The sequence below is a fragment of the Salmo salar genome, chromosome ssa03, assembly GCF_905237065.1.
Source record: "Salmo salar chromosome ssa03, Ssal_v3.1, whole genome shotgun sequence".
Taxonomy (NCBI): Eukaryota; Metazoa; Chordata; class Actinopteri; order Salmoniformes; family Salmonidae; genus Salmo; species Salmo salar.
The window spans coordinates 64,621,490-64,689,942 of NC_059444.1; the positions used below are offsets into that span (position 1 = coordinate 64,621,490).

Genomic DNA, 68,453 nt, shown 5'->3' on the forward strand with positions numbered 1-68,453 from the left:
GTTAGGAGAGTACATAGATACAAATAATCACACAGCCATTTTCCAAGCAAGCATATATGTCACATAAACCCAAACCACAGCTAAATGCAGCACTAACCTTTGATGATCTTCATCAGATGACACTCCTAGGACATTATGTTATACAATACATGCATGTTTTGTTCAATCAAGTTCATATTTATATCAAAAACCAGCTTTTTACATTAGCATGTGATGTTCAGAACTAGCTTACCCACCGAAAACTTCCGGTGAATTTACAAAATTACTCATGATACAAACGTTGACAAAATGCATAACAATTATTTTAAGAATTATAGATACAGAACTCCTTTATGCAATCGCTATGTCCGATTTTAAAATAGCTTTTTGGCGAAAGCACATTTTGCAATATTCTGAGTACATAGCTCGGCCATCACGGCTAGCTATTTTGACATCCGCCAACTTCGGGGTCACCTAAACTCAGAATTACTATTAGAAAAATTGGATTACCTTTGCTGTTCTTCGTCAGAATGCACTCCCAGGACTTCTACTTCAACAACAAATTGATGTTTTGGTTCCAAATAATCCATAGTTATATCCAAATACCTCCGTTTTGTTTCATGCGTTCAGGTCACTATCCGAAGGGTAACGCGCGAGCGCATTTCGTGCCAAAAAAATTAAAATGATTCCATTACTTAGAAGCATGTCAAACGCTGTTTAAAATCAATTTTTATGCTATTTTTCTCGTAAAATAGCGATAACATTCCAACCGGGCAACGTTGTATTCATTCAAAGACTGAAAGAAAAAAATGGAGAAGTCTCGTGAACGCGCATCTCCAGTCTCACTGTCCCCAGGCTGACCACTTACAAACTCTGCTCCTATACTTTGCCCAGAGACAGCAGACACCCCATTCCACTTTCTGGCGGCTTTAGAGAGCCAATGGAAGCCTTAGAAAGTGTCACGTTACAGCACAGATGCTGTAATTTCGATAGAGATGCAACAGAAGGACAACAAATTGTCAGACAGGGCACTTCCTGCATGGAATCTTCTCAGGTTTTGGCCTGCCATATGAGTTCTGTTATACTCACAGACACCATTCAAACAGTTTTAGAAACTTTAGAGTGTTTTCCATCCAAATCTACTAATTATATGCATATTGTAGTTTCTGGGCAGGAGTAGTAACCAGATTAAATCGGGTACGTTTTTTATCCGGCCGTGATAATACTGCCCCCTATCCCAAAGAAGTTAAAATACATTTTGAACATGAGCACTTTCCACGCTGCACCTTGGTCTACTCATTTTGACGATCGACACAGTACGTTTGCCCACTGACAAAGAAATGATCAGTCTATAGTTTTAATGGTAGGTTTATTTGAACAGTGAGAGACAGAATAACAACAAAAAATCCCGAAAAAACGTTATAAATTGATTTGCATTTTAATGAGGGAAATAAGTATTTGACCCCCTCTCAATCAGAAAGATTTCTGGCTCCCAGGTGTCTTTTATACAGGTAACGAGCTGAGATTAGAGCACACTCTTAAAGGGAGTGCTCCTAATCTCAGTTTGTTACCTGTATAAAAGACACCTGTCCACAGAAGCAATCAATCAATCAGATTCCAAACTCTCCACCATGGCCAAGACCAAAGAGCTCTCCAAGGATGTCAGGGACAAGATTGTAGACCTACAGAAGGCTGGAATGGGCTACAAGACCATCGCCAAGCTGCTTGGTGAGATGGTGACAACAGTTGGTGCGATTATTCGCAAATGGAAGAAACACAAAAGAACTGTCAATCTCCCTTGGCCTGGGGCTCCATACAAGATCTCACCTCGTGGAGTTGCAATGATCATGAGAACGGTGAGGAATCAGCCCAGAACTACACAGGAGGATCTTGTCAATGATCTCAAGGCAGCTGGGACCATAGTCACCAAGAAAACAATTGGTAACACACTCCGCCGTGAAGGACTGAAATCCTGCAGCGCCCGCAAGGTCCCCCTGCTCAAGAAAGCACATATACATGCCCGTCTGAAGTTTGCCAATGAACATCTGAATGATTCAGAGGACAACTGGGTGAAAGTGTTGTGGTCAGATGAGACCAAAATGGATCTCTTTGGCATCAACTCAACTCGCCGTGTTTGGAGGTGGAGGAATGCTGCCTATGACCCCAAGAACCCCATCCCCACCGTCAAACATGGAAGTGGCAACATTATGCTTTGGGGGTGTTTTTCTGCTAAGGGGACAGGACAAATTCACCGCATCAAAGCGACGATGGACGGGGCCATGTACCGTCAAATCTTGGGTGAGAACCTCCTTCCCTCAGCCAGGGCATTGAAAATGGGTCGTGGATGGGTATTCCAGCATGACAATGACCCAAAACACACGGCCAAGGCAACAAAGGAGTGGCTCAAGAAGAAGCACATTAAGGTCCTGGAGTGGCCTAGCCAGTCTCCAGACCTTAATCCCATAGAAAATCTGTGGAGGGAGCTGAAGGTTTGAGTTGCCAAACGACAGCCTCGAAACCTTAATGACTTGGAGAAGATCTGCAAAGAGGAGTGGGACAAAATCCCTCCTGAGATGTGTGCAAACCTGGTGGCCAACTACAAGAATCTTCTGACCTCTGTGATTGCAAACAAGGGTTTTGCCACCAAGTACTAAGTCATGTTTTGCAGAGGAGTCAAATACTTATTTCCTTCATTAAAATGCAAATCATTTTATAACATTTTTGACTTGCGTTTTTCTGGATTTTTTTGTTGTTATCCTGTCTCTCACTGTTCAAATAAACCTACCATTAAAATTATAGACTGATCATTTCTTTGTCAGTGGGCAAACGTACAAAATCAGCAGGGGATCAAATACTTTTTTCCCTCACTGTAACTGTTATCTAACCATTCTGTGTCACTTCTATCTTCTCCTCCTTCTGGCCCCCCTCCTCTCTTCCTACTACTCCCAAACCATCAAGGTCTCCGTCTGCCCTTCAATCTGTCTGTCGCTATTTCTCATAACAGTCAGTGTCAAATATTGGTTCTGTTTCCACCTATTGACTAACTGTCTCACTGTCTCCCTGTTTGCACTCATGGATTTTAGAAAAATCAACATGTCTATGGTAGTAATCTCTAAGATTATTACATAGTTGATGAAGTTTCTCGATACTCTCAATGATCCTGGATCACCAAAGATGTCATATATACCTGTCCTGTTGGCTTAGAATATGTCCTAAATACTTAACATAAGTCTACCATTATTAAACTTATTCTTGCTAACTCTATAACCTTATTCAACAACAAAATATAATAATAATATTATATCACTTTCACAGCCTTGTTGTGTTAAATCTTTTACACTGCATACAACAACAGCTGACTACCTAAGGGAAAATAAATCTTAGCTAGGTAATGTATAAAATACTACTACTGGTCAAAAGATAAAACAAACTCTCAAATAACATAATCAGATCAAAATCACTACTCTGAAACACTCCTCAAAGAAAAATTATTGTACCCTTATGGTCATAGGAAGATAGACTTAAGGAAGCCTACCCTTAGTCAAAGACTATGCCCTTTCTTCTCATTGGTTCAAATTACAAATATGTCTAAGAACTTTAAACTCCATCTTAATTATCAATTACTCAAATTACCTTAAAATCAGTATTACAAATGACCTTAAATTCATTATTCTAATGGCTTTCCAATGAGGCTGTTCAAACCACAATGGAAAGTCATGACATGGGTCATAAGTCATACCACCCCTTCAAAGAAGTGTTTCTTACTGGATTTGACGTTTTTTCTTTAATTTGTCTAACATTTTCTACATGTTGTATCCCAGGTTCCCAGAACATTCCTTTATCAAAAGAATTCACTTGTTTAATTAAAACTCAGACAATAAAACTTCTAAAATTCCAGGTGTGTGCGTGCCCCTTTAGGATATCGTAGCACTAAGGCAAATGGAAATCTCACCAAACCCAAAGGAAATAGAACACACCAATCTAAACATAGTATTTTAAAAATATGTGTGGGTATTGCAAACCCTAGGTTAAAAACAAACAAAACATTGCCAGGCCCTTTCAACCTGGTAGTTCACGGCCTCTATCTCATTCACTCTCTCCAGGATTATAGCCCCAGGAAACATTCCAAAGAGAGACAATGAAACACTCATTTTCCCAGAGAAAAAACACAAACAGTTGGTCAGCATTCATTGTACTACACCGATTCAGAAACCCAAAAGCTGTATTTAAAAAAAAAAAAATTGGTCATAGCTACAATGTTTGCATGCCCCAAAGGTCAATACTTTTCAGCTAGTACATTAATGATCTTCCTTCTATCTGTACAGAGTCTGAAGTTCCAATGTATGCAGATGATACAGTGATAAATGCATGCAAACAGTAAACAACAAGCTACACAAGAAATCACTACAAAGATAACAACTGATGCCCCTGAGACAGATGTCTATGTATCAGGGGAAGAACTCCAGGTGGTATCCGATTTTAAGTACCACGGCATCATACTTGATTCCAACCTCTCTTTTTAAAAAGCAAATGAAAAAGGTAACTCAAAGAAACAAATTCAACCTAGCTAATTTCCAAAACATATGAAATTGTTTGACTACAGAGGTAACAAACTGTACTTCAAATCTATGATACTCCCCCACTTAACATACTACCTGACTAGTTTGGCCCAAGCTTGCTTTACAACATTAAAACCCATTCAGTCTGTCTGCAGACAGGCTCTCAAAGTGCTTGATAGGAACCCCAATGGCTAGAATCACTGTTACATTCTCAGTAAGCATGAGCTCGTGAGTTGAATTTTTTTTATTTTGCAATACACTGACGCGTGTCTTGTATTCAAGATTCTAAATGTCCAGGCTCCCCCTCCACTCAGTAATGACTGGACATTGTTCCACGCAGGGGCGGAAATCCCGGGGGGACGGGGGACACACGACCCCCCCATCCTGGGAAAAATATGATTTGTCCCCCCCAATATATCACTGAAACATAAGTATGTAATTTAAATAATATTAATAATACGCAATGAAAGCAATTGTGCTGATTATAGACACTTAATAGCGCGTTTTTAAGTTTCAAAAGATTTGCGACCCCCCCACCCTTTGCCTCACAATGGTTTGATCCACTGCCAGTTCCTTAGTTGGCAAGGTAACAGTGGGGTCGTATCTACTGTCTGAAAGGCACTCAATGAAAGTAACTGACGTGAGGTTAATCTAGTCAATCGCGCACACACACTAGCTGAATATGCAGAGCTCGCGCTCCATTATTAACTATTAAGCTAGCTAGTACCTATTCCATTTATGTGGCATCGTCAAAGATGGAATCTTCGCTATCGTCAATTTATTCCAAGATCAGCATGCAGATGATGTAAGTTAGTGCTTCAAAGTCCCTGTGATAAGGTTAGCGATAAACTGAAGTCCAAACTGAACAGAACTACACTCTCTTCTACCATTGTCTTAAATATATTTAATGGTCTCGTTGCAAAAGCTAAATTGTCACAAGGGAACTTTTATTTATTTATTTTATTTCACCTTTATTTAACCCGGGTAGCAAAGATTATAGCAAACACCACTGAAACTGAATTGGTGCTCGCTAGCTTTGCAAATTCAGCTATTGTTGGAAGCCAGCCAATATGAAACAAACTATTAAAATTACAAAAGGTTGCAGCATATGTTGTGTAAATGGTGAACTCATACAGCTGTCAACTCTTGTCATTTTAATCCGTTTCACATTTGCTAGCTACCTTTTAGATCGAAGCCCAAATAGAATGATAAAAGATAAGATGATAGAAGCCCATCTCCTACTGTAAATAACCTACACACTGTGTGTGTGTGTGTGTAGCCAGTCAGCCAGGTAGAAAAATGGCAGAAAAATAAAAGACGGACATCAGAGTATTTTTCAATACACCAAAACGCATAGTAAGAACCCTAGTAGCCTAATATCTCAAAGACTAGTTGGTCAAATGTTCATAAGAAAGAAATGAAATTCTAATGGAAATGTTTCACAATGATGTCATTAGGCAGAGCAGGCAACAGATGGCACACAGACAGCAGAGTTGGGGACAGATATGCAGGGACAGACTGGCAGAGACAGGGAGTCTCAGGTAAGTTTGTTGAGTCTTTGTTTGGCAACATTATGAAAGGTTCTCAATTTTTTTGACTTGTAAAATAGGAACATAATTGGAAAATGCCATGGATACCCCCACTCTCAACTTAAACTGGTGACTGAACTAAGATTTGTTAAAGGCAATGGTATTGCTGTTGTGATTAGTTGTGTAGTTTTGGGTACCGGTAGTTAGGAGTATGGCAAACACCTTATTTCTTTGGTTCCTCAATATACATTTACCATATTACAATGTAGGCTATGTGTTACAGTACTACTTTTGGTGTCCCCCTCAGGAATTGCTCTTGAGAAAATGTAATGTAATTGTCCCCTCCAAAGTTGATATCAGATTTTCGCCCCTGGTTCCACGTAATGGAAACAGATTATAATGTTAGAATACATTAAACTTCCTGCTCAAATTCACCAAGCAGCAATCATCAGAAACTTAACTTTTCCTTCCAAGACTTTAAAAATAACATGTAAATCGGCAAATTTATAAAAAGCATCAGTCAACTTTTTTAGAAATAAAAACACATTTTGGTGGGCACAACTCTATTGCAATTACCTATCCGCTTATTATTAGAATTCATTAGATTTAGGTAACTGTCTCTTCTTTGATTCAGTGATTTAAATCCGACTCCATTCTCAATATGTTATTTCAGCAGACCATTTAGGCAACAGACAACGTATTACATCGAAATGACCTCGCTATTATTTTGAATGAATTAGTCTTTCAATTTAAACTAAACAAGTTACTAAAATGTTCAGTTTATATCTTAAACAAACACTAACGACCGTATCTTTCCAGGCAAAACATACCAATAGTTGAATTACAATCAGAAACACAGATTTTAGTCCATTGGTGCATAGGCTGGGAAATGAACCCGAGGCTCCCGCGTGGCAGGCAAAAATTCTACCACTGAACCAACAAAGCTATTGAATTGATGAAGACTCCCCACAAATAACCATATTTAAAATTGTCTGTGGTCGTAAAATCAGGCACGTACTACCGAGACAATTCCCAGAAAATAGCCCTAATTTACAGATCCAAGCGTTACTCTGGCGATGATTCTCATTACTCTCGCTCTCGTTGTCTCTTTCTTTTCTAACTTTTGTCACTCTCTCTATCTCCTTCTCAGAATTTAGGAATAATTACTATCGACTGGTTAATATATCTATCTTAGACGCAAGTAATTATCTTCTTATCCTCGTTGAAAACTTTCTATGTGTGTGCTTTTTATTTTCTCACTCAATTACTATAGTTATTTCCCAATGTGTATTCTCTCTATGTGTGTGTACCTCCTTTCATGGAATAATCAGACCTCTTTTGCGCCCCTTCGGTAGATCTCGACTATCCTCACCAGAACTCTTACTTTCACCAGAACTCTTACTTTCACCAGAACTCTTACTTTCACCAGAACTCTTACGTTCACCAGAACTCTTACGTTCGCAGCCTAATATCTATTTTGACCAGGTTTCCTCTTAGGTCTCAATATTACCTAGTTTATATCAGCAGTGGCCACAGATGCCTAGGGTCATTACGGACCCCCCTCCCAGAACTCTTACGTTCGATTTGGATCTATGTCCAATTCCTGTCTTCCATTTGCACAGAATACTTGGTTCCCTTTAAAACATTTTTCTCCACACAAAATTCTAAAGAAAGGTCACCAGACATAAACCCCTTTGGCTATTTCAGTGTCTAACACCCAGAGTACATTAAAATCCTCTACATCCTTTAATGCAATCATACAGATATTATCCCCTGTATCCGTGAATAAAAGCACTGACCTTATTTTTGCAGCTGAGGTTTCAATGTTGGTTGGATCTCGTCACCGTTTCTGTCGCATACCAGTTTGCCACCGGCCTGTAAAGAACCCTCTGAATGGGGCCAGGTCTTTAATCTACGGATATTTCATCCGCCCGTGCACGGTTTCGGTGTCTCCATGGAACGACAGAAAAAGATATTGAGATCTGGCTTCGAAGGACCAAGCTGTCATGAGAATTTTCAATCCCAATGATAATAACTAACAATTATTTAAGCTTTGACTAATCCCCTAGGTTTGTAAGACCCTGGGTTTAGTAATAATTAGGCAAAGACTCAGCTTATGCAAAAGGTCCGTAAAGTTTATTCACGAGAAGGTTCTAAAGTCCATAATACAAAGACATGCCATTTTATAACTCACTCCCTCCCTACCTACTACACGCACATACATACACACAAACAGTAGGTGGGATGTATCTTTCCCCATAGTTCTCACCACTCGTTTATCACTACAAAGCTGGCAGGTCCATCCCCCGAGATTAGAGGGACATTGACGGGACTCCCTTTCCTGCCGTAAGTTTCTCAGAGTTTAACCAGGTCAGGTCATGAATAGTTTAATTGTTCTCTGTGTTTTCTTAAGACACGCACACACATTTCTACTTGTCTCAACTAACCTTATTGGACTGAAGTTTATCATTCTAATGATTAATTATATATGTTACACAATCCATCAGTTACTCTTCAGGGTGGAATTCTTTGGTCATTACCTTAAACATATAAATTCCCTTATCAGAGACGCGGCATTGGACCATTACGCAGTGTTCACCCACTGTTTTCGGGCAGTGTTCGACCACCAGCCGAGGGTGAACGTCTGTTCCACCTGAGGCAGGGGACGAGGAGCGCGCAGGATTTCGCCTTAGACTTCCGGACCCTGGCCGCCAGCGCGGGATGGAATGACAGGGCCCTGATCGATCACTTACGGTGCAGTCTGCACGAGGACGTCCGTCGGGAGTTGGCCTGCCGAGACACTGGCGAACCTGTCCATCCGGCTGGACAACCTGCTGACTGCCCGCGGACGTCCGGGTCGGGGCCTGTCAGTTCCATCCCCCAGCACCTCCGCTCCGACGCCCATGGAGCTGGGAGGTGCTACACTTAGGACAACCGGAGGAGGGGCCATTCCCTGCACCATCTGTGGCCGCAGAGGGCACACTGCTGGTCGGTGCTGGGGGGGTTCCTCAGGGAGTCGAGGCAGCAGGCAGGGCACTATCGTGTCACCCCAGGTGAGTCGGCACCAGGCTCACCCAGAGCCCCCTGTTGCTCACATGTATGTGTTTATTTCATTTCCTGAGTTTTCCCCGCATTCCCAGCATAAGGCACTAGTAGATTCAGGCGCAGCTGGGAATTTTATTGACCGTTCATTTGCCCATAGTTTAGGGATCCCCCTTGTTCCTGTGGATATGCCCTTCCCTGTGCACGCCCTAGATAGTCGACCATTAGGGTCAGGGCTGATTAGGGAGGCCACCGCTCCACTAGACATGGTTACGCAGGAGGGTCAAAAGGAGAGAATCAGTCTCTTCCTTATTGATTCTCCTGTGTTTCCCATGGTGCTGGGCTTACCCTGGTTGGCCTATCATGACCCCACTATTTCGTGGCAACAGAGGGCTCTCAAGGGGTGGTCACGAGAGTGCTCAGGGAGGTGTGTGGGGGTTTCCATCAGTGCGACTATGGTGGAAAGTCCAGACCAGGTCTCCACCGTGTGCATCCCCTCAGAATATACCGATTTGGCTCTCGCCTTCTGTAAGAAGAGGGCGACTAAATTACCACCTCATCGACGGGGGGATTGTGCGATAAATCTCCTGGTAGACGCAGCGCTTCCCAGGAGTCACGTGTATCCCCTGTCACAGGAGGAGACGGCGGCTATGGAAACATATGTCTCCGAATCCCTGGGGCAGGGGTACATTCGGCCCTCCACTTCACCTGCCTCCTCGAGTTTCTTTTTTGTGAAGAAGGATGGGGGTCTGCACCCATGTATTGACTATTGAGGTATCAATCAGATCACTGTGAGGTACAGCTACCCGCTGCCTCTCATCGCCAGTGTGATCGAGTCAATGCACAGGGCGCGCTTCTTCACAAAATTGGATCTCAGGATTGCTTACAACCTGGTGCGTATCCGGGAGGGGGGACGAGTGGAAGACGGAATTTAGTACCACCTCAGGGCACTATGAGTACCTCATCATGCCGTAAGAACAATCCGAAATTTATTTTTGATACTGTCGCAAAGTTAACTAAAAAGCATCATTCCCCAAGAGAGGATGGCTCTCACTTCAGCAGTGATGAATTAATGAACTTCTTTGAGGAAAAGATCATGATCATTAGAAAGCAAATTACGGACTCCTCTTTAAATCTGCGTATTCCTCCAAAGCTCCATTGTCCTGAGTCTGCACAACCCTGCCAGGACCTAGGATCAAGGGAGACACTAAAGTGCTTTAGTACTATATCTCTTGACACAATGATGAAAGTAATCATGGCCTCTAAACCTTCAAGCTGCATACTGGACCCTATTCCAACTAAACTACTGAAAGGGCTGCTTTCTGTGCTTGGCCCTCCTATGTTGAACATAATAAATGTCTCTCTATCCACCGGATGTGTACCAAACTCATGAAAAGTGGCAGTAATAAAGCCTCTCTTGAAAAAGCGAAATCTTGACCCAGAAATTATAAAAAACTATCGGCCTATATCGAATCTTCCATTCCTCTCAAAAATTTTAGAAAATGCTGTTGCGCAGCAACTCACTGCCTTCCTGAAGACAAACAATGTACACAAAACGCTTCAGTCTGGTTTTAGACCCCATCATAGCACTGAGACTGCACTTGTGAAGGTGGTAAATTACCTTTTAATGACGTCAGACCGAGGTTCTGCGTCTGTCCTCGTGCTCCTAGATCTTAGTGCTGCTTTTGATACCATCGATCACCACATTCTTTTGGAGAGATTGGAAACCCAAATTGGTCTACATGGACAAGTTCTGGCCTGGTTTAGGTCTTATCTGTGGGAAAGATATCAGTTTGTCTCTGTGAATGGTTTGTCCTCTGACAAATCAACTGTAAAGTTCGGTGTTCCTCAAGGTTCCGTTTTAGGACCACTATTGTTTTCACTATATATTTTACCTCTTGGGGATGTCATTCGAAAACATAATGTTAAATTTCACTGCTATGCGGATGACACACAGCTGTACATTTCAATGAAACATGGTGAAGCCCCAAAATTGCCCTCGCTAGAAGCCTGTGTCTCAGACATAAGGAAGTGGATGGCTGCAAGCTTTCTACTCTTAAACTCGGACAAAACAGAGATGCTTGTTCTAGGTCCCAAGAAACAAAGAGATCTTCTGTTGAATCTGACAATTAATCTGGATGGTTGTACAGTCGTCTCAAATAAAACTGTGAAGGACCTCGGCGTTACTCTGGACCCTGATCTCTCTTTTGAAGAACATATCAAGACTGTTTCAAGGACAGCTTTTTTCCATCTACGTAACGTTGCAAAAATCTAAAACTTTCTGTACAAAAATGACGCAGAAATATTAATCCATGCCTTTGTTACTTCTAGGTTGGACTACTGCAATGCTCTACTTTCCGGCTACCCGGATAAAGCACTAAATAAAGTGCTAAATACGGCTGCTAGAATCCTGACGAGAACCAAAAAATGTGATCATATTACTCCAGTGCTAGCCTCCCTACACTGGCTTCCTGTTAAGGCAAGGGCTGATTTCAAGGTTTTACTGCTAACCTACAAAGCATTACATGGGCATGCTCCTACCTATCTTTCCGATTTGGTCCTGCCGTACTTACCTACACGTACGCTACGGTCACAAGACGCGGTCCTCCTAATTGTTCCTAGAATTTCTAAGCAAACAGCTGGAGGCAGGGCTTTCTCCTATAGAGCTCCATTTTTATGGAATAGTCTGCCTACCCATGTGAGAGACGCAGACTCAGTCTCAACCTTTAAGTCTTTACTGAAGACACATCTCTTCAGTAGGTCCTATGATTAAGTGTAGTCTGGCCCAGGGGTGTGAAGGTGAACGGAAAGGCTGGAGCAACGAACCGCCCTTGCTGTCTTTGCCTGGCCGGTTTCCCCTCTTTCCACTGGGATTCTCTGCCTCTACCCCTATTACGGGGGCTGAGTCACTGGCTTACTGGTGTTCTTCCATGCCGTCCCTGGGAGGGGTGCTTCACTTGAGTGGGTTGAGTCACTGACGTGGTCTTCCTGTCTGGGTTGGCGCCACCCCTTGGGCTGTGCCGTGGCGGAGATCTTTGTGGGCTATACTCGGCCTTGTCCCGGGATGGTATGTTGGTGGTTGGAGATATCCCTCCAGTGGTGTGGAGGCTGTGCTTTGGCAAAGTGGGTGGGGTTATATCCTACCTGTTTGGCCCTGTCCGGGGGTTTCATCGGATGGGGCCACAGTGTCTCCTGACCCCTCCTGTCTCAGCCTCCAGTATTTATGCTGCAGTAGTTTATGTGTCGGGGGCTAGGGTCAGTCTGTCACATCTGGAGTATTTCTCTTGTCTTTTCCGGTGTCCTGTGTGAATTTAAATATGCTCTCTCTAATTCTCTCTTTCTCTTTCTTTCTTTCTCTCTCTCGGAGGACCTGAGCGCTAGGCCCATGCCTCAGGACTACCTGGCTTGATGACTCCTTGCTGTCCCCAGTTCACCTGGCCGTGCTGCTGCTCCAGTTCCAACTGTTCTGCCTGCAGCTATGGAACCCTGACCTGTTCACCGGACGTTCTACCTGTCCCAGACCTGTTGTCCCAGACCTGCTGGAACCCTGACCTATTCACCGGACGTGCTACCTGTCCCAGACCTGCTGTTTTCAACTCTCTAGAGACAGCAGGAGCGGTAGAGATACTCTCAAAGATCGGCTATGAAAAAGCCAACTGACACTTACTCTCGTGTTACTGACTTGTTGCACCCTCGACAACTTCTATGATTATTATTATTTGACAATGCTGGTCATTTATGAACATTTGAACATCTAGGCCATGTGCTGTTATAATCTCTACCCGGCACAGCCAGAAGAGGACTGGCCACCCCTCATAGCCTGGTTCCTCTCTAGGTTTCTTCCTAGGTTTTGGCCTTTCTAGGGAGTTTTTCCTAGCCACCGTGCTTCTACACCTGCATTGCTTGCTGTTTGGGGTTTTAGGCTGGGTTTCTGTACAGCACTTTGAGATATCAGCTGATGTAAGAAGGGCTATATAAATACATGTGATTTGATTTGATTTGATGACCAGTATGTGGGTAGGTTTCTGGGTCATATTGCCAGGACCGGCCAGGGGAGTGGGCGGCGTTCATCCCCTGTGCAGAGATGGCCCAAAACTCACTCAGCCACTCCTCCACTAACCTCTCTCCTTTCCAGTGCGTACTGGGGTATCAGCCGGTTCTGGCACTTTGGCATCAGAGCCAGATCAAAGCTCCTTCAGTGGACGAATGGTTAAAGCGCTCGGAGGAGACCTGGGAGGCCGCCCATGTGCACCTACAACGGGCCGTGAGGCGGCAGAAAGCGAGCGCCGACTGCCACCACAGTAAGGCCCCAGTGTTCGCACCGGGGGACCGGGTCTGGCTCTCGACCCGAAACCTGCCCCTCCGCCTGCCCTGCCGGAAGCTTGGTCCGCGGTTTGTGGGGCCATTTAAAGTCCTGAGGAGACTGAACGAGGTATGCTACAGGTTACAGCTTCCCCCAGATTATCGTATTAATCCCTCGTCCCATGTCTCTCCTCAGGCCAGTGGTGGCTGGTCCACTCCAGGAAGCTGAGGTGCGGAGGTTCCTCCGCCCCTCTGGACATCGAGGTGGCCCCGGCGTATGCTGTTCGAGCCATCCTGGACTCGAGGCGTCGGGCGAGGGGCCTTCAGTACCTCGTGGAGTGGGAGGGGTACAGTCCGGAGGAGAGATGCTGGGTGCCGGTGGAGGACGTTCTGGACCCTTCGTTGCTGCGGTATTTCCACCGTCTCCATCCGGATCGCCCTGCACCTCGTCCTCCGGGTCATCCCCGAGGTCGGTGTCGGCGAGCTGCTGGAGCCGCGCGTCAAGTGGGGGGTACTGTCACGACTTCCGCCGAAGTCGGTCGCTCTCCTTGTTCGGGCGGCGTTCGACATCAACGACTTTCGAGCCACCGCCGATCCACTTTTCATTTTCCATTTGTTCTGTCTTTGTCTTACACATCTAGCTTCACTCAACCAATTACTTGTTTATTATTTAACCCTCTGTACCCCATGTTGTGTTTGTGAGTGATTGTTTATTGTAATTCGGTCCGTCTTTGTGGGCTTGTGATGTTACTTTGTAAATGTGTCTTTTTGAGTAAAGTATGTTGATTACTCATATCTGCTGTCCTGCGCCTGACTCTCTACACCAGCTACACACAGGACCCTTACACAGGCTGAAGGGAGGCAACGAGCAGAGACAGAGAGAGGGCTCCTGCCTCCTGCACTGAGGGCCAGAGGCAGCTGAGCTGAGAGGATGGGAGGAGAGAGAGGGGGTGTCATTATGGTCGTTTGTAATTTTGTCTCTCTTTGTATAGAGGGCCCGTGACAGGGATGAAGTGAGGGGGAGGTCTTGCTGCTGAAAAAACATTGTGTGCCAGTTTGGTGTGTAGTTCTCTTTCTCCCTTGAGTCTTTCTTACTGTAGCTCAGTCTCTCTGGTCTGCCTGTCTCTGTGAGGCTCAGACACACTAGGAAAAAGGGTCGCCGGGCTGCATGCTACAGCCACATCGGTGGACTTTCTCATTGGGAGGCAATTCTGAGGCAGTAGACCATTCTGGGGCAATGCTAAGGAAAGGTCCATTAGTCCTGTCATCTGGATTCTAGATGAGGATGCTTTAAAGAAGTACATTCTGTACCCATTGGAGCTCAGGATTCTGGGATACACACAGGAACACAGCTGACAGAGTTTGCCAACTGACTCTATACCTCCGAACAGGACTGAGGTAAGTCATGCTCCTTCACTTTAAAAGTTACAAAGATAGGATCACCTTTCAGATTTAATAAGAATAGTGCTGCTATTATAATGACAGATTATCAATGGTTAATATTTGGCGATATGGTACAGGGCTTCTGACACTACCATTTGGCAATCATGTGATGTATTCTTTTTCTTTGGTATTCCAGTTTACTTACAGAAACTTGTTGGTACCAATAATGTGTCTCACTGAGGTTGAGGAGTAGTGACCCCTGCAATATAGTGTTTTGTGTCAATGTTGTGGTGATTATGGTGTTGACAATGGTGGTAGCCAGAGTTGACCCTGAAAGGATTGTGTTGACCAATGGGATGGAAGTGTGAGTTGACTCTGACTGGGTTTTGTTGACCATCGTCACACCAGTGTTGACTTGCTAATAAATTCCAGCCAGGCAGACAGGGTTAAGTGTACTTTCACCTTCCAGGGGAACATCTGATTGGCTTTCAAGGCTTAAAAGACAGTCTGAGCTGCATCTTAGATATTGCAGTAGCACTTTTACATGTTCTGCTTTCCACTGAAAATGCCTGTATGGAATATTTCATCTTTGTGGCCAGTGTCTGACTGTAATGTACTTGTTGGTGTACAATTATAGTTCTTTGAAATGGGCAAAAGCTAGTTTTACTGAATGAATACATCTCTACATGTTATAGATATAGAGTATCATATTTTATTGGGGGAATCTGCTAATGAATCTCTATCACTGCTTATTTCCATGGGCAGAAGAGCAGTTGAACAGGTAGATGGAGAAGCAGCTGACTATTGGCCTGTCTCTGTTGCTGGGGCTCCTCCTAGTCATGCCTGAGGTGGGGGGGCGGAAGGAAGAGTCCCAGAAGCGCCCGTCCCGCTCCTCAGAGCTAAAAGCAGGCCGCTGCTCCTACACCTTTATTGTTCCCCAGCAGAAACTGAAGGGGGCGCTGTGCGTGAGCACCGAGTCCACCACCGGCGCCGCCAACCGCTCAGAGGTAATGGCTCTGCGGGGTGAGTTGAGCCGTCAGCAGGAACAGCTGGAGAAGCTGAGGGGCCAGCTGGAGCAGGAGGGGGCCCTGGTTACGGAGGTACGGGCGCTACGGAAAGAGAGCGGCAGCATGAACTCCCGCATCGCCCAGCTCTACGCCCAGCTGCTGCACGAGGTTATGTACAGGAAGGACCAGGTGGTTGAACAGAGGCGGGTCGAGAACCTACTGCTCAATGCCACCGCACAGGTAATCAGACAGAGAACATTGTGGGAACAGCTGTGTTCATAAGGGGGAAGTTAGAATCATATAACTGTATACCTTCTCCTACTATCTCTCTACTGTCTTAGTATCCTTTACCTATCGATGATAGGCATGTAGCACCTTGATACATCCCTGATTGTCCCGTTGTCTGTTGCTCGGTCATGGTGGACCAACATCCCAGATGCTGCAGATCTCCACTAGTTACAGGGAGCTGGAGAAGAAGTATGGAGCCCTCGCCTCCATGATGAGCAACCAGAGTCAGCTCATCTCCCGGCTGGAGAAGCTGTGCCAGGCCACCAAGAACACTACCCCACCTCCACAGGTAGGGGGAGCTCTGTATTTATCAAACCACAGGCATTGTTATCATGGGCCTTTCTCAAGCACTGACCCTTACCCATGAAGCTAAAGTTGTACTATAACATACTACAGTACCCACAATGGTCTGTACAAAAGTCTTTATATATTTGTGTTGTATTGGACAGATGACCTCTGAACCCCTGAGTATCCAGTCCAGTGGGCGTCTGAATGACAGCTCAGAGTCCAAGGAGATGGCTAATGATGTTCAGAGAGACCAGGGTGCCCCTCCACTACAGCCACAGGAGGAGAGAGAACCCCTGCAGGGGACAAAGGTGCTCCCCACCACCATGGCTGACACCCCTACTGACGTCCCCTTCATAAGCTTCCCTGTCACAAAGACCCCAGGTAAATCACTGCACCCTCAGAGCTTACAACTGCCAACGGCGCTTTCAGCTTAACCAACACTGTCTATGTAGGAATGAAGGTCTGTCTTTGTAAGACAGTGTGAAAGAGTAACACTATGTATCTATCTTCCCCCGGCAGCGTTATCACACATTATAACGCCTTGTTTCTATTTCAGTCAATACATAGCACATCTCATTGGTTCCTGCTTTGTTTCGATATTGTTTTTCGATATTGTTTTTCTGTCACCTCTGACAACAATCAGAACAAGAAAACTGTTTTCTTTCGGCCCTTCAAATGCTTAATTGTTTGCTGTTGGGACCTTGAGTTTGTGTATGAAACAGTGTCAGTATTTTGTCAGTGTTATTTACACTCCAGAAGACACTGCAGAAGCTCGGGGAGTCACTGACCCGCTGATAGGACTTTGTTATCTCTCTGGGAATGCCTAAACAATGTCTAATAACTGCCAGCTTTTCTTATCAGAGTAGAGAAGGGGCTTTGTTAATGAGTAACACACACACACACAAAGTTTGACTTTGATATAACATTTGCAAATTCATCAATAATATTTGTTATAAATAACAATCAAATGGGCCAAAATATAATTCTCTTTTAGGAAATAAACCTCAAAAGTAGCTAATCCACAATTTGGTACCAATAATCAGATTTGTCAGCACCTCCTCTTTAGAAAGAGCGAATAGGATGAATTCCAAATAAAAATATATTAGAATCTAAAAAAATCTAATTTACCAGCAGTACACACAACAAACACTCTTTCTCTCTCTCTCTCACACACACACACACACACACACACACACACACACACACACACACACACACACACACACACACACACACACACACACACACACACACACACACACACCCTAATCACAGCCCTCTTTAGGACATTGCTATGTAACCTTGAATTACAAGGCGATACCCCCATACAATGCACGTTGTGTGTGCAAATGGAATGTGTGAGATTACAAGGCAGAGCATTCAGATGTGTGACACCACCTTGTATGGACAGGCTCCTCCCACAGTGGAGCTGAGCAGCAGCATGGGGACTTCACACCAGTTACAGTGTCGAATAAAGGGACCATGACTCAGAGCTTGTGTGATGAGTGACAAGGAGATACTTGTCTATAGAATGAGTATACGGTTACAGTATGAATTACCCTCGGTCTGGACTGTGTGAGAGAGAGGTGATGCTTAGCCTTTCTGTGTCCGTTCATGCGGTGTATGCTTTTCGTTTCCAGTGTGACATAAGACATACAACATGTGTTGTGAAAGAATGTCTTCGGCAGTAAAGAGATAAGCTGAAGCAAAGCGAGAAAACATGTATCTGTGACCCTGTTGGCTCTAAAACAAACAGAATTCCAGACCCCTCTCTCCATTACGTGTCTCACTCACTCCCATTCCCAGCAGTTGGTTGAGCCTGCCTAGTGGCAGGTGGGCGGAGTTTGGACGTTCTGGACTTCCATTAGTTCCATTGCACCAGGCATGCTCAATCGAGCACAATTATGACTATTTGAACCCAGGAATGTTCCGAAATCCTAACTGTCTTTGTGAATCACATACCTACACCATCTCTGTCCCTCAGGACCCTGGAGGGACTGCCAGCATGTGCTGGACTCGGGCGAGACCACCAATGGGATCTACCTGCTGCGTCCACAGAGCGCCAACCGGCTTCTGCAGGCCTGGTGTGAACAGACCAAGTCCCAGGGAGGCTGGACCGTGATCCAGAGGAGACAGGACGGATCAGTCAACTTCTTCAGGACCTGGGAGCAGTACAAGGTGCTCTCACCTCCAGTGTGCAGTGAGCCACTAAAAGTGAAGCGCTCAAGAGCTTGTTATGACATCAGCCAGTGTGCTATTACCATTACAATACAAAACACACAGTGAGTGTGTGCACTGGAGACCCATAATCCTTTCCCCTCCTCCATTTGCCTTTTATTTCAGCTGATTATATGTGATGAAACATGAGCTGTATAGTTACTGTAATTGACAACCATCACAGCGGGCTATAAAACCAGAAAAACAGCTGGTATTACAGCTCAGAGACTCAAGAGTATCCTTCAGTTGAGGACGGTTTAACACCACAGAAGTCATGAAAACTATTGCTACAGTGAACATAACCCTAAACTATCTGTTGTACCCCTCCACCCCAGCAAGGCTTTGGGAACCTGGATGGAGAGTACTGGCTGGGTCTGGAGCACCTCTACTGGCTGACCAAGCAGGCCCACTACAAGCTTCGGGTGGCCATGGAGGACTGGCAGGGCCGCCAGGTGTTTGCAGAGTACGACAGCTTCCGCCTGGAGCCTGAGAACGACTGGTACCGTCTGAGGCTGGGGGAATACCAAGGCAACGCCGGAGACTCAATGTCCTGGCACAATAACAAAGCCTTTACAACTTTGGACAAGGATAAGGATGCTTATTCAGGTGAATCCACTCTCACCTCTACTACCCTCTCTTTTTTCATTTCTGCCTCTTTTCATGGCTGCCTGTTTGAACACCCAGGTTTGGCTTAATGAGTTTAATGAGATAGTTTCTCATGAGAGTTTCTCTCTCCATTTCCTCATTAGGGAACTGTGCCCACTTCCAGAAGGGGGGCTGGTGGTACCACATGTGTGCCCACTCCAACTTAAACGGCGTGTGGTATCGAGGGGGTCACTACCGCAGCCGCTACCAGGATGGGGTTTACTGGGCAGAGTTCCACGGGGGCTCCTACTCCCTCAAGACAGTCACCATGATGATCAAACCCACCTAACCCTCTTCCCATTAGATATACACCACAGGAGGTTGGTGGCACCTTAATTGGGGAGGACGGGCTCGTGGTAATGGCTGGAGTGGAATAGTTTCAAATGTATTTGATGCCATTCCATTCACTCCGTTCCAGCTATTATTATGAGCCGTCCTCCCCTCAGCAGCCTCCTGTGTTATACACACATGTCAATCATGCATCACGGCAATATTATGGTTCCTTCATGGATAAGGAAGGATGTTAAAGTTCTTATATGTTAAACAGGTATGTTAATAAGACAGCGTTAGACTGACATGCCAACACAACATGTGGAATTGTTTTCTAACTGCAATGTATTTATTTTATAAAAAATTGCAAAACAATGTTTGAAGATTACACCACAAGGTGAAGTAGGAGTCCGTTTCTTTTGCTTATGAGAACTGACGTTGTGGTTTGATGCAGTGGTGTAAAGTACTCAAGTAAAAAATACTTACTACGTAAGTCATTTTTGGGGGTATCTACTTTACATTTTTGATTACTTTTACTTTATTACATTCTAGAAGAAAATAATATACTTTTTACTCCGTACATTTTCCCTGGCACCCAAAAGTACTTGTTACATTTTTAATGCCTACCAGGACAGGAAAATGGTCTAATTCACACACATAAATAGAAAATCCCTTGTCATCCCTACTGCCTCTGATCTGGCAGACTCACTAAACACAAATGCTTTGTTTATAAATTATGTGTAAGTGTTGGAGTGTTTCCCTGGCTGTAACGGTCGTCGTATGAAGTGGACCAAGGCGCAGCGGGTTGAGTGCTCATTTTAACTTTTATTTGAACACTGGAAAAACGAACAGTAATGCAGGCTACACACAGCTATGCAAAAAAAAAACAGCTTCCCACAAACCACAGGTGAAAAGGGCTACCTAAGTATGACTCCCAATCAGCAACAACGATGTACAGCTGTTCCTGATTGAGAGCCATAACAGGCCAACAAAGATATACACAACCTTGAAAATCATAGAAATACAAAACCAGAACAATACCCAAAAACCCCAAAACACATAAAACAAACACCCCTCTTACATAAGAACATATCCCAACAAACCCCGAACCACATAAAACAAACACCCCCTGCCACGTCCTGACCAAACTGCAACAACAAATAACCCCTTTACTGGTCAGGACGTGACACTGGCTATCGGTAAATAAAATAATGTGCTTAATATAAGGAAAAAGGTTTGCTTAATATAAGGAATTTGAAATTATTATACTTTTACTTTTGATACTTAAGTATATTTGAGCTATTGCATTTACTTTTGATACTTATGTTTGTTTAAAACCAAATACTTTTTTACTTACACTCAAGTAGGATTTTACTGGGTGACTTTCACTTTTACTTGAGTCATTTTCTATTAAGGTATATTTACTTTGACTCAAGTATGACAATTGGGTACTTTTTCCATCACTGGTTTGATGTCATGTTTCAGTTTAACAACTTCCTCTTTGCACAGCATCAGGGTAGGGTTTGAATTACCTCTTTGAAACACTTGCTTCACACAGTAAGCTCTCTGCCTGAGATACATTAACTGGCACTAGCATAGCGTTAGGACCGAGCCTGGACCAACGGGTGGACCATCAGTCAGGGCATCCTGTCTTACAACATCCCCCATCACCCTCACCTTGCTCAGCATGGGGTACCAGAGAACTACCATGATCTCACTCCAGAGGATGTTGGGCCTCCTCATGCTCATACTGTTACATGGAGGTGAGTGGTTAATTTGTTCCATACTTATCTATTAATGTCTATTGTTGTGATCGCTGTGTGGATTATGATGTTTTTGTTGACTGTAGTTTATCATATAGTTATTATCTACTCTGGTGATATAGTAACTGTTTGCTGTCTCCCAGGGTGGTACTTAAACATGTGCTTTCCTCCTGCTAACAACATTTTAACGGAAGTTGATTGTTGACAAAGGAAATTAGTTTTAACCCCACAATGGCCAATTTGAAGACTAATATTTGAGAGCAATTAAAGTCAAGAAATTCAAGTATTCAATGAGCAATAAAAAAGTTAGATTGATATGTTGCAATAATGCAATAAGGTAACAGTCATCAGTAGACACGGCCCTGAGTTTTTCCTGATCAGGTCACATGGATAGAAACACCTCAGGACCCTAATTAAAGGATACAATTATATAATGACATGAAATCACAAGAAACACACACTCACTCAGGTACAACACAGACACTGTTGATGTTATTGAGTGATATGTCAGTGTCTAAATGGGTGGGGTGGGTGTGAATTTCCATGTGGTGTAACACTGAGGGCAACATATATGACTGCTGATGGTGGGTGTGGTGCTTGGTTGTTAGTATGGTAGTTTGGCTAGTATGTGCTAACCTATTGTCACGACTTCCGCCGAAGTCGGTCCCTCTCCTTGTTCGGGCGGCGTTTGGCGGTCGACGTCACCGGCCTTTTAGCCATCGCCGACCCACTTTTCATTTTCCATTTGTTTTGTCTTTGTTTTACACACCTGGTTTCAATCCCCCAATTACTTGTTCATTATTTAACCCTCTGTTCCCCATGTTTGTTTGTGAGTAATTGTTTGTATGTATACAGTCCGTTATTGTGGGCTAGTTTATTGTGTTGTATTTATTGATTCCTTGAGTAAATTACGTTTCTTACTCATATCTGCTGTCCTGCACCTGACTCCTCCACACCAGCTACACACAGGCCGATTACACCTATATAAACTCCATATTTGACAGAAGCACCATTGTCACGTTTGTAACACATAGGGATGGACTATGTGCTTTACAGTGCACTATTAAGCAATTGTTGTTCCATGATATACTGTACTTCCACAATAGGAAATGCGTCTGAATATTTTGGGCAAGGTGATTCCCCTTTCAGCATGTTTCAGAAGGGATGAGATCATCAACAACCTAATGTAATATTTTCATGAGAAATTTAAATGTTTGGGCAACCAATGATCAGCCATTTCATGTAATGTGGCTCAGAGTTCACCCGTACTGCAGTTTCCAGGAAAGGTCATTGTGAAATCCAAACAAAGACTAAAGGCACCACCCACTCTGACTTTATCACCAGCTGCAGATGAAGCATGTCTACCTGACATCAACCACCTGACTCTGGAGCCTCCTGTGGCGGTGGTGAGACACGGGGATCCACTGGAGGTCAACTGCAGTACATTGTTCAACACCCACCTAGGGATGCACTGGGTCTCTACAGAAGGAAATACAAGCTTGGAGAAAAATAGCCAGTTTGTCACCTGGAACATGACTGTGGTGGACTGGGGTACACAGGCTCGGTGCAACATAAAGTTGAATGGGAGTCTCCTATGCAGTCAAGACCTTACTCTCACTGTGTACAGTAAGTGTGTCCCATTGAATATGAGTATATTCATTAGGAAAACATCACCGTTTAGCGAGTATGAAATAATGTTGTTGTTTTTTCTGTACAATAGTGAAGTCCACTATACAATTAACACATACAAGTAGGAAGTATAAAAGAGAAATGAAAAATACATGTGGAAAACAATTATTGAAAAAATGATTTCTATCACAGAGATTCCAGACAGCGTCTCCATCTCTGTTTTGAGACACTCTGGTCCCATGGTGGAGGGGACAGAGTACCAGCTGCAGTGTGACATACAGAACATCGCTCCTCTACAGAACCTGGTTGTGAAGTGGTACAAAGGGAATGAACCCTTAGATAATGTAACTTACAGTATCGTCAGTAAGACACCAGTGGATGTGTCTGATACTCTGATGATCAGCCCCAGTAGACATGATGATGGAGCTCAGTATAGATGTAGAGCACAACTGGACCTGGGACCAGAGGGACCACAACCCCATCCTACAGTGACATCAGAACCTCTCAACATTACTGTGCACTGTGAGTTTATCAATACACAATCTTGCCTCTGTACCCCTGACCAGGAGGGAAGTTCTACAACTGTATACGTTTAAAACTGCCTAAAAGCACCTCTTCTCCTCAGACGCTCCTGAGTTCCTTCCAGGGAATGACACAGTGGAGGTGAGTGCAGGCAGTGATGTGTCTCTGGACTGCAGTGCTGAGGGGAACCCTCCTCCTGAGCTGAGGTGGACCAACAACACTGCAGAGGGAAATGCCAATGAGACCACTGTAGGGCGCCTGCGTACTCTCAATATCTCCAGAGTAACAGCTAATGCAACTTACAACTGCACAGTCACAAATAGACTGGGCTCCATCACCAAGCATCAGAACCTCTCAACATTACTGTACACTGTGAGTTGGCTATTAATCTTGATATTTTTCATAAATCAAAAACACATGACGGGTATGGCTTCCAATTCCAATTGAAATCCCATAAGTTGCATAGTTTTGAGTGGTCTCTGAACTGCAGTGCTGAGGGGATCACTTCTCCTGAGATGAAGTGGAACTTCACCTCTGCACGCAATGTGACGTTGTCCACTGAGGGGCGCCAGAGGACTATTAGAATCACCACAGCCACTTCTACCAACGCTGGGATCTACATCTGCACTGCCACGAATAGAGTTGGGACGGCCACCAGAACAACAAGAGTAACTATGAAAGGTATTATAACTGACTGACTGAGGGTCATGTTATGGTAGAAACGTAGCTGACCCTGATGTAGTGATTCCTATTGTCATAAGACATACTTCATATTCTTTCAGTAAGATGAATGAATGAATCGCATTTAATTCTAAAGAGCTGAATTGCGAAACAGAAATCCTAGATCACAAGCTAGCCTGAATCAATTCATAAACAGAATTGGTCTGAATCATGTCTAAACTCTCCTGTTCTCCTTCTATTTCCTCCTCTTCAGATGACCCCACAATTATAATTATTGTAATTATTACATTAGTTATCCTGGTCAGTACCCTGGTACTCCTGAAAGTCTTCTGTATGTTGAGGAAAAGACAAGGATATTATAATTTCATAACAATCAACACCACAGTCGTCACCCAGCCAAACAATGTTCCAATGATGCCACTGTGTACAACAGGGGTAGACAAATCTGATCCAGAGGGGTATCCTACGAAGGTTTGAGGAGTTACCTAGGTAAATTATGAAAACCCTTGTGTTCAACTCGGGATAGCCAGTCATATCAAAGTGTCTCACCCTTTAGCCAGGTACATTTCAGAACGAATCTGCTCCTGAGCAGGCTAACTCCAGTCCAGTAGAGGCTGCTGAGGGGAGGACGGCCCATGATAATGGCTGGAACAGAGCGTGGATGCCATTCCACTGATTGCGCTCCAGCCATTTACCATGAGCCCGTCTTCCCCAATTAAGGTGCCACCAACCTCCTGTGAACTCCACTTACACTGAATGAAACGACTGAGCCACGAGTTGAGGACCAATGAAATAAGAATCCCTCTCGCTTGTAAAGATTGTGTCAACATCCACTTCATTTTAGGATGACAATATTTTATTCATGAAATGTTTTTTGTTTGTACATTTTTTTTAAAGGTTAAAATATATCACATTCCAAATTTAGTAATGACAGAATGCATTTTAAACTTCATGCAGTAACACTTTTGTATGACATGAAAATGATTTGGTCTACAAGCAACAATGGGATTTAATAAATCAAATCATTAAAAATACATTTCATCCACATCATTGAACAATTCATTCTGAATGAAAAGCTAAATATAATTTTTTCAAACAACAATGAGACTGCGTGATCTGCAACATTTTTTTTTCAATGTAAGATTAAAGTGGGGATTCAATCAGACTAGTGTATTTTCCTTGATTTTTGAATGTGACTTTGAGTAACAAATCTATGTGAGTTTACTGTTAATGTACTTGTATGGTATTTGGAGTCAAAGTCAACAATGTGTAGACTAGACACATAGGGACGCAACTTTGGTTTTAGAAGTGGGGGGACATAAAAACATTTTTTTTTAAATATCCAGTCGGATAAACACTCCAAGCAGCCTATGCGACTGCTCGGAGACGTCTGCATGGTCTTAAAGCACACCGTTGCATCGTTTTGTATCACATTCCAATGATAAACTGTGGGGGACAAAAAATGCAATTTCAGAATATGGGAGGGGGGACGGACATGCCCCCCATCCCCCGTCCCCAGTGAAAGTTGCGACCCTGCTAGGAATTACACTGTATAAGAAAATAACAAAAGGAAATGTATTACTGCCATGTGCTCTTGAACAAATAGTGTTGTAAAATTTGAGGATTTATGTAAGTATGAAGTAGCTAGAATACTGTCGATACATGGGCCTTGATTCAGTGGTACAGTTTGTTGAATTGTGTTTAAACAATCTTAACTATGAGCTTTTTGTGTGACTAGCGTTTTTTTAATGCTTTTGTAGATTTTTGGCTGTTCAAGTGTCTTGCATCTGTCATCATACAAAGGAATTTAATAAGAATGTTCATATTTCTATATCAATGCTTAATTGTATTGCTTGCTGTAGTCTAATTACAGTAGAATCTGAACATTAATTTTCCTTTATAAAACTATTTTCAAAACTGTTTTTAAAAGTAAATAAACAAGCATCACTGCTTATGACATGCCACTGCCAGTCTGTCGCCAGTGAACATTTTATTGAAGGCAAATACATTAGGGATCTGTCCCTTTAAGAATTAGGATTTGGGAGTGACGCGGATATGAAAGCTAGTTTATCCCTCTTTCCTTTGCAACGAATATTGTTTAGATTAACTAGACTAGTTAGCGATAACTAGCTAAATTATAGGGAGAAATGATTCTCACTGTTTAGAAACGGAAAGGATACCAGAAGGGGTATTTGAGTGTCCTCGGAATTCATATATCAGGATTGAGGCGTCCTCCAAATTGGGATAACTTTGAAGAAGTTCTTTGTATTCAGGGATCCGCTGATAAGAAGACGTTAAACATGGACTGGGGAACGGATCTCTGGGTGAGTTTGCGAGCTGTCTGGGATCTGCAATGGGCTTCAGCTCTCGTGAAGTTTTGCAAAGTATTGTTTTTGTCACTTTTAATGTAATGTTTCATGTAGGTTATTCTATGACTATGAGCATACCAAGAGGCGGGGTTTGATGGAGGTAGTCAAACAATACTGAGAATTTATTATTATTTTTTTTTTTTATTTACATTTTGGAAATCATTTGGGCTTCGTCCCCTTGTATCATATAAACATACATACTATTTCGTACAATTGCAGGAAATATGTTTTTGCCGTTTTAAAGCTATCTGCCCAGTACAGAATGCAGTGCTGCCAACTTTTGAAGAAAGCTTGGAGCGGAGATTTACGTGTGAATTTCATTTCCCCCTGGCACAACCCCTAGATGGGGGAGGACTGGAGGTCCTCCTCCAAGAAAATGTTACTGTTTTAAAACAAATTTCCTGCAATTCTATGTATTTTGACATGGCGTAGGCCTATGACCGGGGTGGACACTTTTATTCAGACAGTAATGAAATGAGATCGGGAACACAGGCAAATGCTAGAAACAGTGGGAAGGTTGTAAGCAGGGATTGATCCCTGTTCTCAGGTGGAAAGTTGTATGCTCGGCACAGACATTTTTAATGTTAATGGAAGTGGATAACATTTTTTTTTTAAATGGGTCTGGAAGAATATCCTGCTTGCTTTCCAGGAGAGTTGGCCACATCTGATCTATGTTTCCCAAGTGCTGGGTGTTTGAAAAATTTCTTAAAATCACCCAAGCTTGATGAAAAATTGAATGAATATCAATATTCAGGTGGTTTATGCCTACTAAGGATATAGATTGGGGGTAAGGCACTGCGATAGACTAGCGTCCTATCCAGGGGGTGTACTTTACATCAAGCTGCCTCACGCAACAGTAACAGGAGATGGGCTCCTGCCCTATGAGCCGTTACTGGCTTGTGCAAGCCAAGGCTCGTGCAAGGATACTTACTACTTATGCTTACTATATAGTTGAAGATCCTTGCTGTCATCTTACTCTACATAGTCCCCCTACCATCTCTGCCTAGCTTGTGCACAATACAAAAATATTTGATTCCTGGAGCATTAAATATCAATGCTTATTTGTATAAATTATTCAAAACTGTCCATGAATAGCTGCAATAATACATAGCCTCATCATTCATTTTCAAAGACACAAGTAGCCATATCAGACTTCAAATATGTGATTACACTGGCAAAATTGGGAAGAAGTGGAATAATAAAATGTTTGGGGAATGTCGGTAGTGTTCTTGCTGACAAGCACAGTAATTACCCTATATTTTAGCCCATTGTTGAGAATGAGAATTGTTCCATTGATCATACTGAAGTAAATTGATAATAAAATCTCTTGATGACAAGATGTCATAAATCTGACTCTACACCCTAACCAAACAATTGTTCTATTCATTGCCCCCCCCTCTAGAATCAAACATACAGTTTTCGGTTCACAATCTGTTTGACATTACATTTACATTTAAGTCATTTAGCAGACGCTCTTATCCAGAGCGACTTGACAAATTATTTATCACCAAACGAGGGGACTAATGCAAGTGTGGATGAAATCGACTTTATTATATGCTGTCAAAAGGCTGAATTCCATGAAGCTGATTCCTACTCCAATATGTGATAGATGCCGCATGAATGCTGTTGGAACACTAATGCTCATGTTTTGGGAATGTCCAGTGGTGTCCCAGTTCTGGTTACATGTTTTAAATTGCCTTACTACAGTTTTGGGTTTCCCTGTGAACAAAGATCCACCTTTGTTTTTGTTGAATGAGGACTCTGCATTTGTACTGCAACTGGTTCAGAAAATGAATCATTTATGTGGGGTTGACATCAGCAAAAAAGGTTATCCTTAGTGCTTGGATTACCCCTACAATCCTCTCACCTCAAACATTTTCAAGATGTTGTTCGTATAGAGCGATCAGTGCCCGTGATAAATAAAGCTCAGGTAAATCCAGTTGAGGCATGGGATGTATTATGCAAAACTCTATCAGATATCAACAACTCTTAGACCAAGCAATGGACCTACATGGTAAGGGAACACCCCCCTGAAATGGACAGAAATTAATGGGATCTTATTGGCACCATACGAAACATATACACGATGTACAATACCACTCAAATGGACATCGTTTCATTCAAAACTGATTGCAAATGCCATATGGCAAATGTCAAGTGTCACACAGCAAAAATCCAAAAATGGCGAGCGCGCTCCACCGTAAATTTTCATATTGCAAATGTAACACAAGTCAAGACCCAAGGGTCAAATTTTGAAAATGTGAATTTTTTTTCAAAAACGTATCACTCCCTTAAACTGCTTTCTGGACCGTTTTTTTGAAATTCTTTCGATTTTTTTTTGGGGGGGGTCAATTACACATGTATGAGAACTGTATGAACATACTTTTGTCATATTTTATTGTCATAATTTTTTTAATTGTCCATAAGGCATATGTTTTGTGTATTTGCAATATGATTTCATAGGAAGTCAAAAGTCCAAGTCAAAGGTCAGTGAACCATTGCCAAATGCCATAAGAAATGTCCAAATGCAATATGAAAGTATTGAAAGTGCCAAATCAGGGTGTTATGTCCATTTGCCATGTACGATCATAGGAAGTCGGTTTACAAACCCAAAAGTCAGTGAACCATGTCCAAATGGCATTTATACTGCCCAAATGATATATATAGCCCTATGTTAAGCCATGAATCAACCTAGATGGTCTATTTGTCATGTATGATGAGGGAGAAGTGGGACTCGACTTGAGCTCTAGAACAGGTTTCTAAAGTTTCAGAGCTCTAGGTCTGACGGTTCTTTGATAGTTCTAACAAAGGTAACTATTGCAGGCTCTGTGTGTCTCTAAGCCACACTGTGTCACTCCGTGTGTGTGTGTGTGAGAGAGCGCTTTTCTTGGAAATCTGATGGGAGAAGTGATTGATTTACAGTTCATGAGCGTTGCCTAATCACACGTATGAAGTTTTGGAAAGATCTGACTTTTTTAACCTTTCGAAACAGCCCCTATGACCCTAATTTAAGGGACTTCCGGTTGGCACAGGAAGCTGAAAGTAAACACATATCGTCATTGGGGTAGGCTCTTACAGAATGCTGAGTTTAACGTCTTTAGGTTAAGAATTTACTGATCTACATAGGGTTGAATGCAGTGATTTTCACAAACTGCAGGTTTGGTATATCAAAACACCTTTAGGGTGAATTTAATCACTTCCGGTTGCTCCAGGAAGCTTAGAATCAACGCAGGTAGACCTCATAGTGGCCTGATGAATTGTCATCGAAGACCGGTTCATAAGGCATTCATAACCCACGTAGGCTTCAGGTTGAATTTAGGGGAGCAGGCAATGTCTTCCTATGGGGAGAGAAGTCATTGCAAACTGCTTGACGTAAACACCTTATTTTCACTGTGCTTCTAACCCTAATGGTTCTCCTGCTGTCACCCAAAAGCACCTGAAATTTAGGGCCAGGCTTCATTTTGGGCCTTCTTTTTTTCACGGTTGCTGCGCTCAGACCGAGCGAGGTACGGTCTAGCGGGGCATCTCGTTGAACTCGGCACAGCCTAGAGATTATGGTAATGCCGTTGCAGGCTCTGTGTCTTTAAGCCCCGCACTGTGTCACTCCATCCTTGCTGTGTGTGTGTGTGTGTGTGTGAGAGAGCTTTTCTTTGACATCTGTTGGGAGAAATGACTGATTTACAGTTCATGAGGGTTCCCTAATCACACATATGAAGTTTTGAAAAGATCTGACCTTTTTAACCCTTCGAAACAGCCCCTATGACACCATTTTAAGGTACTTCCGGTTGACACAGGAAGCTGAAATTGAACACACATCCTCCTTGGGGTAGGCTCTTATCTTCTTGGTGACGGGGCAGTATTCGGAAATTCAGGTGAATAACGTGCCCAAATTAAACTGCCTGCTACTCGGGCCCAGAAGGTAGGATATGCATATTATTAGTAGATTTGGATAGAAAACACTCTGAAGTTTCTCAAACTGTTTGAATGATGTCTGTGAATATAACAGAACTCATATGGCAGGCAAAAACCTGACAAAAAAATCCAACCAGGAAGTGGTTTGTAGTTTTCAAATTATTGCCTATCCAAACTAGTGTCTCTGGGGTCATTTTGCACTTCCTAAGGCTTCCACTAGATATCAACAGTCTTTAGAATGTTGTTTCATGATTCTACTGTGACTGGGGAGAGAATAAGAGCATATGGAGTCAGATGACTGAGAGAATGACATGAGTTCAGTGGCGCGCACTCACCTGTGAGTTAGCTGTGTTCCTTTTCTTTTTTGAAGACAAAGGAATCGTCCGGTTGGAATATTATGGAAGATTTATGTTAAAAACATCCTAAAGATTGATGCTATACATCGTTTGACATGTTTCTACAAACGTAAATATAACTTTTTTTGACTTTTCGTCGTGACATTTTGCACACGCTTCCTGCATTTGGAGTAGTGGACTAAACGCGGCAACAAAAAGGAGGTATTTGGACATAAATGATGGACTTTATCGAACAAAACAAACATTTATTGTGCACCTGGGAATTCCTGGGAGTGCATTCTGATGAAGATCATCAAAGGTAAGTGAATATTTATAATGCTATTTCTGTTTTATTTTTTTAGTTGACTCCAAAATGGCGGGTATCTGTATTGCTTGTTGTTGTCTGAGCACTGTACTCAGATTATTGCAGTGTGCTTTCGCTGTAAAGCCTTTTTGAAATCGGACAATGTGGTTGGATTAACGAGAAGTATATCTTTAAAATGGGATATAATAGTTGTATGTTTGAGAAATTTTAATTATGAGATTTTTGTTGTTTTGAATTTGCCGCCCTGCTATTTTACTGGCTGTTGAATAGTGTGTCACGCTAGCGTCCCACATGTCCCAGAGAGGTTATACAATATTGAGTTTAAGTCTTTACCTTCTAGAACTGACTTATTTACAGAGGGTTGAATGAGTGTGTGTTATTTCAGAAAATCACAGAAATCTCGCAGAGCTCCGAAACACGCCTTAACGGATTCGTCTGAACGCGCTGCAACTGGATCTGTAACTTTTTTTGGAAAAACCCCCCACATTTTTTTGAACATCACCAATTGTACATTGTACGATTTCTCTTAAATTACGATAGCTAAATGTCTGGTTCTTTTTTTGCTGACACCGTAGGTTCATGTACTTTGATGTGAAGCGGTCAAATTAGCGCTCTATTTTTGTTTTTGACCTTTAATCCCAGAAAAATGGCCTTAACTCAAAAAGTGTTGAGGCCTCGATGCCATCTTGTTCGGGGCCAACTGCCCATTATGCCAAACCTATGCTCACCAAGTTTCGTCTTCAAAGTCTTTTCCGTTTAGGAGAAATGGCCACGTCGTGATTGGTGATGTTTTGTACATTTGCAATAAGATTCCATTCGCCATCTGCTGGAATTTACCGGGACAGCGGAAAAATGGGAAAATTTTATAAAACGGATAACGAATGTCCGAGACTTCGTTCGATGACTTCCCGGAAGATCTGGCCCCGGTGCACAGCCCACCACCGTCCGTGAATTTTACAAACATTCACGGACGTCTAGTAAGCGACCGTACATTTGCAATATGGAGTTTCTCATCAATCAAACAGCAAATGCCAAAATGTGCCCTTCATGTATGTAAGTGCCAATGCGTGAGAGATGGCAGCTCTGAGTTTGCTTTAAAAAAACCCTAGAGTCGGTGTCCGTGCCCTGCGGAACCCTAATTAGCATAATAATACATCTGTCAATGCAAGCAAGAGGGCAGTTTTTTTGCATTGGATGCGTCTCAATCCATCGCATCCGCTGTTGTCGCAGTTCCGCATCTGCGGTGAAAGGTGGCAGAACTAGAGTAGGGTTTGTCAGACCATGAGACATTCCAAAAATCTGTCTTCTCACAAAATCGTATCTAGCGTCCAAACGGTTTGGCCTACAAACTATTATGACTCCTCTATGGAAAGATTACTCCATGGGACACGTCTGAAGTTGGTACAGCTGATCTGCCAACTTCTGTCTGTAGCATCCAAACAGTCTGGACTACAATAATATAACCCCTCTGTGGAAAGGTTAGACTCACGAACATGTACATGTCGGTTGTTTTGCTCTAGGACGCCCACAGGCCTCACAAGACTCATTTGAAGGTCCCCCGGCACCAGTTGAAAGAAATTAATGGAAGCATATACTGTGCATTGGGAAAGTATTCAGATCCCTTCCCTTTTTTTCACATTAAGTTACATTTCAGCCTTATTCTACAATGGATTAAATTCATTTTTTTCCCCTCATCAATCTACACACACTACCCCATAATGACAAAGCGAAAACAGTTTTTTTTAAAATTTGCTAATAAATTAAAAATAAAGCAGAAATACCTTATTTACATAAGTATTCAGACCCTTTGCTATGAGACTCGAAATTGAGCTCAGGGGCATCCTGTTTCCATTGATCATCCTTGAAATGTTTCTACAAGCTGATTGGAGTCCACCTGTGGTAAATTCAATTGATTGGACATGATATAAGTTCCGACAGTTGACAGTGCATGTCAGAGCAAAAACCTAGCCATGAGGTCGAAGGAATTCTCCGTAGAGCTCCGAGACAGGATCGTGTCGAGGCACAGATCTGGGGAAGGGTACCAACACATTTCTGCAGCATTGAAGATCCCCAAGAACACAGTGGCCTCCATCATTCTTAAATGGAAGAAGTTTGGAACCACCAAGACTCTTCCTAGAGCTGGTCGCCTAGCCAAACTGAACAATCGGGGGAGAAGGGCCATGGTCAGGGAGGTGACCAAGAAGCCGATGGTCACTCCCACAGATCTCCAGAGTTCCTCTGTAACCTTTCAGAAGGACAACCATCTCTGCAGCACTCCACCAATCAGGCCTTTATGGTAAAGTGGCCAGAAGGAAGCCACTACTGCTTGGAGTTTGCCAAAAGGCACCTAAAGGGCTCTCAGACCATGAGAAACAAGATTCTCTGGTCTGATGAAACCAAGATTTAACTCTTTGGCCTGAATACCAAGCGTCACGTCTGGAGGAAACATGGCACCATCCCTACTGTGAAGCGTGTTGGTAGCATCATGCTATGGGAATGTTTTTCAGCGGCAGGGACTGGGAGACTAGTCAGGATCGAGGGAAAGATGACTGGAGCCAATTACAGAGAGATCCTTGATGAAAACCTGCTCCAGAGCGCTCAGGATCTCCAGACTGAGGTGACAGTTCAGCTTTCAACAGGACAACGACCTTAAGCACACAGCCAAGACAACACAAGAGTGGCTTCAGGACAAGTCTCAATGTCCTTGAGTGACCCAGCCAGAGCCCAGACTTGAACCCGATCGAACGTCTCTGGAGAGACCTGAAAATAGCTGTGCAGCGATGCTCCCCATCCAACCTGACTGAGCTTGAGAGGATCTGCAGAGAAGAATGGGAGAAACTCCGCAAATACAGGTGTGCCAAGCTTCTAGCGTCATACCCAAGAAGACTCAAGGCTGTAATCGCTGCCAAAGGTGCTTCAACAAAGTACTGAGTAAATAGTCTGAATACTTTTATGTAAATGTGATAGTTTTTTAGAAATTAGCAACATTTTCAAAAAACTTGTTTTTGTTTGTAATTGAGGTATTGTGTGTAGATTGTTTGTTTTCCTTATCAATGTAATCAATTTTAGAATAAGGCTGTAACGCAACAAAATGTGGAAAAATTCAAAGGGTCTGAATACTTTGTATACAATGTACACATACCCATGCATGCATACATACTGAACAAAAATATATAAATGTAACGTGCAACAAGTTCAAACATGTTACTGAGTTACAGTTTATATAAGGAAATCAGTCAATTTAAATAAATTCATTAGGCCCAAATCTATGGATTTCACATGACTGGGAATACAGATATGCATCTGTTGGTCACAGATATCTTAAAAACAAAGGTAGGGGTGTGGATCAGAAAACCAGGCAGTATCTGGTGTGATATCATTTTTTATTTAAGCTTTATTTAACTAGGCAGCGTGCCTCATGCAGCGTGACATATCTCCGTCGCATAGAGTTGTCAGGCTGTTGATTGTGGAATGTTGTCCCACTCCTCTTCAATGGTTTTCCTAAAGGAAACTCTGGAATGACTAAGATTTTTGAATATTCACATGAAAATCTGTCGCCAATTGGATGGGTCCATATTATTTTTTTTGACACCTTGAGTTGGACCAGCATGTCACTCTGAACAGATACAAATGTGACGCTGTTTACACAAACAATCCAATTCTGTTTTTGTTCACTAATTTGTCCTTTGCCCAATCAGATCAGTTTGTTTTTTTTGCCCATTAATTTTAATAGTGTGTGATTGCAGCACGCAATTTGTGGCGTTCCTGCATGTGAGCATTCCTGAATCTGCATATAAGCCCCCCCCCTTCCATAAATGGGCAAAAGATCAGAATTGGGCTGTCTGTGTAAACGCAGCCATTGTAGCAGGTAAATAAGTTGTAGTATGATTTGTAACTCAAATCAAAGTGCTGTCATTGGAGACCCTGAAGAACAAAGCAGCTTGTGCTGGTCTCTTGTCTCTCAGCTCATTATGGTATTAGCTAGCTAGCCAAGTTCAAGTCAATGTTTAATTTCTCAAGAAAAAGCTTATGACCCAGATTGTTGTGCACAAACTGCCAGACATTCAGAATGTCTAGGGCCTAGGACTTTGCTGTTTTAAACTCGTGTGAATTTCATTGACATTCCTTGCCCCAAGACTAGTTTTGTCCTAAGGAAGGATCCACTTTTGGGAGGGCCATGCCTGCAACAAGTTGTCACACAGTTGGGCGTTACTTGATTCCCAGAAATAGGACACTTTTGCCTCTTGCTGCCCACTGCGCGCATGGATGGAGCACAGTCTCAAGGGCATGGGCATGGCTGCTTGAGCCAAGCTCATCGCTTGCTACCCTGTAGTAACTTTGCTCCTAATACATTTTCTTTTGCAACTTATATTGTCACCCACCATTTACTTGGAGATGACATATTGAATGATATCAGTTACATGATGGCACATTTACTCCAGATCCTTCAATGTTTTCAACATTTCAACAATGCACTGTACTGAGCATGCCAGAGGTCACCAACCCAACTCTAGTCCTGGAGAGAGGGTTTGCCAACTAGGCTAATTACTGACCACCAATCCTTCATTGAGGAGTTTAAAATAGCCTGGGAAAACACTGTAGTGTACACTTGCTTTCCAGGACCAGGATTGGTACCTTGTGACAACAAACAATAGCTTACTTTTTAACATAGATAGCTGGATGGATCTTTGCTCTCGCTCATCGATCTCACATGGTTTTAATGAGTATAATGAGTTGATTTCAACCTCTCTTGACTGCCACCGGTTGTCATGGATTCCCCAGCCAATGTGCACAAGAGTGAGTTACAGTGGTAGCTGGGAGGCGACACAATGAACAAGACAAACAGAGAAACAAGCAGTCTTTTCACTAGAAAATCAGACCGAGAACACACTGCCCCTCAATGTTGCTACACTGTTTATCTGAGAGCTAGGCTGTGGCTACTCCACCACCCACCCAGTGATCTGACCTCCTCCACACACCCACCCACCCACCCACATAGTGAGTATGTAAATGGAGGGTTAGTTTGGATGGTAGGTTCTGACCTCATTACCCATGTTCCCCCTGGGCCTCTCTCTCGTCCTCCTGTCCCCTTTCCATCCTCTGTGCTGCGCTGCATGGAGCACCAGCAACCTAATTAGGTTTGACCTCATTTAATGAACTCAAAACATCTCATCTATCCATGCTCTTGTATTTATTTATATGGATGTATTTGCCACATCTGTTTCACTTTTTAACCCAAGAGACATTTCTTCAAACCTCTAGTTTTCTCTGAAAACATGCAAAATCAAAGAGATTTTATTAGCTGGTAGTTTACTGTACCTTCTATCAGGTTTAGACCATACTACTAGTGAAATTGATTGTGAGAGAATGACTTCAATTTGCACACAGATCTAACCAGGTTTTCATATGTTTGTATTTATGTGTGAGGGAGACTATTGGCAAACATTCATTCAACATTCATTCCTTCTCTCGCCACAATGTCCAGACTGCCTAATTGGTTGTGATTGTGTTTGGCCAGTAACGTTCGTGGCCAACTGTGCTGCCTGCTCTGTGGCATCTGTCCCCTGCTTTCCTTGCCGTTAATCCAGCAGTTATTTTAGGCACCTAGTGTTCAGTGTGCAAGATCAGTGTATAGGCATTAGCCCTGGCTGCTAGTTTGACAGTGAGGACAGGCTCTGTGTGTGTTCCACAATCCAGGACTGTAAAAAATGTAGCGTTGCAGACGGGCCCTTTATAAAGTTCATGAAAGACAGTGACTAAGGGAGGAAACATTCTCCATGGTCGTGGAGCAGGATCAGTGGTGTAAAAATACTTGGAAGTACTACTTCAGTAGTTTTTGGAGGTATCTGCTTTACTATTTAGATATTTGACTACTTTTACTTCACTCCATTCCTAAAGAAAATATGTACTTTTTACTCCATACGTTTTTCCAGACACCCAAAAGTACTAATTCACACATTTATTAAGAGAACAGCCTCTGATCTGGAGGACTCACTAAACACATGCTTCATTTGTAAATTATGTCTGAGTGTTGGCGCATGCCTCTGGCTATCTGTAAGTAAGTAAGTAAGTAAATAAATAAATAAAAACAGAAAATGGTGCCATCTGGTTTACTTTATATAAGGAATTTGCCATTTATTTTTTACTTTTGATACTTGTTGATAAACCAAGTACTTTTAGACTTTTACTCAAGTAGTATGTTACTGGGTGACTTTCACTTTTACTTGAGTAATTTTCTATTACTCAAGTATGAAAATTGGGTACTTTTTCCACCACTGAGCAGGATGACGCATTCACAAATGAATCTGTCTGGAGTTGGGGGGTGGAGGTAGACACAGGCTGCTGGGTTGAAGCAGGGCCAACATGGATGGCTAGGCCTACAGTCTTTGGAAGATTACTGTTCTTTGCCGTGTCTGTGTCCTAAATGCTATCATGAAGCCAACAGTATGCTAGTGAAAAGCCCAACTGAATGTCCTAGCTTACTGAAACTTTAAATTGTAACCAATTTCTAAACAAAATTGTCTCATGGAGAGGGCATACAAGGTTGTTCGTGCGGTGGAAGACCCCCCCCCCTTTCCCTATTCCTCACTCTTATTTACAACTTAACCGCTAAGACAGGAGGACTCTGTTAAACTGGAATGAAAACCAACCAGTTGGTATGTTCTCTCCTCGTTTCTTGGTGGTGTTTAGGGTGAACACAAAAAGAGCACACCCAAAACAGTTGATCAGACTTCTAAAAAAGAAGTCCTCCCTGTTATACACATGCACACATACAGCAAGTCGCTCGCAATGTCTCATACAAGCCCACATGCTCATGTGTTACGTGTTCTTCTCAAATAAAAGGCCTTAGGTGTTATTTGTTCACTCTCTTTTTGTGTGCCCTTTGAAGGGATAGGATGGGTCAAGAACATGGCCCAACATGATAGGAATCTCTTCCCATAGACGGCCCTCCTCCATACTGTAACTACAGAGGGCTTGGAGGTGTTCGGAGGGAGGATTGGCTGTTCCTTGATATCATCATCACTCTCTAACAGGCTTGTCTGTGCTTGAAGTGGCCATAAAGCACCCAGCCAAAAAAGGAACTGAAGAGAAGAGAGACTAGAAGACTCCTCACTGCATATCAAAGTGTGGGAATTTCTGTTATTGATATGTGTGGTAGCAAGCCTATTTTGTTTTTCTGGTGTGAGTTGACGATATGTTTGCTTATGATGTGTAGGGAAATCAAATAACGATGCGTTACGTTTGAGTGTTTTTTTAGTTTCGCCCATCCATCACCCTCTTCCGAGGACAAAAATAAATGTTGTTTTTACAGCTTTTTATTTTTTTGTACATTATATACACAATTTACATACATGGCACTTCTCTTTCTTTTCTTCACAGTAGTTACACAGCAAGAATATACACCTAAACAAAAATATTAACTCACCATTCTAACGATTTCAAAGATTTGACGGAGTTACTGTTCATATAAGGAAGTCAATCAATTGAAATAAATTCATTAGGCTCTAATCTATGGATTTCACATGTCTGGGCAGGAGTGCAGCCATGGGTGGGTCTGGGAGGGCATCAAATCAAACTTCATTTGTCACATGTGCCGAATACAACAAGTGTAGACCTTACCTAACAGTGCAGTTCAAGAAGAGTTAAGAAAATATTTACCAAATATACTAAAGTAAAGCATAAGTAACACAATAAAATAACAATAACGAAGCCATATACAAGGGGTACCGAGTCAATGTGTGGGGGTACAGGTTAGTCGAGGTCATTTGTGGCTATAGGTAGGGGTGAAGTGGCTACGCTGTTTATCTATGCAATGTACAAACATGGAGGGGGGGGGGGTGTCAGTGTTAATAGTCCAGTGGCCATTTGATCACCCACTGGGGAGGCAGGCTCAGCCAATCAGAATGAGTATTTCCAAACTAAAGGGCTTTATTACAGACAGAAATACTCCTCAGCACCCCCTCCCCAACACACATCCGACGATCCTGCAGGTGAAGAAGGTCCTGGGCTGGAGTGGTTACACGTGGTCTGCGGTTGTGAGGCCGGTTGGACGTACTGCCAAATTCTCTAAAATGATGTTGGAGGCAGCTTATGGTAGAGAAATGAACATGAAATTCTCTGGCAACAGCTCTGGTGGACATTTCTGCAGTCAGCATGCCAATTGCACGCTCCCTCAACTTGATTTCAACTGTGTTGTGATGTTTCGCATAGATTCTGAACCTTCCTAATCACATAGTATCTACAGATTGTAAGTTAAAGATTAATATTTTTATTGAAACTATTATATTGTTGATTGATTGACTATGACTTTCCAAATCTCCCAACAGTGCTATTTGTAGGGTTCATTTGAGGTAAATGTTGTGATTTTTCAGCCATTCCTGAACCTGTGACCAGAAACAAGCTACATAGGGGCAATACCAGAATAAATGATCTTATGATACTGTCTCTTCGCAGAAACATCTACAGAGCTGAGATGGTTGTATGCCCTATATACATAACATTCTGTTAGGTGGCAATGATTTTATACAACATTTTTTATTGAAAAACTCTTAAGTTTTGAATCAAGTGTTTAAAAAAAAAAAAAAATGTGTATCAGTTCATAAACCATGTGCCATAGAATCGGTACATCAAATCTCTTCTATTTTTACAATCTGTATGGCGCCGCTGTCAACATTTTGGTCCTCATATGAAACTGGTATGTTTTTCAAATTATGCTGATTTTTATTTTATTTTATTTTTTTATTTTTTTGGGGGCCTATTTTTGGTCTTTTAACGGGTCGACAAACAAGTTCCTACCTTCGCTCCCTTCCACTTGACGCCTCCAATTTTACAGTAATGCGGCAATCAGTTGGTTGTTTAGTGTTATATGCAATTCATATTTGGGATGTTTCTACTGAGTCTACGTACCACAGGAAGTGCAAGAGTGGGGCGCTTCCTATTTCCTGTCGGTAAAAGGTTGTCCTCCTCCCTGTGTCCTCTCGCTCTCTCTCTGGCCATTTTCCCTCTTTCTCCCTCTCCCCTTCTCTTTAGCAGCAGAATGCAGCATGATCTAGCATCTCAAGGGTGGGGGTCAAGGGTTGTGCATATGTAGAGAATTCTTGGAAGGCATAACATTTGGGTAGATATGGTGACTTGACATTCAGTATCAACAGTCTGTAAACTAAATGTTGCCTCAGACTGATTAATATCCAGCATTCTTTTAGATGACGTCACTCATCCAATGGAACGTGCCGTCATTCTTATCTAATGGTGATCATCCATCTCGTGTGCATTTTCTCTCTCTCTCACTCTCTCACTCTCATTCATTATTTATATATATATATATGTTCCTTCTCCCCAGGACCAATATGACATCATCGACAAGCACACGCAATCCGGGCTGGAACTGGTAGAGAAGTATGTGAAGTTTGTGAAGGAGAGGACGGAGATAGAGCAGAACTATGCCAAGCAGCTGAGGTAGGCCTCATTCTTCATGGTTCCTCAGGCCTCATTCCTGCGTGTGCCCACAGCAGTTGATGTTTGTGCTCAAAAGCTGTTTTATGAAATGTATGTGGTGTCTTATGATTAGTTTGGGGCAGAATTGAACTTGTCTCCCCCTGTTGGCATTGCCCCAGCCCAGACAGTCCCAGAAACACTGCCCTCATTCTCAAGCTTGAGCCTGCATTACTGCCTCCCTTTTTCTCTATTCTTCACTCTCACTCTCGAGTGCGTCTGTCAGTATCTGCTGCTGTGCTCTGGTGGAGAGGAAGTGGGAGCAGACTGGCACATGACAGACAGGATGTGGTCAGAGAGAGCTCTAATGAAAGAAGGAAGAATAGGAGAAGTGGATCTGTTTTAAGATGTTCTTCTTGACTGTAGTTTTGCATTGGCTTTCCCTTAAAGGGGCAGTGCAGTCAAAAACATGATTTCCTGTGTTTTTTTAAATATATATATATATGGAAGAGGGGAGTTATTGGGAGGTTGGAATAATAGTGACAATTATGATAATGCCCTTTTAGTGTAAGAGCTGCCTGACATTTCAGCTTGTTTGGCTGGGTGGGTTTCTTTTAGACCTAGATGTTAATAGAAGACCAATAACAGCTAGCTTTCAGGTTACACATCCTTCCCATTAGGCTCCTCTCTGACCACTCCCAGACAGACCACTCAGTCTTAGCAGAATTCTTGCTTGTTTCTTTTTTACCATTTTTTAAATTAAAAACAAATATAGTAAGATAATTCATTGTTACCTAGAAATGATTTGATATTGAGATAAAAACGTCAAAAAGGAAAGATCAACTGTGCCAGTGGACCGGGGCAGTCTTGCCCACAAGAAGCAAATATTTGTGTGTATTGTTTCTTAGAGGTGTGGATTGATTTTAAATTGAATCATTTCTATTAAACGCTGACTGTAACCAATTTAGGTTTGAACTTGCTTATTGAGATTTGAATAGACACCCTAATTTGATGCATTGTGTTTTCCTATCATTTAGGATAATTAACTTTGCATCTGTGCTTTTGACATATTCTATCTTCCAGACTACTTACCATATCTTCCCCCTCTCCTAATATTGACAGAAATCTAACAAAGAAATACAATCCTAAACGAGGCTGTAAAGAGGAACAGGAATGCAGGTGAGCTATTGGGCTTTTGTGTGTGTGTGTGAATGAATATGTGTGTGCATAAAATGTGCTGTGTTTGTATCTGCCCAGGCCAGCTGTGATCTTCAACATGACTTTCAGTTCCTAATCAGACATAGAGAAGGAAAACAAAGCTTGACTAAAATAATACACCAACAATACATGACGTAATTTCAATGACGTGTTTTCAAACTGCTTTCCTGTCTATAGTACTGTAGTTGGAGAGGCTATGCCAGCACCTGCAGAGCAATGCAAATGACTGCTACTATACCCCCTGAGAGGGAAACGGGAATAAGGAAGTAATGGACCTATCATTACCTGGCTAACACAGCTATTTAAGCAACAGTGTATGTAACTTCCTGTCAATGCCCAAATCCATTACAGATCTCATCTCTTCTGTATCCTTTCCCTCCCTCCCTCCCTCCCTCCCTCCCTCCCTCCCTCCCTCCCTCCCTCCCTCCCTCCCTCCCTCCCTCCCTCCCTCCCTCCCTCCCTCCCTCCCTCCCTCCTCTCCCATAGGTTCTCCAACCACCAGTCCTTCCTGGACATCCTGAATGAGATGAACGACTACGCAGGACAGAGGGAGCTGATTGCTGAGAACATGATGATGAACATCTGCATTGAACTCACCAAGTACCTGCAGGAGCTCAAGATGGAGCGCAAGACGGTGAGAGAGAGAGATCCACACTGAGAGGGAAGGATGGAGGAGTTCAAAACTCAGATTATTATAGTGAGCGCGAGTGAAGATGGGTGGGATCTAGGGAAAAGGAGGGAGAGTATGAAGGAGACAGGAAGGACCAGCAGAGACTTGGTAGCCTGGGTTGTCTCGTAGGGGGGGTGGTCACTGTCGTGTTGTCATCCTCTGAAAGGAGAGGAATGCCTTGGCCCAACCCCAATGGAATATAGAACACACACAAACACTATAAAGTCTCCCAGTAGACATGACCCACAGACAGACTGCTATTTGTTTACCAGCTGTTTTGTTCTGTGGTTTTTGGTGGCCGTTGTTTATTCTGTACCCAATGCCAATGGCCCTGTCTAAGTAGGGACCGTCATGTCATCATCCTAGTGTTCTTGGTGTCTCATGTGTCCTCTCTGTGTGTCTGTTTGCAGCATCTGTCGGAGGCCAAGAAAGCCCAGCAGAGTTTGGAGAGCACCTATAAGCAGCTCGACAGTGTAAGTTTGTTTACATGTCAGGCCGTCTGCCAATAACTCCCCTCTTCCAAAGGGAAAATCTATGTTGTTGGTAGAATACTAATGTATACATCCTCTCTATATAGTAGGCCTATACTTTGTTTGTCAGTGAACAACTTGTCTGTTTATTCTTTCTGTTCAGTCAAAGGGCAATGTTTTGTCCAGTCACTCTCCTCCATTGTCTATAGTGGTGAAGCTGTCAAATGTTTCTGAATGCTCTCTCATATTGTCTGCTGTAAGTGGGGTCATTGTTACATCAGTGAAAGGGACGTTTGTTCACTAGTTGTGTGTGTGTGGTGACTCAGGTGACCAGTATTTGTAATATACAGTAAAAAGTGATGAGGAGCTCCTTTTTAAAGCAGGGGTAGGGAACTAGAACGAGACCAGAAACTAGCAGCACTCCAGCCCATTGCTCGTCACTGTATGGGTCAGCACCACTGACTTAAACCACTGATGTTCCAGCCCATTGCTCGTCACTGTATGGGTCAGCACCACTGACTTAAACCACTGATGTTCCAGCCCATTGCTCGTCACTGTATGGGTCTGCACCACTGACTTAAACCACTGATGTTCCAGCCCATTGCTCGTCACTGTATGGGTCAGCACCACTGACTTAAACCACTGATGTTCCAGCCCATTCAGTAAAGTCAGGTGCTCGTGGCCATTGGGCAAGTGTGCACTAGCCTTGGGTGAAGCAGAGGTCTCGCTTGTACACAATAGTAGTGTCTTTTCTATTCCATTCAAAGAATGCCCACAGAGCACAGTATTGGGTTAGCTAAGATCAACATGGATGTGTTTCTGTCTCTCTCTGTGTTTTAGAGTAAGAAACGTTTTGAGAGGGAGTGGCGAGAAGCGGACAAAGCTGTTCAATATGCCGAGAAAACTGACCAGGACATCAACGCCACAAAGGCCGACGTCGAGAAGGTAGTAGGACACCAACACAAAATAAAAGGAACACAGGTTTTCATTTTCCGTTGCAAAACGTTTTCCTACGGTGTGCCCTACTGAACACAATCCAGCTGTCCTACTTGTCCTGTTTCCCCTTTAAACAGTGGAATGTGAGCCACCAGACCGACCTGTGTGTGACCTGTGTGTTTGTTTTGTTACCTGTGTCCAGGCCAAACAGCAGGCCAACATGAGGACACACATAGCGGAAGAGTGTAAGAACGACTACGCAGCCCAGCTGCAGAAATACAACAAGGAGCAGAGCCAGTTCTACTTCAGCGACATGCCTCTCATCTTCAACGTAAGGCAGAGACTCTCACCCGTCCATCCTGACCTTAGCCTAGCTTTCCTTCCTTCTGCTGGAACTGTTTTAAATGCTAACATTTGGTTCAATAGACACTAAAAACACAGCTGACTTTATTTTTTTTAACCTTTATTTAAAGGTATTCTTCATACCAGAGAGAATACTATAGACATCAAGAAAGCCAGTTAGTTGATTATTGACAAATTTTTCCAACACTTTTGATAAACAGGGCAAAATAGAAATATGCCTATAACAGTTAGGATCAGCTTGATCTCCCCCTTTTTAAATAAGGACGCAACGTGACTGCCTTCCAAGCAATGGGAACCTCCCCAGAAAGGAGAGAGAGGCTTGGTGACGATAAGGGCAGCAACCTTAAAGAAGGGTCTAAATCGACTGACTCGGATCGTTTTTTTGGGGTCAGGTTTCAGGAGCTTCTCTAGCACCTCGGACTCAGTGACTGCCTGCTGGTTGTTCTGTTATTCTTTAATCAGGCACCAAGACGTGGCAGATCTGATTGAGTGACTCCTGTATGTGCCTCCTCTCCCGATAGAAACTCCAGGACATGGATGAGAGGCGGGTGAGGAAGCTGGCGCAGGGCTACGTCTTGTTCTCAGACACGGAGAGGCACGTGATGCCCATTATCGGGAAGTGTCTGGAGGGCGTCACTAAAGCGGGCACTAATGTCAATGAGAGGAATGTGAGTGGGCCGTACTGTACTGCATGTATACAAAACAAACCCAGACGTAACGTACATAGATACATGTGGTCCAATGAAGTTCAAAAGAATGTGAGGGAAATGGGTATGAAACACAAATGCTTTGAAACGTTTTGGTATTGTTGGTCTGTGTTTCACTGTCATAATGTAACCTACTCTCCCTGCAGGACTCCATAGCTCTTATAGAGCAGTACAAGTCAGGCTTTGAGCGTCCAGGGGACCTGGACTTTGAGGACTACAGTCAGGGCATCAACCGTGCCTCCTCAGACAGCAGCCTGGGCACCCTCGGTACCCCCAAAGGCCCCCTGGAGCTGCTGGGCAAGAACAGGAGCAAACCGTTCTGGCTGTTCAGCAAGAAGAGTAAGGTAAGCTGCGAGTACCACCACTCCTCCTCACAGACAAAATGACTAGTTTACACCCCTGGTACATCCCACTCCCATGACTCAGTTCTGACTAGCTGAGTAACTTTCTGAATTAGTAATAGACATTAGGATAATAATCTACAATTCATGCCCAAATCAGGTTATTTCCCCCGAGTGGATAGTCCCCCGAGTGGATTTCTTAGTGTTTGAAATGATCAGTGCTCCAAGGTGCAGGTAGATAAACCATGAGCAGTGTGTGTGTCAGTGTTGAGGCAGAGGGGCTGAATCAGGGAGACAGCGTCTGGGGACCACCTCTGGGGACCACCTCTGGGGACCACCTCTGCCACTATGGTCCTGAAGCTGTGGTCTCACACACAATCTTTCCTGTTCCCAGAGCTCTGCATGTACATACTGCATGGCCCCTCTCTCTAACACACACACACACACACACACACACACACACACACACACACGCACACACCTTTCTAGAACTGGTATGTGCATGGCTGTGTCCCTGGCCTGTCTGTGAATAAGCCTCCTCTGACTTTCTGCAGCGTGTGACTGACTTTGGTTTCCAATAGGTCAACTCTACTGGCAGGCAGCGTTCTGCAGAGCTTGTGCTTTCATCAGCACAGACAGGCACAAACGCATTGAATTTTCCTCTACGAACACACTGCTATTATACTGTATTATACTGGCCCAGACTATAACATTAGCAGTCAAACCACCTTAGGAAATGCCAACCATCAGGGATGATACTGGGACATGGAGGGATGACTAGTTCCAAGTGAACTCATTTTTTCTGTGTTCTCTCTACACCGTCATTGGAGATCATGGGTGACGTTGGACCACTAGAGGCCGTCTAGATCTAAAATATATCGGATGTCCCTTAAACAGGCCTCCTGAGCCACTCTGAAATGACTAAAAATAAACTAGACAGGAATGTTGAGAGGACAGCAAACTAACACCTAGCTAACCTACATCATGGCCAGCCTCTACCCACTGCTGCATATCTCTCTCTCTCTCTCTATCTCTCTCCAGTCTCTCTCTCTCTCTCTCCAGTCTCTTCCAGCACTTTCCTCCTGCTACATGTCTGATTGGCTACCCTGCTGACTGCTGTCCAATCCTGTTCCTCTAATACTCTCTACCTACTTCCCGTCCTGTCTGTGTGGTGCACCGCTCTGTGTCATCGCTCCTGCTCTCCCCAAATAGGTGGATCAGTAATGATCAGAGTGAATTTTCATATTGGCCTGTGAGAAAGAGCTTTGGATGTAATTTGTAAAAGTCTACCCCCTCCCCACTGCACAACACTGATTCAAACAGCTCCTAGTTAAAGTGATTTTTAGTCCAGGACTACTGTAGGTCTAGGCTAATCTGTGTCTGAGAAACCAGCCTGTAGAGTTGACTATATTCTCCCTCACTGCTCCTCACTTGGTCATGTGGTTACACCATCATGACCAAGTGAGGTTACAGGTTCAGTAGTTCCCACCAGCTTAGAGACCTGTCATGTTTCTTATTACCTGTATTACAAGCATGTATACCAGGCCCAGAGCTGTAGGGTGTCCTTTGTACATCGGTAGACTGAACTATGTGTCTGTGTCCAGATTGAGGTTAACCAATGGAACGTCCCGTTGGTCCGCTCCAATCTGTCAACCTTGTTCCTCACGTAGGCTCACTCTACTCTACCCTTCATCGTGGCTTGTGTTTTGTTGGTGTTGGGACTGTGGTGCGGCTGTTGTGGCGCTATGTGAATGACCCGGTGACTGTGGGCTTCTGCAGGGGTAACTGCTGCAGTGTTGTCTTCTCTGTGTGGTGTGCTTAAGGTGTTGATGGTGTCTCTCTCTCTTTCCCTTGTCATCTGTTTTTGTTTTTGTCCTCCCCTCCCTCTCTCCCTCCATGCCACCCTCTCCCTGGGTGTCTGTGCTTCACCCCGCCCCAGCTCTCTCCCTCCCCTTCCTCACTCACCCCCTTGTCCACGCCCCCCGCTCCCTCGCCCGCTAACGGACCCCCCTCCCCCAAGTTCGGCCGGGACCCATTGTCGTACTGTTTGAAGGAGATCAATAAGACAGTCAAACCCAGAATATCCTCCTTCCGGACCCTCGGGCGAACGGTGAGTCATCATGGTCAGGGGCCACAACGTCTCCTCACAAAGGCCTCCGCTAACCTGTTTGGTGGATCAACCTGTTCTTTCTTATTGTTCCAGGAAATGACTGAATATGTCCAAACAAAACTGACTAAATTATTGTGCAAAATGTTTCAGGTGTTGACCTTTCAGAGTGGAAAGACAGAATCTTTGAAGGTGTCATACACTGAATATATCAAACATTAAGAACACCTTCCTAATATTGAGTTGCACCCCACCCCGGCGTGCCCTCAGAACAGCCTCAATTCGTCAGGGCATAGACCCTACAAGGTGTTGAAAGCGTGTCACAGGGATGCTGGTCCATGTTGACTCCAGTGTTTCCCACAGTTGTGTCCAGTTGGCTGGATGTCCTTTGGGTAGGGGACCATTCTTGATACACACAGGAAACTGTTGACTGTGAGAAACCCAGCAGTGTTGCAGTTCTTGACAGAAACCAGTGTGCCTGGCACCTACCACCATACCCTGCTCAAAGGCGCTTCAATCTTTTGTCTTGCCCATTCACCCTCTGAATGGCACACATACACAATCCATGTCTCAATTGTCTCAAGGCTTAAAAATCCTTATTTAACCTTAGAGCAGGTTTCCTTCATGTTTTTTATACTCTGAATATACAGTGTGTTCAGAAAGTATTCAGACCCCTTTACTTTTTCCACATATTGTTATGTTACAGCCTTATTCTAAAATTAATTACGTTTTGTTTTTTCCTCATCAATCTACACCCAAATGTTTGAAAATGTCACATTTACATAAGTATTCAGACCCTTTGTTGAAGCACCTTTGGCAGCGATTACAGCCTCAAGTCTTCTTGGGTATGACGCTACAAGCTTGGCACACCTGTATTTAGGGAATTTCTCCCATTCTTCTCTGAAGATTCTCTCAAGCTCTGTCAGGTTGAATGGAGAGCGACACTGCACATCTATTTTCAGGTCTCCAGAGATGTTCAAGTCTGGGCTCTGGCTAGGCCACTCAAGGACATTCAGAGACTTGTCCAGAAGCCACTCCTGCATTGTCTTGGCTGTGTGATTAAGGTCTTTGTCCTGTTGGAAGGTGAACCTTCACCCCAGTCTGCTGAGCGCTCTGGAGTCTGTTTTCATCAAGGCGCTCTGTATTTTGCTCCATTCATCTTTCCATCAATCGTGACTAGTCTCCCAGTCCCTGCCACTGAAAAACATCCCCACAGCATGATGCTGCCACCACCATGCTTCACCGTAGGGATGGTGCCAGATATCCTCCAGACGTGACACTTTGCATTCAGGCCAAAGAGGTTAAATCTTGTTTTCATCAAACCAGAGAATCTGGTTTATCATGGTCTGAGATTCCTTTAGGTGCCTTTTGGCAAAATCGAAGTGGGCTGTCGTGCCTTTTACTGAGGAGTGGCTTCCGTCTGGCCACTCTACCATAAAGCCCTGATTGGTGGAGTGCTGCAGAGATGGTTCTCCTTCAAGAAGATTCTCCCATCTCCACAGAGGAACTCCCGAGCTCTGTCAGTGACAGTCTGGTTCTTGGTCACTGTCCAAGGCTTGCTCAGTTTGTCCGGGCAGCCAGCTCTAGGAAGAGTGTTGGGGGTTCTAAACTTCTTCCATTTAAGAATGATGGAGGCCACTTTGCTCTTGGGGACCTTCAATGCTGCAGAAATGTTTTGGTACCCTTCCCCAGATCTGTGCCTCGACACAATCCTGTCCTGGAGCTCTACGAACAAATCCATCGACCTCATGGCTTGTTTTTTTTCTCTGGCATACACTGTCAACTGTGGAACCTTATATAGACAGGTGTGTGTGTGTGTACCTTTCCAAATCATGTCCAATCAATTGAATTTACCACAGGTGGACTCCAATCAACTCATCTTAATTTCGAGTCTCATAGCAAAGGGTCTGAATACTTATGTAAACATTTTTGCAAATGTCTAAATCTGTTTTTGCTTTGTCATTATGATGTATTATGTGTAGATTGATGAGGAAAATGTTTTATTTACCGTAATTTCCGGACTATAAGCCGCAACTTTTTCCCCACGCTTTGAACCTCGCGGCTTAAACAATGACGTGGCTAATATATGGATTTTTCCCGCTTTCAAATTTTTTTCTCTAAAAAAACAAACATTCTGTGACGTGCTCAGTTTTTTTCGTGGCATGATGCTTTCATTAGACCACTGAAATTGCCGAACGGGTTAAGGTCAAACAACTTTTTTGTTTACTGTTTAGATTAAATCGAGCGCTCTCAAACTTCCCATCATTCTGATTACGGTAGTCATTTTGTCACCCTCATCATGGCAAAGACACGGAGAAATGCATATGATGCAGCTTTCAAGTTGAAGGCGATTGATCTGGCTGTTGGAAAAGGAAATAGAGCTGCTGCACAGGAGCTTGGTCTTAATGAGTCGATGATAAGACGTTGGAAACAGCAGCGTGAGGAATTGACTCAGTGCAAAAAGACAACTGAAGCTTACTGCAATTTTTTTATTTTTTTGTTACAAGCCATGTTTCGTTAAAGCCTATTTATTTTTGTTACAAGCCGTGTTTCGTTAAAGACTATTTATTTTTGTTACACGCCGTGTTTCATTAAAGCCTGTGTAAAGTTCATTTGTTTGAATGTACCGGTAGGCACCTGCGGCTTATAGACGTGCGGTTTATTTATGGTCAAAATAATAGTTTTTTTTTAATTCAGTGGGTGCGGCTTATATTCAGGTGCGCTCAATAGTCCGGAAATTACGGTAATACATTTTAGATTAAGGCTGTAACATAACAAAATGTGGAAAAAGTTGAGGGGTCTGAATACTTTCCGACTGCACTTTGTATATACAGTCGTGGCCAAAAGTTTTGAGAATGACACATTAATTTCCACAAAGTTTGCTGCTTTAGTGTTTTTAGATATTTTTGTCAGATGTTTCTATGGAATACTGAAGTATAATTACAAGCATTTCATAAGTGTCAAAGGCTTTTATTGACAATTACATGAAGTTGATGCAAAGAGTCAATATTTGCAGTGTTGACCCTTCTTTTTCAAGACCTCTGCAATCTGCCCTGGCATGCTGTCAATTCACTTCTGGGCCACATCCTGACTGATGGCAGCCCATTCTTGCCTAATCAATGCTTGGAGTTTGTCAGAATTTGTGGGTTTTTGTTTGTCCACCTGCCTCTTGAGGATTGACCACAAGTTCTCAATGGGATTAGTTCCGACTGCGTGGTCGGAACTAGAAGCACACGCATTTCGCTACACTCGCATTAACATCTGCTAACCATGTGTATATGACAAATAACATTTGATTTGATTTGGATTAAGGTCTGGGGAGTTTCCTGGCCATGGACCCAAAATATCAATGTTTTGTTCCCCGAGCCACTTAGTTAACACTTTTGCCTTATGGCAAGGTGCTCCATCATGCTGGAAAAGGCATTGTTCGTCACCAAACTGTTCCTGGATGGTTGGGAGAAGTTGCTTTCGGAGGATATGTTGGTACCATTCTTTATTCATGGCTGTGTTCTTAGGCAAAATTGTGAGTGAGCCCACTCCCTTGGCTGAGAAGCAACCCCACACATGAATTGTCTCAGGATGCTTTACTGTTGGCATGACACAGGACTGATGGTAGCGCTCACCTTGTCTTCTCCGGACAAGCTTTTTTCCGGATGCCCCAAACAATCGGAAATTGGATTCATCAGAGAAAATGACCTTCTTGATACCAGGTCATCCTCCAAAAGTGTTCACCTCACTGTGCGTGCAGATGCACTCACACCTGCCTGCTGCCATTCCTGAGCAAGCTCTGTACTGGTGGTGCCCTGATCCTTCAGCTGAATCAACTTTAGGAGACGGTCTTGGCGCTTGCTGGACTTTCTTGGGCGTTCTGAAGCCTTTTCACAACAATTGAACCACTCTCCTTGAAGTTCTTGATGATCTGATAAATGGTTGATTTAGGTGCAATCTTACTGGCAGCAATATCCTTGCCTGTGAAGCCCTTTTTGTGTAAAGCAATGATGACGGCACGTGTTTCCTTGCAGGTAACCATGGTTGACAGAAGAAGAACAATGATTCCAAGCACCACCCTCCTTTTGAAGCTTCCAGTCTGTTATTCGAACTCAATCAGCATGACAGAGTGATCTCCTGCCTTGTCCTCGTCAACACTCAAACCTGTGTTAACGAGAGAATCACTGACATGATGTCAGCTGGTCCTTTTGTGGCAGGGCTGAAATGCAGTGGAAATGTTTTTGGGGGATTCAGTTCATTTGCATGGCAAAGAGGGACTTTGCAATTAATAGCAATTCATCTGATCACTCTTCATAACATTCTGGAGTATATGCAAATTGCCATCATACAAACTGAGGCAGCAGACGTTGTGAAAATTAATATTTGTGTCATTCTCAAAACTTTTGGCCACGGCTGTATATTTAAGCAATAAGGCCCGAGAGGGTGTGCTATATGGCTAATATACCACGGCTAAGGGCTGTTCTTATGCGCGAAACAACGTGGAGTGCGTGGATACAGCCCTTAGCCGTGGTATATTGGCCATATACCACAAACACCCGAGGTACCTTATTTCTAATATAAACTGGTAACCAGTGTAATTAGAGCAGTAAAAATACATGTTTTTTTCATACGGTCTGATATACCACGGCTTTCAGCCAATCAACATTCAGGTTTCGAACCACCCAGTATTCTCTCTCTCACACACACACACACACACACACACACGTTGTCTGTCTATTTTTCTCTCCCTCAGAGGTTCACTTCAGAGAGGATCATAGTAATGGTAATACTAGAGTGGTGTCTGTGTGGGGTGTTAAAGGGTGTCTCAGCTTCTCACATCGACGGGGAATCTCACACATGACCACCTCTCCATCAGTACAATTGGACAAGCATCTTGGTCTCAAACGTCACACTAAAGTCTGCTTGTTTACCTTCTCAAATCAATGCTGGAATGTTCACGCTGTAGTTCAGCTGCTAGCACATGAACTGGAACACAGCCAGATTCAAATTTGACATTGGATGCAAAGCAGAGGGCTGAAAACATGGCCTGTCTGTCCGTTTGGAGTTAGAGTTGAAGAGGTGGCCACCTGGTGGATTAAGGGTGTAACAACACTTAATAATAGTCACTTCAGCAATGGGGCAACATTATGTAATTTGTGTAATTTGACCGATATATTGGATTCAGTTTACTTCCATTGTTTTACTGGTCTGTCACTATGATAACCTCCTTCCTTTAAACGTTCACTACAAAACCCAATGAAAGAGTTCCTAAAAACAGATTCTTATTTGGGTGGGTGTGCTGCCAATGGGATGGTACTGGGAATGATTATATGGGTGAAAATGGTGGTGGTCTTGGGTTCAGCTCACTGTAAAAATGAAGCATATCTGTTTGTTCACTCTAAAGCAAAAACAATGTCCTTACTAGAGGTTAAATATGTTTTCCAGTCATCAACCATTTCCCTTGAGCTGAACCATAACCACAGACCAGCGTTTCCTCTAGAGGTGGTTGTGGGTGGCGGGGTGTGTTCCTCTCCTACCACATGCCATGCTGATGGAGAACATGTGTGTGTGCGCGTGCGTCCGTGTTAAAGTGACTGTTCCTCCCTGTGCGTTTTCTCAGCCCACGGTGACGGAGGACTTTGGCCATCTCCCCCCCGAGCAGCGCAGGAAGAGGTTACAACAGAAACTAGATGACATTGGCAAGGAGTTGCAGAAAGAAGTGGACCAGAGGTGTGTGTGTGTGGGGGGGGGGAGTTTGACTGACTGCTTTGACAACCATCTCTGTGACTACTGACAACTTCTCCCAACAGTGTGTGTGTTGTTGACCAATTACTGCACTCCACAGGGGATGCATTTCCACTGAGAATCAATCCACCTCTCATCTCTCTCTTTCCCTCTCTGTTGCTCTGTCTCTGTGTGTGTCTCTCCAGTGCGGCCCTGGAGAAGATGAAGGATGTGTATGAGAAGAACCCCCAGATGGGAGACCCTGCCAGCCTGTCTCCCCAGATCAACCAGACAGCCCAGAACGTGGAGAGACTGAGAGGAGAGTTCAACAAGTATGAGGTAATGGACTCCCCTCTACTGGCCACAGTCATGTACTGCATGCCATCTTCCCATAGGCAAGCTAGAATACATACATTTGAAGTCGGAAGTTTACATACACTTAGGTTGGGGTCATTAAAACTCGTTTTTCAACCACTCCACAAATGTCTTGTTAACAAACTATAGTTTTGGCAAGTCGGACATCTACTTTGTGCATGACACAAGTAATTTTACCAACGGTTGTTTACAGACAGATTATTTCACTTATAATTCACTGTATCACAATTCCAGTGGGTCAGAAGTTTACATACACTAAGTTGACTGTGCCTTTAAACAGCTTGGAAAATTCCAGAAAATTATGTCATGGCTTTAGAAGCTTCTGATAGGCTAATTGACATCATTTGAGTCAATTAGAGGTGTACCTGTGGATGTATTTCAAGGCCTACCTTCAAACTCAGTGCCTCTTTGCTTGACATCATGGGAAAATCAAAGGAAATCAGCCAAGACCTCTGAATTGTTTTTGTAGACCTCCACAAGTCTGGTTCATCCTTGGGAGCAAACACCTGAAGGTACCACGTTCATCTGTATAAACAATAGTACGCAAGTATAAACACGATGGGACCATGCAGCCGTCATACCGCTCAGGAAGGAGACGTAGTCTGTGTACTAGAGTTCAACGTACTTTGGTGCAAATCTATCTCAGAACAACAGCAAAGGATCTTGTGAAGATGCTGGAGGAAACGGGTACAAAAGTATCTATATCCACAGTAAAACGAGTCCTATATCGAAATAACCTGAAAGGCCGCTCTGCAAGGAAGAAGCCACTGCTCCAAAACCGTCATAAAAAAGCCAGACTACGGTTTGAAACTGCACATGGGGACAAAGATTGTGCTTTTTGGAGAAATGTCCTCTGGTCTGATGAAACAAAAATAGAACTGTTTGGCCATAATGACCATCGTTATGTTTGGAGGGAGGCTTGCAAGCCGAAGAACACCATCCCAACTGTGAAGCACGGGGGTGGCAGCATCATGTTGTGGGGGTGCTTTGCTGCAGGAGGAACTGGTGCACTTCACAAAATAAATGGCATCATGAGGCAGGAAAATGGTGGATTTATTGAAGAAACATCTCAAGACATCAGTCAGGAAGTTAAAGCTTGGGCGCAAATGGGTCTTCCAAATGGACAATGAGCCCAAGCATACTTCCAAAGTTGTGGCAAAATGGCTTAAGGACTACAAAGTCAAGGTATTGGAGTGACCATCACAAAGCCCTGACCTTAATCCATAAAAAATGTGTGGGCAGAACTGAAAAAGCATGTGTGAGCAAGGAGGCCTACAAACCTGACTCAGTTGTACCAGCTCTGTCAGTAATGGGCCAAAATTGACCCAACTTATTGTGGGAAGCTTGTGGAAGGCTACCCGAAACGTTTGACCCAAGTTAAACAATTAAAAGGCAATGCTACCAAATACTAATTGAGTGTATGTAAACTTGTGACCCACTGGGAATGTGATGAAAGAAATAAAAGCTGAAATGAATCATTCTCTACTATTATTCTGACATTTCACATTCTTAAAATAAAGTTGTGATCCTAACACACCTAAGACAGGGAATTTTTACTAGGATTAAATGTCAGGAATTGTGAAAAACTGAGTTTAAATGTATTTGGCTAAGGTGTATGTAAACTTCCGACTTCAACTGTATTCTTTGTTACCTCTTCACATAGTTATTTGTAAACGCAGACCTCATGTTTTCCTGATTTTAATATACAACCCGTTCCTGTCTTTGATTTGGTCTCACTCACAATCTGTCACGAGCACAATCTATAGGAAACACTGGTATATTTCCTCCGTGCTTTGTTTTGTAGTCATGGCTGACAGAGGCAGGAAGGCGAGGGGATTCAATGCTCAGGAGAGATACGTTACGTGAGGATGCGTTGAGCTACAGGTCTCACTCCTTCAACAACAACGGCAGCACTCACGAACCATACAGGTCAGAAACCAGACGCTGAGATTCACTCATGGCTGTCAGTAAATGTACTGTAGTCGTATATCTATATTTATTATTAAGCATATGTGTGTTTCTCCCTCCAGCCCTGACGGAACCCACTCTGAAGAAGGCACCCCAGATCCCTCTCAGGCCATCTACGCCGAGTTTGACGACGACTTTGAGGAGGAGGAAGAGGAGCTTGTCGCTCCCATCGGCCAATGTACAGCCATGTACAACTTCCCAGGTAGGTGTGGATGGGTCACAATGACACCAATGTACTCAACACTATTATGGTATTTAACACTTACTTGTACATGGCTATAGTGTAATATGCTGTCATGTCCCTGCTAGGTGCCAGTGAGGGGACCATCACCATGCAGGAGGGAGAGGTGTTGTCTGTAGTGGAGGAGGATAAAGGTGATGGCTGGACCAGGGTCCGCAGGGCCAACGGGAATGAGGGCTACATCCCAACATCCTACGTCAGCATCAGCCTCAGCAAGTGACCCGACACCCATCCCACCCACACGAGGCCTGAGGGAACGGCCAATCATCACTGATGATGATTCCAAAATACTGTGGCAGCTCTCTCATGGGACCAATCAGAAAGAGGAAAAAAAGCACTGTGGGCGGGACCATCTGGGTGTCCATAAAGAGACTACTAGGGCCAATCCAGTCGCTTTGATTTCCTCACAGATGCGCACCTATGATTTCTTTCCCCTGCTGGCCAGAGAAGATGCAGTCAATTGTGCTTTTGGCTCCTCCTGGCTTGCATGTCTGTACCAGGTCACTATACTTACCACAAGCCACACATTTTCATCGTAGTTCTCCTTGATATTATCACAGTGCGTTTGTGGTTGTGGTTTAGTAGTGGATATCATAGCAGGACTGATGATATAGATTAGAATGAGGCACCAACCAACATGTCCATATGCCCTCACCTCACTGTGGGAAGGCTTCTCCTTTTCACAGTGAGAGGAGGAATAGAAGTGCTGTTGTCAGGGCTGTACTGGTGCGTTTGACATCAGGGTTGTGTTCAGTAAAGATAAAACGTTTTGAAACCAAGTGAAACAGAGGTATTACCTGAACTTGTCCAATGAGAACACAGTACTACGGTGTGCCCTACTGAACAGGAGCCAGGATTAAGAGGTTTCCCTAACACATTAGTAAGCATAACCTGCTCTCTCTAGCACTCCCATGCAGCCAGAATGTAAACTGATCACGTTCTTGCTCTTCTTCGTATTTGCACATGGCATTTTGGACAAAGAACATTTGCTCAGATAAAGGAAGTGTCTCAACACAGGTCTATGGGCACTGCATTTCAGTAGGAAAGCCCTGTTGACACAGCCACTATTCAGATCAGATATACTCACCAGTTTGCGTGACTTTATTTCCTTGTGCTCTGATGTATAAATAGATTAGCCATCCACAAGGCCAAAGACTGACAGTAAAGCCCCCTTAGAGAGACACACACATACTGATGGCAATAAAGAAATGTTTCAGACAATCACAGCCATATCTTCACTTCAGCTCAGTTTCAAGCCATCAACATAAATGGCCTATACGAGAGCTCTTTTATAGCTCTTGATTCTGAATGGTAAATAATGAATTGTTTCTATTGAGAATATAATTTATTAAGTATGTGTAAGTTGCTACATTTAAAAGAGTTAAAGTTTAAGGCATGCTTTGGTTTATATCATGAGTTCAATCCCATTTGTACTTTTCCCTGCAAACACGGTGGACTGTCTGTATCCAGAGGTGAGAGCGATACCAATAAATTGTTGCAGACAGAATATGTGCAACGTTAAGACTATCATATTTATGTTATAAAATAATATATTTTAGCTATCACTACACCACTATTGTCTTATTAGCTTTTTAACCTGATGAATAAAGATTGAGAAGTTGAGAGCAGATGTGTATCTTCGTGAGGTGAATGTGTCCATTTTGTCTGGAGTTTAAACGACACTCCAGTTTTGAGCCACGCAGGAATATTCCTAACATAAAAACTCACTCGCATGTCCAGGTGCCTTTCTGGTTAAAAGCATTGTGTATATACCTAACATGCAAATGTCTTCTGTTTTTAAGACTAATAAATGTAACACGCATTTCAAAGTTCAAGTGGTTGTATCATTTATTCATGGATTTGTTTTATTTTATTGCTAATGTTTGTCTGGCATAGAGCCAACCGTTGTATTATTAATAAGAGAGCGAGTTGGTCCCCAAGAAATAAGATGCATTTTGAGTGAGATGAGAAAATGTCTAGAAATATCAAGTGCATGTACATACTCTTAAAGGGAATGGCTGTTGGAGTATCCTTAGTGTTTCTTCAAATTGAAACTGTGGGGGAACCCCTATAAGATCCTCAAAAAACATTTTGTTAACTACCCCCCCCTTCCCCTCCCCTGTTGTTGTTGTTGTTATTATTATTAATAATACACACAACTAAAATATTGTTATCAGTGTTGATTATGATGTTAGTGGCAAAGCAGAATAAAAAAATGTGAGGCAAACTCCCAGTGTTTTCATACACATACCATGTCCATAATGTAGAGGCCTATGGGGTATTCATTAAAGAGGTATGGGAGGCGGATGCTAAATTTGATCTGCATACCAATTGACATACCTTTGTATGCCTCCTTGTCTGTATTCCTGCAGACACAAAAATGAGCAGTTCAGTCATCTGCACCCAATACAGCTAGACTTCAACATATTCTTATAGCCTACATATTCTTGCCTCTTTGTCGATTGATATCCATTAAATTGTCCATTTTCTGTTTTAGAAAGATGGTATAATCATAAAACAATATCAATTTAGATCATACAGATGACAAACCTTAAATTCTGATCTTTACATTTTTCACTTAAGTGACTGCCCTTGTTGTCCTTTCAAATTAAAATCCAAATGTTTCCGTTGGGCAGTTAGGTTCCTGCAATAACCCCCAACAACTCAGGAGGTTCCTCAAAGAACCCCACCTCCTATAAGGTTATTGGAGGAAACATTTGGGGGCAATTTTCAGTGTCACGAACCCTAACGTTCTTCAAAGGACTTTGAGGATCTTAGAAGAACCCTTGTTGAACCCCTCATTTTTAGAGTGTATAGCAGAGTCACAGCAGATGGCACTATTGCTGTAGTTTATCATTTCTTGTGATCTGATATCCAAATAGCCTCGTCCTCTATCCTGCTCTCTCTGAGCAGGGTATTCAAACTATTTATTAAGCCTTCCTAAACCTGTTTAATATTATGTACACCAATAATTTACATGCATCATTAACACCTATTCACTTGAAAACATACCAACTACAGAGGTTATTTTCAAGCATGTCCTACTAATCACAGTGCGCTCATTCCGAACATTGGCCTCTGCTTGATCAAAGCGAGGACTTTTTCACTGATCTAAAAGTCCTTCAACAACTGATAGATTTTTTGGTGGGTTTTGATCTGTCAGTTTTTAACAAAAAGACTAATGATGCTCTTTATGGAGGCCCTCACAGAGGAAATGATACCTTTCTAACACCTAATTGGCTTGCTGCTGCGCTCAAGGCCAAGTGACCACCGGGCAGCGTTGACTGGTCAGTTGATTGAGCTTGGTCATTTGTATGCACTAGTCTTACTCTCCGGAACGATAAAGGTCAGATGGTCCATAAAACTGCCTGTCTTCGCATTGGGGTTGCCTGGGTAACGGGATCAGCCGCTCCTGTAAAGAAGCCATCCTCACCGCGACTGATAAACGGTCCGATGGTTCCAAGAGATGTAGTGCCAAGGCAGAGGAAAAGTAAACAGGAGAGACACGACCAGAGATAGCTGGAGATCTACTAGGTAATGTATGATAGGCGATCTGCTTGCATAAGAGATTTGTATCGATGTGTGTGCATTTGATGTACTTGGGCTCAATGTCAACACTGATGTTTATGCTCTCAGATGTCCATGTGTGCATTAGCGTAGATGTTTGCTCTCCTTGAGTTGGATGAGTTCTTCATGGGAATTCAAAAGATTTAGTTTCATGTTAGGATGTAGATTGAACTGTCAGAGAAAATTAACAAAACAGGCTTCACTTACGAGGAAACCCTAGGTACATGTGAAGATACCTACTCAATACGTGTATTGTGCCATGGTTACTATGTTTGTCACTCTCAGCCACCGGCCCAAACTCCCGACCGCCAGGCCACCAGCCCTCCAAGTTCCCCCACAGTTCCCCAAGAGCTGCCCCTCAACCCACCCAATACAATAATTCCATTCCAAGACCCTCCGCCCGGTCCCCCAATGCACCAACAAAATGAACAAAAGAGAAAACAATAATACAAAACACAAAAAGACATCAAGGACAACACAAATCATAACAGCAAGGCCAACTGAATATGTTTGAGTGCATTAATGGCACTTTTTACATGTGTGTATGTGTGTGCGTCCGTTTATGTGCACGTGTGTGCATTTGAATGAGAGTGTGTGTATATGCATGTCTGCAAACACTTGAGCCTCACGCAAACAGGCATTGGCTGTAACAATACTGCCCCTCAGTGTCATTCAAACATACTTTATTTAGTAAATATTTGTAGACATGCTATCCCCCGCCCAGCAACTCCACTCCCACTTGTCTCCAATTCCACATCCCAACCCTCAGCTTCGCTCAGCCCATCCCACCTATTTCTGCTGGCCGCCCTCTTCGGATTTCTACGCAATGTATATCTTTCAACTATCCTGTGATGTTTAACATGCAATTTGAGTCTATCTAATCAAATAGAATCCACAAGTGTCTCCCGGGTGGCGCAGGGGTCTAAGGCTGTGCCACCAGAGATTCTGGGTTCGAACCCAGGCTCTGCCGCAGCCGGCCCGACCGCGAGGCCCATGGGGCGGCGCACAGTTGGCTCAGCGTCGTCCGGGTTATCGAGGGTTTGGCCGGCAGGGATGTCCTTGTCTCATCGCGCACTGGCGGGCCGGGTGCAGTGCACGCTGGCTAGGTGTACGGTGTTTCCTCCGACACATTGGTGCGGCTGGCTTCCGGGTTGGATGTGTGTTGTGTCAAGAAGCAGTGCGGCTTGGTTGGGTTGTGTTTCAGAGGATGCATGGCTCTCGACCTTCGCCTCTCCCGAGTCTGTACGGGAGTTGCAGCAATGAGACAAGACAGTAGACACTACCAATTGGGGAGAAAAATGGGTAAAAAAAATAAAGATCCACAGATTGTGAGCTAAAGATAAATACTTTCACTAAGAGTATTAGTATATTAGTAATTGATTGATCAGGTCTCTCCAGATCTGATTTTTTAAAATATTAATATTATGCTTTTTCAGCCATTCCTGAACCTGAGACCAGAAACAGGCTACCTGAGGGCAATACCAGAACAAATGGTCTATTCATTCTGTATCCTCACAACAAAATCTGCAGAGCTGCGATGATTGTATGCCCCAGATATTCAACATTTTGTTGCTGACAAGAATTCTGTAAAATCATTTTAGCTGAAAAGCACAAAGTCTTGAATCTTGCGTCGTTTTATATATCGACTCATACAACCTGTGCCATGGAATCAGTACACCAAAAATCTCTTCCCAAATATTTTGCAATCTGTATGGCACAGCTCTCAACATCCTGGTCCTCAGATGAAACTGGTATGCTTTCCTATTTCTGCTATTTTTATTCCTCGGCAAGCTTTGATCCTTTATACTGGGCAGACAGACCAGTTCCCTACCTCCTCCCGCTGCCACCTGCCTCCTCCATTTTTGGGGTAATGCTGTAATCAATTGGTTGTAATTTTGGATTGAGCAGACCTTCCCATACAATTCTGATAACTGCATGAAAGACATAACTCTACCTTTCCAATTTATAATATCATTTAACTACAAAATACCCTTTTCCATAAATACAGGTATTTTATCAACCACAGCACATTTGAGTCCAGCCATAATATTTGTTCTATCTTTTCAGGGGGATGAAATTGAAATTGTAGCTAGCCCTGCAATGATAGTTTGAAAAAGAGAGATACTTTGAAAAATGTTTCATTTTCAATTAATCGAAAATGAGACCTGTCAATTTGCACAAAGGTAAAAAGACAATTTTTAAACAACGGACGAGCTTTTCTTAGTAACCTACTTGAGAACCATTTAAGGTTCAAGTAAAACATTTGTATAAGTGAAGCTTTTAGAGAGAGGTTTAGTGCTTTTATATTTAATAATCTCAACCCACCAAGTTCATATTCATTATATAGATAGGGAGTGTTTGTATCAGGGCAGATCATGGAGCATCACCCGCAGGACCTTTTGAATTATTAGGTAAAGAGTACAACCTCTTTGGTAGCTGTTAAATATCAGAGTATCCATTAAACAACCGATAACTGATGATTATTGATCAGTCACTGTAGATGTAGAGCTCCATGGAACATATACACTGTAGATATGAGTAACAAGCTGATCCTCTGTAACTATCTCCAGTAGAAATCTGTCTCCGTCAGCCACCATCAGCCTGTTACTATCACACTCTTTATTCCTGCATGTTCCAACAAAACAAAATATTATGTCTGTGTGGAGTACAGCACTGGTGATTAAAGATTCAACAACCAGGTCCACCATCAGTTCCATTTTCCTGGAGAACGAGGCCCTGGAGAAAATATAGAAAAGCTTCAGGTTTTTGGTATAGCTGTGTGTGTGGGGTTGGAACCTCAGTCAGTGGATTCTCAATCATAGACACCATGTACTGTATTGCACGATGGATTTCCAGAACACTATACAATTCTGAGAATGCTATGCTGGAACTGTAAACAAACAAACATCAAACTTTACTCTGCTTATAATAGTCCACATCTTTATGCTCTGGGCCAGCCCTTTCCTCAAACAAATGCATATACAATCTCTTGTTATGCAATAATTCTGAAAGCAGCTGCTAGGCCTCTGAAAGAAAACCGAGAACAGCAGAACTAAAAAGTGGGGCATGGAGGGAGAGAAAGTAAATTAAAGAGAACATTCAGTTAATCTTTCCCTCTTGCCTGCTCTGTGTTGTCTGCTTTGTGTTGCCTGCCTTGTTGTCTGCCTGGTTGTCTGTCTGCCAGCCTGGTTGTCTGCCTGCTTGCTCTCTGGTTGTCTGTCTGCCTGCCTGGTTGTCTGCCTTTCCTGGTTGTCTGCCTGCCTGCTTCTTGGTTGTCTGCCTGCCTGCTCTCTGGTTGTCTGCCTGCCTGGTTGTCTGCCTGCCTGCTCTCTGATTGTCTGCCTGCCTGCTCTGCCTGCCGAGGGGGATGAATGGGATTCTTTAAATAGCTCTTATTAATTAGAGGTTTTAATTGCAAGTGTGCCTGTAGCAGCAGCAGTACCAGAAGCAGCTGGACTCATACTCAATACAGTAAGTACTGTTTATATGTTCCCTCTCCCTCCACTACCGTTGATGTGCTGAAGTGGTGTAACCACAATACACACCCACACAGCAGCTTTGTTTTTTTGCCCCCATTCCCCATATCTTGCTCTTTCTATCCTGTTGCATCAGCTCCCTCCTTTTCTTTCTTATCACCACTGTAATGTGCACTCTCAGGTCTCTCTCTTCCTTGCATCAGTCAGTTGGCTCCACCCATTTTCACTCACTGCATTGATCACAGAATCCCATTTTACACAGTTAGAGAGAAGATCTCCAACCGTGGTGGAGTTTGACAGTATAAATACTTAGTATTCATTTAATCCAAAGCAAAAATGGAATAGTGTACAGAAATGCAAGTCCTCTTCAGATGCTGGTTTATCTTGTTTTTCATGGAGGTCTCCTCAGAAGCATTGTTCTGTATGTACTCTATATGTTTATCACCTTAGTGGAAGCTGCCTGGCATGTTCGTACTAGTAGTTGTGACATTACCTGGTCTTTCCCACCCTATCCTCTCTGTGCTGCTTGGGTATGCAGGGGAACCCGTGGTGATTGATGAGTGGGCCGGGGAAGCGGAAATCTATCCCCTGGCTGCGGGGCGGGCCCTGTGATGGATGGCCCTCAGAGCTATGCTCTGGGTTGGACTGATGGGCCACGGGCCTGGGAGAGAGAGCCCACTGTTGCCTGCCTGCCTGCCTGGGAGAGGGGGAGGAGGGGGTGGGAGGGAGGGAGGGAGGGAGGGAGGCAGGGAGGGAGGGAGGGAGGGAGGGAGGGAGGGAGGGAGGGAGGGAGGGAGGGAGGGAGGGAGGGAGGGAGGGAGGGAGGGAGGGGAGAGAGTGGGAGGAATGTGGAGGAAAAGGCAACAAGCAGTCCGTAATATTGACATTTCACACCAAGCTGAGATTTCATCGGTGCTGTTATGAATGCAGCAGAGCAAACACCAGCTGTAGGGAGTCCTTACTAAGGATCTTTTATCACCATGAATGTACAAAAGTATGACCTTGCTTAGAAGGTATCGCTATAGTGCTTATGAATACTTCATAAAGCCTTTATACATTATTGTTGGGGACTATGCAGGGATATCAGGCAGACCATGTTGACTTTTACTTAGTTTCTGGTTAATAACGACTTGACTGAACAGCGTTGGAGCAGCAGAAACAGGTTAGTTAGTTAGACACTAGTTCTGCCCAGTCAGCCACACTCTGAAAGGGCAGGTGAATGACTTTCTCACCACCAGTAGCATCCATTATGTGCTTCAAATCAATACGGTTAAAACTTCAGCACTGTGTTCTTTTGTATATGCTGTACAGCTGACAGGGATTGTTTGTAAGTGTGGTTCTTCAACCAGGGAGGAAGCATGTTCAATGATGTCAGATAGATTGGCTGTCAGAGAAATGTGTGCTCCTCTTTCTTGACTGTTTGCATTCTCCCTGCAGTATCCACATATACTGGGGGGGAAAACTCTGAGCTTTTCTCAGTGAATGCGTGACACCTTGAATGTCAACATCAGCCGGAACATTGCTTTGTGTGGGAGAGAAAGAAGCCACACTGTCACACACACAGACATTAATCTGTTGGAAGAACCACCTCTGATTCCTCCTCTCTGAAGCCCCGGGCTGATCGTCTCACTGTAGCGAATAAGCTGAAAATCAATCACAGTGATGCACAGAGTGTGGGTAGAACCTGACAGAAAATTAATATAATCTGTGTTGTTATTATCTCAAGAGATGGAGGGGAAAACACTCCCTAGGCTCTGAGACGAGTTTGGTGGGAGGTACTGTATTAGTCCTGACAGTTCCAGCTCTGTGTACATAAACACCTAGCTCTTGTTGAAGTCGTACTGCCTGTTAGTGCTGACTTCACCTTTGATAAACACATTATAGATGCTTCCACAGTGACCTGCTGCACTATTTATGAAGTCCCAAGAGATCTCCTGACAATTTCCTCAATGCAGCAAAGAATATGCTAATGAATGTCTGATGGAGGGAACTTTGCGACATTACATCCTGCTATTCAAATAGATTCATAAATACATCTTAGTACCGTGGTTAACCACGGCCACTTTGTTTGTTCCTTTTACAGTTACAAGAATCAGCTCTTTATGAAGAGGCTCCTGTATTTTATATTCAAATACAAAACACCCACGACTCACATGAACGCGCACGCACGCACGCACGCACGCACGCACGCACGCACGCACGCACGCACGCACACACACACACACACACACACACACACACACACACACACACACACACACACACACACACACACACACACACACACACACACACACACACACACACCTTCCCATCCGCAATATGACTGTGGTTGCAGTCAATTTTGACTCGCCTGCCATCCAATATTGTGTGCTGCGGTGGGCCAAAGTTGTGATACATTTGCATGGATTAAATGTCAGCACCTGGTAGGGAGATGCGGCGGCAACCTTCATCCTGGCTTGGTCTGTTTCTTTTCACCAGCTCTATCTTCAGCAGTCATGGACAAGCAGAAAGAGAATGAAGGGGCCATTCACCCAGGAGGGAGGAAGAGAGAGGGAGAGGGAGCGGATTTTAAGTGACAGGGGCCAGGAGGACTACTGCTTTCAGACAGAAAGCAGAGAAAGAGAGGGACAGAAAGATGAATCATCAGAAAAGGACTTCATTCTTGGCTGCAAAGCCTGCTGCGGAAGTCCCAGAGAGAGGGAGAGAGCAGAGATACAAGGTGAGACAAGTTGGGGAACTCTGATCCAGCAAACCTTATCTGCAGTCACCGCTCTTCAAGCTTCAGCACAAAACTCTCCCTGCCTGTTTTTGTCAAGATTTTACCCATCACAGAGAGTTGGTGCATCTGGCACTCTAAGCTTGACCCAACATATGTTTCAGCTTCTCCAGAACTGTGCTAAATGTACAATTTGTTAGCAAAATTGCTTGTTTATCTAAACAAGCTTGATGTGTTTGAACTTGCCATCCCCAGGCACACGGACAAGAAGTTATAGAGAACACGCATACAGAATCCACATCAGCATATTTCCACTAAATGTGGATTTAGGCCAACATTCTCTTACTCAGTAGTCCAACTCTCTGGCTCCTCCATGCTGCTGCTGGAGAGGCCCGTGTCTCCACCACTGTTGGCTTAACCGCCTTTTTTATCTCACTAAATATCTTTCCCAAATCTTTGCCCATCTTCTCCATCTCGTTTAACGCCTCCCTCTATCCTCACACTGGGAAGAGCTGCAGTGCAACATAGCGGTATGTGGACACCTGCTTGTCAAACATCTCATTCCAAAATCATGGGCATTAATATGGAGTTGGTCCCCCCTTTGCTGCTGTAACAGCCTCCACTCTTCTGGGAAGGCTTTAGATCAGAAGTTGGAACATTACTGCAGGGACTTGCTTCCATTCAGCCACAAGAGCATTGGTGAGGTTGGGCATTGATGTTTGGCGATTAGGCCTGGCTTGCAGTCGGCGTTCCAATCCATCCCAAAGGCGTTCGATGGAGTTGAGGTCAGGGCTCTGTGCAGGCCAGTCAAGTTCTTCCACACAGGAAAGGGCCTTCCCCAAACATTTGCCACAAAGTTGGAAGCACAGAATCATCTAGAATGTCATTGCATGTTGTAGTGTTAATATTTCCCTTCACTGGAACTAAAGGACCTAGCCTGAACCATGAAAAACAGCCCCAGTGTCACGAACGGAATGAACAGTTTAAGGAGTGAGTCAAACGCAGGAGACTGAGGTCCGTTGGAACAATCTTAATTTAATAAATCCACGGGTAAGTTTCACATACGGCTGGGAGCATAACAGTCAGAAAAATGGACAAAAAGAAGCTCCGTTCAAAAGGCAGACGGGGCGCAGCCCGGCAACCCAAATGCCTCGATAATAAAAGTAACACCACACGTAACAATGAACAATCCCACACAAAATCCTAGCTAAACACAGACAGACTAAATAACCCCCCCACTAATGACAAAACACAAAACAGGTGCAAACAAAAACCAGACATTACTAATAGACACTGAAACACAGATCGGTGGCAGCTAGTAGGCCGGCGACGACAACCGCCGAGCGCCGCTCGACCGAGGAGAGGCGCCCCCTTCTGTGGATGTTGTGACAGTACCCCTCCCCTGACGCGCGGGTCCCGCAGCGCGCCGACGCCGGCCTCGAGGATGACCCGGAGGGCGAGGCGCTGGGCGATCCGGGCGGAGGTTGTGGAAATTCTGCAACATGGCTGGATCCAGAATGTCCCTTGCCGGGACCCAGCACCTCTCCTCCGGACCGTACCCCTCCCAGTCCACGAGGTACTGCAGGCCCCCCACCCGACGTCGGGAGTCCAAGATGGCCTGGACTGTGTACGCCGGGGCCCCTCCGATGTCCAGGGGGGCCGGGGGGGCCTCCCGCACCTCAGCGTCCTGCAGCGGACCAGCTACCACCGGCCTGAGGAGAGACACATGAAACGAGGGGTTAATACGGTAATATGTAGGAAGTTGTAACCTATAACACACCTCGTTTATTCTCCTCAGGACTTTGAATGGCCCCACAAATCGCGGACCCAGCTTCCGGCAGGGCAGGCGGAGGGGCAGGTTCCGGGTCGAGAGCCAGACTCTATACCCCGGGTTAAACACGGGGGCTTCACTGCGGTGGCGGTCAGCGCTCTCTTTGTGTCGTTCTCCAGCCTTCTTTATACACTCCTGGACCGCCTGCCAGGTCTCCCTAGAGCGCTGGACCCATTCCTCCACCGCAGGAGCCTCTGTCTGGCTCTGTTGCCATGGCACCAGGACCGGCTGATACCCCAACACGACCTGGAAGAGTGACAGGTTAGTAGAGGAGTGGCTCTGAGAATTCTGGGCCATCTCGGCCCAGGGTACGAACCGCGCCCACTCCCCTGGCCGGTCCTGGCAATATGACCGCAGGAACCTGCCTACATTCTGGTTAATGCGCTCTACCTGCCCATTACTCTCGGGGTGGAAACCCGAGGTCAGGCTGACCGAAACCCCCAGCCTCTCCATAAACGACCTCCACACCCTGGACGTGAACTGGGGACCCCGATCAGATACGATATCCTCGGGCACCCCGTAGTGCCGGAAGACGTGGGTGAATAGGGCCTCCGCGGTCTGTAGGGCCGTAGGAAGACCGGGCAACGGAATCAGACGGCAGGACTTCGAGAACCGATCCACAACAACCAGGATCGTAGTATTTCCCTGAGATGGCGGGAGATCCGTAAGGAAATCCACCGAGAGGTGAGACCAAGGTCGTTGTGGAACGGGGAGGGGCTGTAATTTCCCTCGAGGCAGGTGCCTAGGAGCCTTACACTGGGCGCACACCGAACAGGAAGAGACATAGTGTGTTACATCCTCTACCAAGGTGGGCCACCAGTACTTCCCCCTCAGGCCTCGCACTGTCCGTTCCACCCCAGGGTGACCCGAGGAGGGTAGAGTATGGGCCCATCGGATCAAACGATCGCGAACACCCAGCGGAACGAACTTCCGACCCGCGGGACATTGAGGTGGAGTGGGTTCGAGCCGACCCGCCCGCTCGATGTCCGCATCCACCTCCCCACACCACCGGTGCCACCAGACAGGACGCAGGGAGTATGGGAGTGGGATCGATGGTCCGCTCCTCGGTGTCGTAGAGACGTGACAGTGCGTCGGCCTTCCGGTTCCGAGAACCCGGGATGTACGAAAGGGTGAACTGAAACCTCATAAAGAACATGGCCCACCTGGCTTGACGAGGATTAAGTCTCCTCGCTGCCCGGATGTACTCCAGGTTACGGTGGTCGGTCCAGATGAGAAAAGGATGACGTGCCCCCTCAAGCCAATGTCTCCACACTG

At 44.0% G+C, this 68,453-nt stretch overlaps 3 protein-coding genes across 8 annotated transcripts; all 3 read left to right on the top strand.

Annotated features, from left to right (window-relative positions):
• The first annotated feature begins 14,054 nt into the window (after positions 1-14,054).
• LOC106601161 (angiopoietin-related protein 2) lies at positions 14,055-20,002 on the top strand. The gene is made up of 7 exons (XM_014193122.2): positions 14,055-14,809; positions 15,560-16,041; positions 16,238-16,378; positions 16,539-16,758; positions 18,362-18,555; positions 18,930-19,200; positions 19,344-20,002. The coding sequence occupies exons 2-7, from the start codon at positions 15,580-15,582 to the stop codon at positions 19,526-19,528; spliced, it is 1,473 nt and encodes a 490-aa protein (XP_014048597.2). The 5' UTR covers positions 14,055-14,809; positions 15,560-15,579; the 3' UTR covers positions 19,529-20,002.
• Positions 20,003-20,898: 896 nt separating this feature from the next.
• Positions 20,899-25,825, top strand: LOC123741690 (vascular cell adhesion protein 1). 2 transcript variants are annotated; one of them, XM_045715121.1, is made up of 5 exons: positions 20,900-21,272; positions 22,617-22,898; positions 23,094-23,423; positions 23,527-23,795; positions 23,914-25,825. In XM_045715121.1, the coding sequence occupies exons 1-5, from the start codon at positions 21,197-21,199 to the stop codon at positions 23,917-23,919; spliced, it is 963 nt and encodes a 320-aa protein (XP_045571077.1). In that variant the 5' UTR covers positions 20,900-21,196; the 3' UTR covers positions 23,920-25,825. The 2 variants fall into 2 exon arrangements, with proteins under 2 accessions (XP_045571076.1, XP_045571077.1); XM_045715120.1 differs by having other exon boundaries at positions 20,899-21,272; positions 23,527-25,825.
• A 306-nt stretch (positions 25,826-26,131) lies between these two features.
• LOC106601280 (cdc42-interacting protein 4 homolog) lies at positions 26,132-57,414 on the top strand. Of its 5 annotated transcripts, none has more exons than XM_014193366.2 (16): positions 26,132-26,428; positions 40,386-40,501; positions 41,600-41,656; positions 42,182-42,329; positions 42,776-42,838; positions 43,676-43,780; positions 43,974-44,102; positions 44,656-44,802; positions 44,988-45,185; positions 47,122-47,292; positions 52,031-52,060; positions 52,898-53,007; positions 53,208-53,340; positions 55,181-55,305; positions 55,407-55,546; positions 55,654-57,414. In XM_014193366.2, exons 1-16 carry the CDS (start codon positions 26,405-26,407, stop codon positions 55,803-55,805), a joined length of 1,848 nt encoding a protein of 615 aa, XP_014048841.1. In that variant the 5' UTR covers positions 26,132-26,404; the 3' UTR covers positions 55,806-57,414. The 5 variants fall into 5 exon arrangements, with proteins under 5 accessions (XP_014048841.1, XP_014048842.1, XP_014048844.1 ...); XM_014193368.2 differs by lacking the exon at positions 26,132-26,428 and adding an exon at positions 41,873-41,961; XM_014193367.2 differs by lacking the exon at positions 52,031-52,060.
• Positions 57,415-68,453: the final 11,039 nt, after the last annotated feature.

Coding starts and splice junctions, on each gene's coding strand:
- LOC106601161 (XM_014193122.2), top strand. CDS start 15,580: ATGGAGAAGCAGCTGACTATTGGCCTGTCTCTGTTGCTGGGGCTCCTC. Junction 16,379..16,538: donor ACACTACCCCACCTCCACAG/GTAGGGGGAGCT, acceptor TGTATTGGACAG/ATGACCTCTGAACCCCTGAG. Junction 18,556..18,929: donor GGACCTGGGAGCAGTACAAG/GTGCTCTCACCT, acceptor CCTCCACCCCAG/CAAGGCTTTGGGAACCTGGA.
- LOC123741690 (XM_045715120.1), top strand. CDS start 21,197: ATGGGGTACCAGAGAACTACCATGATCTCACTCCAGAGGATGTTGGGC. Junction 22,899..23,093: donor CCTTACTCTCACTGTGTACA/GTAAGTGTGTCC, acceptor TTTCTATCACAG/AGATTCCAGACAGCGTCTCC. Junction 23,424..23,526: donor TCTCAACATTACTGTGCACT/GTGAGTTTATCA, acceptor TCTTCTCCTCAG/ACGCTCCTGAGTTCCTTCCA.
- LOC106601280 (XM_014193366.2), top strand. CDS start 26,405: ATGGACTGGGGAACGGATCTCTGG. Junction 40,502..41,599: donor AACTATGCCAAGCAGCTGAG/GTAGGCCTCATT, acceptor TAATATTGACAG/AAATCTAACAAAGAAATACA. Junction 42,839..43,675: donor CCTATAAGCAGCTCGACAGT/GTAAGTTTGTTT, acceptor TCTGTGTTTTAG/AGTAAGAAACGTTTTGAGAG.